Raw genomic sequence first — 72,089 nt, forward strand, 5'->3', positions numbered from 1 at the left:
TTAGTTAATTTTCAAGCATCGGATGAATAAGGATGAGATAGGGGGAGGGGGGAGTAATTTGAAAATCTGACAGAGGCTAACGCTAACTGCTCCACGTGTTTATAACATTATTTAATCACGACGAGACATGATATATTATGGTCCCTTTATACCGTTTTGAATAGTTTATTTCGATCTGCATAATAATTTAAAGCGTTAAATACGAAAGTTTTCGTCCACTCGTCCCTACAAATACATACTTTAATATACATGCCACGCGTATTGCTACTACGCCGGTACGCACCTATCGCTATTGGCCATAATATAATGTACTCGTCTGAATTAAATATATATTTTTCTTTTTGTTGAATCTGACAACAACAGCCCAATGACTTCCTATTCAACCGGTTTCCTACGGCCATAACGCCATTTTTCGTCCGCAGAAGCGCATGCAGGAGCTGGCGCCTATAATATAGATACATGCCGAAGGATTAGGTACCTGTACTATATTATTTATATACAGTGGCCACCGTGTGCATACGGCCGGTTCTAAACGTTCGAAAATCTGAAAGTCGTTCGATCACTACGATTTTGGTAACGTACGAAGTGGAATCAAATGGCCGGAGGCAATGTAAATAGGCGAACTTTTTTTTTTTAACGTTTAATAAATAACATATAACCGGTCACTTGAAATACTCGAGGGAAGGCCTGCACCGTAGGCCTCGGTTTAGTTTTGAGATCAGCCCAGACCGCGTGCAAATTTGCAAGTTTTGAATTTAAATTTCTAATAATATCTAAAAATCGATTTTGGTTTTATACATGTATGCATTTCATGGTAGGTAGCTTATAGTTTATACTAGTTTAATATACGTGCTATGAGTACGAGTAGTTTCAAACTTGTTGACAGTAACATTGTCAGTTTAAAATGTATTCCCCTTTCATAAGCTGTAGAGTTTGTACTCAAACATTTATTCAATCGGTTGCATTTTGTTATATTATGAATCACTTGACCAAAACGAAAAAATGTATTTTGTAATTTACATCAAAAGGCTTAAAAATCAAACAATTTCTATAGTGAGGCTAAAGCGGTGCGTCCTCGCCGGTAGGGAATTTTGAGAGGATAGTTAGGAATTGCATTTTGACTATACATATGGGCATAATATTATCATGATTTCGCAGAGGGAGGAAAAATGCAAAACACCTAAAGCAGTGTGACATAATACATACAAATAATCAATAATATTACGTGGTCTGGCATAGGTGCTAAATAATTTGGAATTTGCCAAAACTAATAATTAAAAATATAGGTAGGCAATGTAAACCATATTTTTAATTAATATGGGCATTATTGCAAACAGCTAAAGGCTGTTTAATTTTTATCGACCCAATATTACAGTATTTAATTCTATTAAGTCAATGTATAACAATAATATGATACTTTTTAAACTCAATGAGTACCTACAAGTATTTTTATGCCCGTTTAAGAGCGGCAATGTGAATATCACTCTCAGCACGGTAGCTTGGGGGTTCTTTATTCTTTAATAGTTTGTTGTGCTCCTCAAAGCACATAATAATAAAAAAAAGATCCAGTTGAAAAAATTTTGACCTTGGTTCGTGATAGATGAAACGCACTTCAGAAAATTGACTTTCGCCAATTAAAAAAAAATCATGACAAAAAGACACAATATAACGCCATAACGGCCGATCGGAAAATACCTATTGGTTCCATTGTCGCTCTTGAGACAGTCGTAGGTAATAATATTTCGAAAACAATAAATACAGTAAGACCATTGTTGTGCAGTGTGGTTTCGTCACCTACTACTGGAAAACTTATGGGCTACAATCGTAATAATATAATATAATAATATAATATTTATTGTTATCCGTATTAGCCATTTAATACAATAACATTGGAGTATATTGTTAATTTATCCATTCCCACGCCAAATTTTCGTGAAACGGCGCCTTAACGTTGTAACTATAAAAAACTAATAATCTATCTTGTGGTATATTGTATCTATATATTATATACATATATAACACAAATATTATTATTGAGGCATGATAACATATATATACTATATACGTATTCAATTAATAAGTGTACATTTACAAACAGGAAACATGTTTGCTTTTTTATTTATTTGAAAAAAATCGCACGTGTGCTTAAAATTTTAAATTCAATCGAAAACTGCAACAACGAACATTATACACAACGCATACAATAAAAATCTACTGTAGCCTACTGGTCATTGTAGTCTACTACTTCTACTACTTATTGTTACAGTCATTCGAACCTGAAAGTAGTTAACAATTATCTTATCATATTGAATGTTATGTACAAGATGATTCAATGCAAGCATCAAGCATTTGAAAAAATGTCTGAGTATATTTAAAAATTCCAAAAATCAGTTATCCCACTTGGGATGTTGTTGCCGATGCCCACGATTTGTTTTTGTTTTTAAAGTGTATAGTTATTTGTAAAATATGTATACTATCCCATATTTCTACAAACTATAGTATTAATATATTATGTAACCAATACGACAACCGTTAAAAGAAACAAAAAAATATTTTATTTCGTAAGCTGAAACAAAAGTCATGGGTGAGTTAAGAGTCATTCTTTAGCCACCTATAAGGATTGAAGAAAAAAATACAAAAATATGAGCCTCCCAAGGCTCAAGAAATATATTGATATTACTTGGGAATACGGTTCAGTAGTTTTGAGTTGATTGATTATAGACAGGCAGACAAACATTAATGTATTAGATATAGGTTAAAGTAGCATAATGAAATTATTTTATTTATAAACACGTTGTATATTAAACATTAATGCATCATGCATGCATGCGCTTAGGTTAGGAATTTAAGACATTTTTTTTATATAAAAACAAATTATTATTATAAAATATAGTACTGTTTAATATGCTTAAATAAATGTATATACTTCCAGGCATACAGAGTAAAGTACCTCAGGCATACAGCTATAAAAGAATGAAAGTTCATGAAACAACACAACTCATAACATGCATTTGTCTGACACTTCTAGTTTATTTCAAGAAATAATAAATTATAAGCGTTAACTCGAATTATATTATCGATATCTAAAAGAAATTTAAACTTCTAAAACCAAAGACGTCCTCAAACCACTTCCGCGTATCATAATTACATAACATGTATAGGTTATTTTTTCGAAATTCACGTGGTAAAACATTACACACGGTCGGTCATACATTATTCTCATTTACCACATATGATTCTATGAAAAAATATAAACATATATATATATATTATCGAAGTATATAATCACCTTCGATCTTCACATCTTGTACTGTACTATTGTATTTATTTATTTATTTATTTATTTATTACATTGAAATATTTTTTTTTGATTAATTATTAGTGGGCTTAATTTTAAAAACAACTGCATGTACTTAATGCATCATTGATGAAGACTAGACATAATTTTAGGAGATCCAGCCCCATTTGAAGTCTTCGCTATTTCCGTCTACGTGGGTGAATGTGTGTCGAAACTGATTTAATTTTGGTCATCATAATATTATTATCATAAAATATAATAGACAAATTAGCTATAGCTATATCGTATAGTCACCATGTGATAATAAAAAATGTGGAAATTACTGTTTAAGAATAAAATAATAATAATAATATAAATGATAATTAGGCATTATTGTTATGTGTGTGAGTGTGGAAAGGAAAAAAAATAAAAACAATATGAATTCACGGCCGCAGAGCGAGCGTCTCGAGAGTTGGGCGGGGAAAGGAGAAATTATTACGGAAGACGTAACGTGTCGCGTTTTCGTTTCGGCATAAATTACACACGAGCTTGGCGTATAAATAAATATAAAAGTATGTAACAAAACAGCATAACAGTTTCTCGAAATCATTAAGTATTACCTATGGGCAATGATCGATTCTGCAGTGTGTGCCGTCGCCCATCGACTTACGTTAGATTATATTGTTAGGTTATGTGTTTGCGATAATAAACCTAAACATATCAATGGGAAATTATATTGTGCCATAACTTAAACATAGATAAGGCGTGCTTAACGAGAGGGTATCAAAGGATAGATTCTCCACCTCCACAATGTTTAACTACAGTTTTTATGGTTTACTAGAAAAGTTTTTGTATATTATTTAACAGTTTATATTATCGTTTGCATTCATTTTATCGGGACTATAGCCCCCCTCCCCTTTCGTAGATTTTTGACACCAATGAATTCTTAACATATATCAGGTGGATATCCCTATGATTGTCTCAAGGTAGAACAAATAATAACTTATTGTTAGATGAGTTGTCTAACTCAATTGTTGAAAAAAATCCCCATACTAGGAAAACAAATCATTGGGAGTTATTTGAACCTCCACAGTTAGCCAAAAATATTGTTTGTAATTTACACCAAAATAAGAGTATGTAATTTGCAACAAAAAAAAAATTATGCAATTCAAAAAGGTTATACATCAATATCGAATATCGATATCGATATCGAAAAACCGAAAATATATATTATACCTAATTTAATTAAGTGTAAAAGTTGAAAAATAAGCGATATTTTTGAAGCTACGAAACTCATCCAAGTACAAACATGTATTAAAATTAATAGTATTCAAAAATGAAAATATTATCCAAAATATTAAATACAAAAACAAAAAACATACATTGAAGATAATCAAGCTATAAAAACGGCACCAACAATATGTTTCAATTTGTATAAAGTCAGCAAGTTTCCACTACAAAAAATGAAACAATTTAATAATTCACCATGAACGTATTCATCTCAAGTTATGTTTTATATTTTAAAATGATTTTTTTTCAACAATAATTCTTAATCATTTATTTTAACTAAAATAATTTTGAACATATAATATTGTGAATAACAACACATTTTGAAATTATAATATTTTATTGCGCAATCGATGTACCTATATATTTCAGGTAGTCTAGAAAAATCGGTCATAAATGTTGGTGCAAATTACAAATGTTGTGTATTTAAATATTTAAATTATCAATTATTTTTTTGACATAATTTTATTAGAATGAATTGTCTATATAGTAGTAAAGTTAGTTTTCTCAACGAAATAAAAGTATACATTTTAATAGATCAAAACAGCAGTAGTGGAAATACATAATAATAATATAATAGTTACATTTATAGATATTGCATATTTTATAGTATAAAGTTTGAGCCAAATAAAGTGAAAGGAAATATCTCAAATAACTCCAAAGACATTTCCCTAAAATACTAAGACAAATTTAACTATCTGCTTTGTCTAACCTATCCTCCAGAAAATATTAAAATATATGCAGCATACCTACTTAATATAAAAAATTAAAACTAGGTACCTATATTGTATTATTATTAAACATAGACACTAGTACCTATTTATTATCATAAGTCATAATAAACTAATTTCAATAGCTTGTTTTTAAAAAAAAAAACATAACCTAATATATGAGATGAACAATAAAGTTAAAGTATAAACAATAATTCGATTGGTTTTTTCTAAATTATGAAATGTCGTATAGTAAAAATTTGAAGTATTTATTCCACACGGTTGTTATTTTTGAAAAACTAGAGTTTTAAATCTAAATAAATTATTTACAGAATACTCAGGGCAAACCCGTAGTCAGACCATATATCTTCAGGTGGGCATGCAATACATACGGCAACTTGTAACGCTTAAATAGTTGAAACTCAAATATTGTGTGAGTCAGTCGAACAATTATATGATTTATCATTAAAAATGTATTTTCTAATCTATAACCTGCTGTAACTGATGCAGCAATATTTGGCCTTATTCACGTTATCTTAAATAAATGAATCGACGACGTCATCTTCACCGTCCCAAACAAACATTTTCCTGCAATAGTTGCATTGTATTAGTATTGTATCGATCGTGATTCGTGTGTGGGGTCAATAAAACGTTTTACACAGGTACACATTACGTGAACACTACACTTAATACCGTAAGTCAAATCTACACAGTAATCCTGGAGCTATCTTACCATGCCACGAACAAGAACTGTATACCGAGAGACGGCACCAACAGCAGTGACGTAGTCAACCAATAATGTATAAAATATACATCAATCACGTCACACAAATTTATCGGTATTTACAGTTATTACGGAGTATGTCTATGTTGAAACAAACAAATTACCCTATGGGTACCTGCCTATAGTCATTATTTGTGTCGGTGCGTCATCGGTGCGTAATCAAACCCATCGCTGACACAGTGACACTATTACAACATAAATCGTCCAAAAACCTGGTGCACTGTAAACGAAACACCTAGGCTTAAATTTATCAACCAGGAATTCGACATAAACTTACAGGTATAACTGTACATTAAATTGATAGTTACCAGCTCTAAACACTAAAAAAACTTTTAGTACAATAACTCTTTTTTATTATAACCAGGGATTGATTGGCTCACGAAAAACAAATTTTTTTTTGTATACAATACAGGTATTATATAGGGTTGCCATTAGTTCATTAGTTAGATATCAATTTATTCTTATATACCTATGGCCAAAAGCAGAGCAGGAACACATACAATTAAAATTATATCTACTAGATATATAAAGTCGAAGGAATTAAACGGATGACCCTTGTGCTGAAAATTCAAGGCTTTCGAATGATTTTCATAAAATAACTATCAATAATATCAGCAATACCTGTAATGTCATAAGCTACATTTTACTTTTCAACACATGAATGTTAAAATATATAGTAGACTCACAAAAAACTATCATTTTTTTATTTATAAATTGTTGCCATTATAGTTACAGAAAATAAAATATATTGTTTTATGGTTATTATGATTGGATATAATTTTAGATTTACACTTTATATTTGGTAAAAACAATCCAAATAACCACGTGCCAAAATCTATGAAGTTTACTTTAACCGAGTTTAAGAAGGGATAAAACTACCGTCATTTAATTCGTCACGGCCCACGGGCAATGTCGTGCTGCAATGTCAACTGGTATATATTATTATTTAGGTTACCTCCTTGTATTTATTATATTATTAATATACATATATGGGACATAGGTAACCTGAACCTACACTATAATAGTTGGAATCAAAATCAAAATGGGTGTTATAACTAGAATATTAAAGATAGTTTGTATAATACAGTAACAGAATAATTAAAACAGAAGCTGTATAAATAGTGTATAAATATACAGTTAATACTATGCAAAAACACGGATATACCTATATATTGTCTATTAATATAGGTAGGTACTTGTACATTTTTTTTACAAATAATTGATCTTTTATTCGATTTTAAACACTTAACGTGGTTATAAAAAAATGTATACTGGGACTACTGATTTTGATTTAGATACATCAACAGTTTTGAAAAAATAATCTACTGAACAATTCACAGTAAAAAAATTGGTTCTCAAACCAACGCCTTAAATGGTATAAAAATTAACATAATTTAAAATATGATTCTTACATAATTCTAACATAATTTAAAATATGATTCTTACTTATCAATAATCAATATATATTATGTTACACTTAAAAATTCTAAAAATCAGAATAAAAATTCAAATTTGTTATAAAATAAAAAATTAAAGGGTGGGGGATGTGTGGGTGTGAGCATTCAGAATCCCCATAAAGGTTCGACGCAGTTTAGCGGTGGAGGTTAAAATGCAGCCAGACACAACTTACCGTCACCGGTAGGTGCCAAGACAATAGGATTTTTCGTCCACCGTAGCAGTGTGTGAGTACCTTAAAAAGAATAAACAAAAAAACCAAGCAACAAAAAAAATAACAGAAAAAAAGTTCAAAGAATATAAGAACAAAAATATTATTAAACATATTTTGCTGTCGTGGAATGGTCAGTTTTCAAAATATAAGTCTTTGGTATAGATAATGGTATTCTACAAAAATTTGTTTTATTATTTATTTTGGAACTTTTCGTAGTCAAATATTTTTTTCACTATACTTAGCAATATAATTGTATACTTGAAAATATATCTTTTCCACTGAATTTATTGGATTTAATAATTTCATAAAATTAATAACTGGCTAAGAAAAACAATTTATAATACACTAACTCATTGGTAACAGATTCAATATTGTTAACTCAAATAATAACACAAAACATATAGATAAGTAATGAAAGGATGTATGAAAAGACACTTGTACGGAATTTTAAGTAATAAAAACATATTTTATTGAGACATATAGGCAATAAAAGCATAACAAAAAGTGTAAATTACAAAATATTGTTCATGCTATTTTAATATTTCAATATTTGTATCAGTAATTTTTTACACTACTATTTTTTCTTGGTGTTTTTTTTTTTACCTTTTATCGATGATGCTAAGTGAATTATTTGTAAGGTGATGATAAGTGTCGTGTACTGTTGTTGTGGCATTGAGTGTCGACGAAGTGTCTTATGTACTCTAGGGTCTTTGTGTTTGTCTTATAACTGAAAATTATTTGTATTTTGTACATGTGTACCGTTACCTTTAATTATGTAATAATTAAAGTGCACGACAACAGCTGCTGTACACGTCATATTATCCAAAACGAATTTATTCTGTATCATCAAATCCGTGCTTTTAATAGTAGAGTTGGCACGAGATGATGATTTTTACATAAATTATGTGAATTTTAAAACATTTTCCCCCGCCACCAACATAATATGATATATCTTATAGGTATACCTACCTATTTAGTAAATAGTTAAAATCACATATATATTTTTGTGAGGATAATTTTGTATGAAGTAATTTATTGGACCTGCACGATTACGTCATAACTACTTAATTTTTCCCGTTCCTTACCCAAGCTTCTCTTACATGACTTGTACTTATTTATCGATAATAATAGCCAAAATAGATTTACTTTTGTTTTCTCCCTTCGACTATTAAAACAGGCAGCAATACACAGCAATGTCTGTAATTTGATAAGGTAGAGTAGTTTTTACTGTTACGGCCCAGTGGTGGACCGGTTTTATTTTCAAAATTTCGTTATACTACGCTTTTTTCATATCTGTTATTTAACACAAAAAAAAACAAATGTTTTACTCAAGAAACAAACTGGAGGGCTTATGTATTTTTATAAATGTCTCCTTGATTTATTAAAAAAAAAGATGAGACATCAAGAACCTATTAACACGATATAAATTATTGTATTACAATACAGGTTTTTTGTATTAGATAATAAGTACCGTACAAATACAGTTTTTATCATATTATACCGTCCACACATTATGCTAAGTACTAAAGGATAACATGTACGAATATTGTTCATATTAATTACGTTTTGCGATTTCTAATATTGCTTTAGAACCTCATACAAAAGCAGACATATTAGATTATTCAAACGAACATCAGTTTGGTTTTATAAATAAGTATAAATTGTAAAGCAAAAAATATATTTAAATAATATATTCATCGAACTTTTATTAAATTAAATGTTACCATTTAGAACTTGTCATGAAAAAAAAACACGATATATAGTAATTTTAAATATTTGTGAAAAATCTTTGTCGGATTAAACAATATACTATTTTAGCATATAAACGTTTTCTCTGCGTGTCCATCAATATTTTTGACTGTGTATAAATATTTATTCAGACGAGCATTGTGAATTTATTTGTGACCGCCAATTACTACTCTTCCATTAGGTAGGTACTAGAAAGTATTAAAATATTTTTATTGTAAGTACCAGAAATTGTTGAATTCAACTTCAAAATACATTTGAGTGTTTTGTTTGGATTTCCTTTTTTCTGTAATGTTCTGCTTATTAGTAAGCCACTGGACGTGAATTTAAATGCCAGATATGCTAACTGCTGTAATGATAGTTACGATTATTTTTAACAATAAAGATAACTATATAATGCATAATTTATAATATACAATGCATTTTTATTATTTGTTATTATATTTGTATATCATAAATTGCATGTTACACAATTAATTATATTTAAATGTCTTATACAATTAATAGTTTATTAAGTATAATAATTAACTAAAAAAAATAATAATAATAAGCAAGTGCGTACCCACTATTTAGATGTACATTAGGTATCATATGGCCCAAAGTGGGTAACTGTAATGGATGTGTTCAATTTGAGTTAAATTAAATTAAATCATTGTGTACGATAAAATGATTTTGATCTAAGACAGCCTAATCCAGCCTCAGCCTATATTACAATTAATAGAATATTATTGATATTAAAGTGATTTATTTTGCTATTTGAAATACAGTAGGTTAAAGGTTAAATTAACTTTAGTCAAAAACATTGCATTTGAAAATGTCATCGATTGAATAAAATTGATTGATATACTTTAAAAGTTTCAAGTACTTACAAATAATATTTTCAAATGACAACAAAATAATAAACATTGTTAGTCTTTGTTTAAACATCTATTTTTTCCAAATTTAAACTCTAAATATCTATTTTTAAAAAACCGTTACTTTAAATTTTTTTAAGTTTTTGGTAACACGGAGAAATACTTATAAGAAACCTTGTTTAATATTTTTAATCTTTGCATATAAAAATTGAACATTTTTAACGACAAAATAATTTGAAAATATTTGTAATTTTGATGAATTTTTTCAAAATGTGAACTTTAAATTCTTAAAAAAAATGTTGCCAATGTATCTTTAATAATTTTAAACTGAAATGAGCTCAAAAGATAAAATGTTGCCATGTATAAAAATTGCTAGCATAATCAGTTGATGAAAATAGCATGTACTCGTATCAATGGTTATTTGTTTTTAAGTTACAAGAACCAAATCGATTTTGTCAAAAACTGATTCAAAAATCTTTTTTCTTTATTTTTCCTTGTTTTTTTCCGACTCTCTTGATTTCCAACTAGATTCACTTTCCTACCAAAAGTTTAAGTTGAAAATCGATGCATTTTACTGCTACAAAGGATGATAACAGGCAGAAAAAAATTGATATCATGCAAAATCAATATATTCTTCTCTTCGCCTAGAATGTAAAATAATGACAATATATTAATTATTTATTTAGTATCTATACATTTTTTTATTCTTAAAAAAATGTGATTAAAAATATTATAGTTAAATTACTTCAACAAAAATATTTTAATACATATTATTAGAAAACAACCTTACCTGCATTTTTCCAATATTAATTCGCTCTACTTCACATTTTTACTCATATAGTTGTTTCTATGCATAATTTGGTAGTATATGATTCAATTTCAATATAAATCTATAAATATTTTTTAAATTGTGATCGTTTTCTTTCCCAGCCAAAAAATACACACTAAATTTATATTTTTTAGTACTTATTCGAATGCGTATAACTGAGTGCATACTTTTTCACTTTCCAAATTGTTCCATTAAAGACACCACGCAAACACACATCCGTTCAATATTATCTGCATGTTTACATTTTCTATGTACCCACTCTGTCGGTAAGACTTCCGGTGCCTATTGTGAATACAAAATTTAAGTAATTGAACATATTGTTGTAAATGTTTACAGGTAAAAACTAAAATAAAAAATTAAAATGATACATTGTAAATAAAATGTATAAATATTAAATACATTATTATTTATTAAACGATGAAAAAGGGGTGAACATGCTTTTTGAATCACCCTGCATAATATTTTGTGTATTTCATAATTTTTACACACTTATAAGTTATAAATGAAATTGTATAAACTGTATGCCTGTATCTATTATAATTGTACATAATAGCTCATTAAACTAGCTGTTATCGTAATCGTATGGCAAGAATTTAATCGAAGTTTCAATTATTACTTTCATTTTGTTATCGGCCGCACGAACAACGAGTAAACTATTCGTCATATAACCGAAATTATTGTTATTGTAAATTATTTATATTCACATGTTGTAAATTATAATATTAAAAATGAAGCAGTTATAATAATGCTATCGTATACGATCGAAACTATAATTCAAGCCAGGGCATAAACAAGACAAAAAGTTAAAAAAATTAAGTTTATTTTAATTTTTTAACGTAACCAATTTAATTAAATCATAATTATCTCAATTTTTAACGTATTCTATCAACTTAGCTATTAACTCAACTAAAAATTCTAATTAACTTGCCCAGATTTGAACTGTACAAAATATACATGACAACATATACACGCAACAATATATAGTCTATACAGCTATAATTTAGGTGTTAGGTATAATTAATAATTTATCATGTATTTGTGGCTTGGGTGTGATACGTATTTATTATTGTGGCCTAAAGTTATAAAGATTAGCTGGAAAAAAATCACATTGAGAAGTTGAAGTAAAGAATGTACAAGTCATAACCAGGGTTAAAGACTCAAGTATTTGCCCATTTTTTTTTATTTTGAATAAAACCTAGCAGAATGCAGAAATTTTTTGAAAATAAATTTTTTTTTCCCATTTCTTTCTGATTTTTATTTTGTATTTTTATATCTACCTAATTATAACATGGGCCACTGAATAAAACCCAAATTTACTATTTATTTTCTATAATTTAATGCAATAATAGAAGTAAGGCATATTTTTAAAATACATATTTTGTATTATATGAATTGAATTGTCTTCGGTTATTCTTAAAAATTTGATAATGATAATTGGTCCCAAACCTTGGTTATAACTCACATAAAAGGTCTTTAAGTATTAATCTCTATTTTCGAATATGAAGTATATATATATCTATAATAATAATAATAATAATAACATTAATTGCAACAACAAAGTATCCAATATAGAAAATATAGCATAGGTATCAAATTAAATTTTCGTTGCAGGATCATCCAATAAGTATATTATGTTTGAATGCGGATGAACTATATTATATAAGTGGATATTTGACCTATCGATGTATAGGAAATTCTAATACGAGTACCGTTGATTGCACACAGCAGCGAGGGCAAGTTGACATTAAAAAAATGTATACCTATTGTTTGCTTATTTATTATTTTAAATTGCACAGTGAGCAATATTTTGCAAATGTTTAGTCCTTATAAGTGCATGATTGTTTAACAGTATTTTAGTGTACTGCATTCACTTAAGTACAGGTAACCATATGCCCATATCGTCGTTTGAACGTCGTTCGTTATCCAAGTTCCTATATAATATTATATTCGCAAAAGAATTTTACTTATTTGGGCAATATAATATCTACTTTGCCTACGACGAGTTCATAACAATTTGCAATAAGATGAATCCTATGTCAATTATTTCTTTTTTTTTCATGACATAATAGATAAGTGCCTGTAATATGAGTAGGAGCAGATTATTTTCAAATTATTACGAAATCTGGAGAACCGATGTTGGTGCACCGCGGAGTCGGTCTGCTGCAGTGACTCAGCCGGTGCCGATAACGCGTCACCGATGGGAATTTTCTCGATCGCATCACATAATATGCTGCTGGATGTATTGGTACCGTTTATTACGTAACACACGTCGGTAATGGCAAAGCTTTAAAGTGGAATTTTGAAAACAAATGACAGTTCTACCATAATAATAATATTACGTATAATATGTGTGCACACCTGTAATACTTAAACTTCAACTTATGAAACCGGCCGGATGGCGCGTGTATATTATATAGTTACTGTCGAGTTGACTAGAAAGTGTGTGCGCAGGACAAACGTTAATTGTTTATAAGATATATAAATTATATTTTTTATAAACAATAATAAATAATATGTGGATGTAAGAGTATCGGATGGATGTGATCTCAGTTTGTTGATATTACGTTTACTGGTATACCCACGTCCATTATACTCCGGTTTATACCTGACTAGGATGACTACCAGGTATACCAGACTTAACGGTATAATATTCTGCATAATGTTTAAAAGACCCAATAATATTTATGATACCAAAAAATTTACAGGTATTGCCGACATACATACCTATACTAGGGTAAAATACTTTTAAAACAATAATATTAAGTATATTTGAATTCCTAAAAAATACAAATTAGGGCCATTATAATTATTATTGGTCATGATGATTTTTTAAAGGAATAAATTCTATAAAAGAGTATTTAGAATTTAGAATTAAATAATTACAAATAGTAATTATACTTATGGATTGTCTATACTCTATAGGAATATAGCATTATTACAGCAGTGATGTACCCCCTATGTTGCCCATTTACAAACTTTCTAAACCCTGCATAAAGTTAAATTGTACATTATGGAAATTATGCCTTGAATAAAAAAAATGTATCTGTGCGGCCCACGAAAAATGTTCAAAATTATTAAATTTTGGCCTTTCGAAAATCTTAGCGAGGATTGCTGCTCTACGCAGGAACAGTAAGAACTAAGAACTTATAAGTTAGGAAATGTATTATTAATTTATTACTAAGTTATAAATTAAAATATTGATATTTTAATATGTATAAAGAACTTAAGTCCACGTCCAAGCGATATTTCATAATCTAAATAGCCATATTCAATTGCTAACTGATCCATTTATCAAAGAAAATAAAACCTTAACAGTTTAAGTACCTAATATAATTTGAATAATAATTGATAATAGTTTTAACTGGCTAACAATAATGCGCTCATTATGATCAATCTCCGGATTTCTGATGTAGTGATATAGTAAGTACATTATTATTTCAACGCCATATTTTTTCGACCAAGTAGAGTGAGTTTTAATAATACATATTATTGTATTGTAATATTTTTTTTGAAATAATAATTAAAAATAATGTCAACTGTTTATTAGCAATTAGCTTTGTAAAAAGATCTTATTTGAAATATTTAAAATAATTATTATTTAATTATGTGGAGAAAAAAAAGTAATTCGTAAAATTATTGTAATTACAATTTCAGCATTACATATATTATTACTATAACTTAAATTAGTATTCGAATAAAAATAATTATTATTATTATGTATCTTTTTATTAACGCTACCTACTGTAGGTATTTATCGAAGATATATCTAAAATATTAAATAAAATAATTACATATATGTATTTTTTTTTTTTTTTGCAACTAGGTAGTTATTATTTCACCACGAACGAAGAAAGGAAGACAGCCATTTAACGTCAATAACTGTACATCGTATAATATATAATAAGACATATACGTTGCAGTAAATTATTATGCTATACGAAAACGGATTTTTTTTCTGATTGTTATCAAAGAGACCTGTCTATAGAACGTCCGCTGCTCACTTTTTACTTTTCTTCTAAGCCATATTATTAATTCTAGTAGCCATGTTCAAAGCCTAATCATTTCACCTAATATAATGTTTACGTAATTCAACAACAATCAGTAATACGTACATCGAAAAATTCGTAAAAATAATTATATTAATTAATGTGCTATTTATTCTTAAAAATTAAAGTAAAACATTGACATAATCCACATACAACAAAATACTATAATATTGCTACCAATAAAAACAAATTAATTAAATGTAGGTAAATTATATTTTCAATCAAACAATAAATAAAATATAGAAATGTATTCATCATTTAAATTAAACGTGATTATTAGTAAAGATAATTTATTATGTATGTACACTTAAGGTTAGGTAATAACCTAAGAGTAAGGTAATGTTAGTTAATACAGTTAATTAAAAAAAAATAAGTATATCATACCACCACTTAATAAAAAAAAACAACTAAAAACAATTATTTTGACCTATAAATACAGTCAATTGAGAATTTGAATGTTTAACAAATTTATACAATATTATACAATTAAAATTATCCATTGACACTGTAGACAAATTATATTATTTCCTGATCAGAATTAGTTTTTGTTCAATGTCGTCCTCGTTCCCATGCGTCAAACATAAACTATTTGTTTGTTATAAGTTATAACACCCATCACCAGTCTATAATAATGGTATGATTAAAAAGTAAAATAGCAAAAAATAAATAGAAATCGAATGATAAAAGTGCATTTTTTTAAACTATTAGAATATTATTTCGAAAATTACGTTTTGAAATTGTCGTAAACTGAAAATAATTATAATGTCCATGCGAAAATTGTTGCTCCTCATTGGAAGTACAATATTAATATTATGAATGTCATAACAAAATTCGAAATTCATTTTAGTACATTAATACCAAGATTGTTTCTGCAGGTACACGAGACGCAAATGGGATCAAGTCTGTTTTTCTCAAAACTGGAGTTTTCTTATGTGAAATTTTGATATGCGTCGTTTTATCTATTTTCATTTTAATCCCATGGCGTATATTTACCAGGATATTGAGAAACAACATTAAGAACGAAGTCCAAATAATATCAATTTTGATTTTGAATATTCGGACTTAGATCATTTTGCGAAATTCTTGTAGAGACTTGGAGCCAACTGATAAATGTTATTTTTGGACTTGGCTATTATTTCTAGGATTTTCTGTGATCTAGATTCAATTGATTACGTGGAAAATAATATTAGAGGAAAAACGGTTTTTGATTCTCCTGAAAAGTTACAATAATGAACTGGGCCTTTGTGTCTATCAAGTGCAAGACGTGTACACTCGTGGTTAGATAATTGATTTTTGATTTATTAATGTATAAACAATAATTGACATAGATCCAGACGATAATGATATCCTGAATACTTCAATATAATCAACACATATTTTGGATAAGGTAATTTAAATGTTGCAATGAACACACACGACTTCCCCGCCACAATTGCAACCGTGTGCGCGATTTATTATTGTTGTTGAGTAGGTATAAAATTATAATAATATTATGCCAGATAGGTATTCATATGGTTATTCTTTTTTACAATTCTCTCGATTTTTCGTATTTATTATGCGCGACGGGAATAGGATACAACAATATAATATTACGCGTGTACGTACAATTTAAACCGCTATATTTTACATAGCCGTTCGGCGAATTTAACCGTTTTTGTTTTCAATTCAGTAAGCATGCGGACGATTTTGATCGAATGTTCTTCTCTGCAATCGTCGACACATTACTTAATTTTCGAGCGGTTCACGCTTTCTTATTTTTTTTTCTCAATCCGTCCACACATTTTTTCACACGGATAGGGTTTAGTTCACGCGCGCGCGCCGAGATTTAAAGAAAATAATAAAAAACGATCCTTTGTATTCTCGTCGTGCGCGCTAAGTGCAATTCATTATTATTTAATTCGTCCGTAAGACGACAAACGGCGCTCTTTATTATAATGATAGGTAGGTACCTACCTAACATATTATGCATATATATGAATTGCAGTTTGCAATAATACCTGGGTATGTAATATTTAAAAGCTTGAAAAAACAACATTATCTTTGCAATAATACCACATCTACAGTTTCCCACGGGCATAATATTATAATACGCTAAACGTGGGCAGACATAAAAAAAATTTGAGACATTTTGAAAATAAAATATTTTCGATTGGATTTGTGCTGCAATACCTACATGTAATATTATTCCAATGGATTTCGTAAAACGGCAATACTATATAATACGTATGTTATAATGATTGTAATTATTATTATTATACTCAACATTTATTGAATAATGCGAATATATTATATTATAATATCGTTGCGAATATAACTCCTATAGACGCTTCCACGTTGTAACATAATAATAGCAAATTATTGCTAGTACTAATGTCTATTTATTAATGTAGCATCGTGTATAATATTGTACCAGATAACACAAATCAGTCGATGTATCTTATTCATATTATATGAAAACAATAATAATAATTATAGTACGTCGTTAAAAATAATATTATTTATGATGGCGTTCGACGGTTTGAAATCCGCGGACAGTGGTCATTCGCTTTCTTGCTGTAAGTCCGAATAACTGTATTTACAGGTAAAAATAAGTGGACCTAAAACCGTTTAATATACAAACGTTGGTATATTACCTAAACAACATATAATATTTTATCGGAAAAATACATGATTATTATTATTAGTATTATCATGACGGTGTTACAATATGCATTTTACATATTATACGATCGGAGTTATTACCTATATAAACAAAAATAGTGGTTTGCAAAAAACGCGTGGGCGCCTCGCTGGTTTGCCTCAACAGTGTATTATATTATGGTACAAGTGTATATTATATGACTTTCTATCGCCGTTAAACGCTAAAACGACGTCTGTTGCACTGGAGCACACGCTATAATATAATAATAATAATAATAATAATATATAATATTATTATAAACTTTCATTATTCCCCGGCGACGGGAGACGGTCGACCGTAGTTCCTCGTGGCGATAAACACTTATGCACATTACACAGGGGGGGGGGGGGGGGACATTGTTTAGGTATACACGTGGTGTGGACGAGTGACGAGCTTAACGATTTGGTAAAAATGTATATAGGTGGGCAATGGTGTTATAATCAGTGACGTGGTTCTGGCTGTGTAAACTGGTGAACACTTCATCCGTTCTTATAACTCCCAAAAAAAAAAAAAAAAACACAGTAATATTACCTACACAAACATCGCAATTTTATTTTTTTTAAATACACTCGATTTTGTTTTGAAGTTGCAAAAACGGGATAAGGTGTTTTGTGTCAATTTTAGTAGGTACTCGTAATTTGCGGCACTATTAGCTACATTTAAGTGAGCATATGTAATCTGTTGCACGGTATAAAAAACAGCATGTAGCTAGCGCCACATCTAAACACTAATTTCGGTAACCCGTGCCACGGTTGAAAATGAAATTGCATATTATGTAATCTGAACATCACTTTCAATTTCAATTATTGCAATTTAACTCATAGATTTACTGAGCTCACATCAGCTATTGCATACAAGAAGTGATTATAAACAACATGGACTATTAATAACATGATCAATAATTGAAAAATTAATTACAATATTCCCAAAGGCGGTGGCACGGGGATCGAAAGTATAGATTTTTTAAGATTTGGGTATACATTTTATACATTTAAAAAAAAAAATTAAAATTAATTTATATCAATATAGCATAAGAGTGCTACACAAAAATGAATTAAATATTTTATTTTTAATTTCCAAAACATATGTTTACAAATAACCTAGCCATAAGCATTTTAAACTACTACATTGTTTTAACTTTAAAAATATGCACCTGTAAAAAAAAAATTATATGGTACTGTCCAAGTATTGGGAAAATAATTGTTCCAGGCTCGACCAGAAATTGAAGTCGGCCCATGAATATTCCTGATTTTTACATACCTATCAACTGAAATATTACAAGTTTATACGTAATTTTACAATTTATTACAATTAACTAATATTTTATTTTTATTTGACTGTGTTGTGTATGGTGCCAATTCCACCAATAAAAATTGGAACAAATTACAAAATTAATATTTAGACATGGCATAAGTAACAATAAATAATGTTGGCAGTTAGTGGCTGTATAATTACCGGACCTAATTAATTAATTAACCTAACCTTCAAAATTCAAAACATTTCATACAATTAAGCTCAAAAATTACCCAACATCTAAGCATGTTCTTGAAATAATAAAATATGATATTAAAAAATGCATTTAAATTAAACTGTATTTTTTATCATCTATATTTGTTCAAAATATAATTTAATAATAAATAATAAGTTGTTAATAAAATAACAGGTAATACTAAACTTTTCATGATTTTAATTTTTAATAATATTATAATAATGTTATATTATATGTGACTTGCAATGTTTAAAATGTAAAATAAATTACCAGGACACATAGTAAATATATATGTAATGCATAACAAATGCTCGTACATAAAAAAAATTGTAAAAATATAGAAAAAATCTCTTAAAGATAAAAACATTCATTTATAAGTCAATTCAAAATGTAATACAACTGTTGCTACCTCATACCAAACGGATTTATAATTTTATCTGTGTGCACGATTAAAAGAAAACAAAATATGTAATGTGGTAAACATCCTAACCCTAATATTATAATGATACTACAACTACAATCATCTACTGATATTCGGAGATCGCCGGCGGAAAACCAATAACATAACAATGACGCGTATAACTTGAGGTCTGCAGAAAAGTGACCGTCCTGTAATTTTCAACGATGATGCGGGCAGGCAGGGCAAACCGCATGAAAAGTCAATGTTTTGTTTTTTTTTTTTATATACGTGTGGGTTACGTAAAAACAAAAAAACTAAGTACGAATATGGATTTCAATTTTTTTTTCAACCACTATAATATTATTGTACATTGTTTTGTAACTATAAAATATGCGATTTTTTTTTCGTTTCATAATAATATAGCTTCTGATTACCATTATTATATATTATTATACGTTATTGTCTTATTGTTATACATATATTATACTCATTTTAATAGTATACAGTCGTAATGCGTCGACCCGGTTGATCGCGTTTTTCCCGGCCAATCCCTGCGTGGCATAAAATACGACCTATCCATATCATATTATATTTTAAATACATATCATTAAAGTATCGACAAATCGGCAGACATCAGGCTATTGGCACTGAAGTGTCCTTAAACCTTCTTCCTTTTGCGACCGATGCAGGTCACTTTAAATTGTACATACACGCACGTGATGTGTGTATACGGCATATTGAAGATTGGATAAGCCATGTCTATACCTAATAACTGCCAAATAGAGGTAGATTCGAGTGCCCGGATGGGAAAGACAGATACTGTTTTTTCATCAATGTCTCTCATTCTTACAGAGGGACTCCAAATAACACACTGTCAACTTGTTTTACTATTGATGTTCTGTACTATAGTAGAGGTTCGCAAACTGTGGATAGCGATTATATTTTTAAAGGTCGAGTTATATTTTTATTTTTTGAACAATACATTTTTTTTAAATAGTTATAAGTAGAGCTAGAATTTGAATGCCCCAAAAGTGTATAATAATATTATAGTATACACAATCTCTAAATGATAGTTAAACAATAAGTGCAAGTGATAGGCAGATGTTTGATACTTATATTATATAATCCAGGTATTCGCTCTGACGCCCTACTATGCGTTTGTGTTTCGCCCTATTTCTCGTGGTTGCAGTATTATCACCAAATAATAAATAATAATGTATAATTTGAGTATTATATTGATTAGTATTCATTATTATTGCTCCGTGGACCGCGACCCGCGTAGTATAATATTATACGATGTACGTAATAATAAATAATAATTATCGTGTTGTCCTGTGTGCACATCCACACCGAAATTTACGAGCCAATAGCTCGATTATTAAAAGATACATTTGCACCTCCCACCGAGTCTTCCAGCGTGTATCGTGACCCGCTACTGCATTACAAAATTTGTCCCGCAGTCCATCGCATTTTTAAGACTCTTATATCTGCCAATTTATGATCTGAGCATCACCCCCTCCAGCCCATCATGGGTACACATTATTTTAATAAATGCGTGATGAGTTCATTCTAGACATCCGGGGTAGTCAAAAAACATCGGACGTTGTTGGGTGTACAATATTTTTTAGAGACCTGTTGTTTTCCTATTTTTACACAAATAATAGTGAAGAACTTTAAACAGTGTGGAGACAGTGAGGCATATACTTTGATCAGCTACCCTGTGTAGGAATTTACTTTAGGGATGGCCTATCCATAAATCCATGGACAACATTCAATACGTATACTACCTGTATAATATTATATTATGCATTCGGCGTGCGCAGATCATGATTACAATACACGTACTTATACCACGCGTATTATAATATTATTATATTATTGTAAACTCACACAGTGAAAGTGTTTACGAAAATCGTGTGTTCGTGTTATGTGCACACACATATAGACAGAATTACACACACACACACACACACACACACACACATACCTTAACAACAGCCGGTCTGGTGTGTGTCGTAACAGATGGCGGCGACGATGAGTATAATAGTATTATTATTATTATACGCGAGCAGAGTTGTAGCGTAAAGTAATAGGTAGGTATATACAATAACATACGCGTTATCGGAGTAGGGTTGTCAGGCATGTGAGGGGCGGGGGGGGGGGGTCGGATTTTCAATGCCGGTCCTCGGTTGACCTTGCAAAAGAAAGTTTATAACAAATGAAAGTGGTTTTCACTTGTGTGTGCGAGTGCGCGCGCGTTCTCTTCTTCTTTTCTTATATTCCTCTTCTTTCTTCTACTTCTCCTCCTCTATTTCTTCTCCTTCTGCTTCCTCTCGTTCCTTCCGTTCTCCGCGCAGCTGTAGTTCTACACTTCTACAATTATATAGGTGTAATATATGGGCACGGTAGTTTTTTTCCCTTTTCCCTTATTATTCTTAATTTTTTTTTGTCGCCACTGCCGTCGCCGCCGCCGTCGGCACTGCGCTCCTGCGGCGGTGGCGGCGGTGGTGGGAGATTGGTCCCGACGACGCGACGATCCGCGGCCAGCAGCAGCAACACCAAGTCCGCGATTCCGAACGCATCAGTCCGACCTGTCCGCTCGCGCCGTCATGCCGGCCCGAGAACACAGCACTAGTTCTACGTCGTCTTCCGGTCCGCAACCGTCTTCTGCAGCAGTTCGCGAATAACGATCGAATCGACGTAAACCCAATCATTCTCCGACCCAGTCATTTCCTATAACTGTATTAGTGTCCGAGGAACCGTGTTTCTATTTTTTTTTCTTCCGGTCGAGCTTTATAAAATAATTTTTTATTCAAATTAATTTTCACCTACCCGACTACATAATATCGCATAGGTATTATATTTAATTTTCACATAAATAAATGGCTGGAGCGTTTTCTCATTGACACCGGTCATTCGTAAGATTCGCGTCATGTTCGCCATGTCACCGAGATGCAACCGTCTGAGGTAACTATTATAAATCGATGTTAAACGACATAATATTAAAATATACCTTCCTGTGGGCTGTGATATATTATCGCCATGATCCCCGAGCGCACAATATATTATAATGACGTCGAGCACCTGCGGTGGATGACTTAAATTTACCTCTGGTGAGGCGTTTGTATACTCTGACATGACGAGGACCCCAGCTTTAACTCCGACTTGTCATGAATTAGACGTGGTCTCCTCACAAATAATATTGTAATTTCCTATAGTGGTACATTTTTAAGACCACATAAGAAATTTAACTTTTAAAATTTAAACAAGAACATCATAAGAAAATAATTTTAGATGAAAATACACACCATGGTCTGGATATAGAAAAACTCTTTACAATATACATAGTTGATATTAAAATAATCGATGATGACAGTAATAATAACTAATAACGCGTTATCAATATAAATACGATTCGTCTGTATCTGATACAATCCGGTGTGTTTTTATATATTTTTCTAATATTATATTTGAAATGATAAGGAAAAAAATTAAGGTGTCGTTTCACGAGTACCTACAGAATTTGGATTATGGGTATCTTGATGTCATAGTACGTAGGTACCTACATGCAAATTTTTTATTTTTACCTTGTAGGAAAATATTGATAGTAACTATAATGGCCAATCGCAAGCCAATGTATTCCTCACAATGAAAATCCTAAAAGGTATATAATGGTTTATGGATTATATAATTTATGAATTTATTAACAAAAAAATACGAATATGTTACACAACATTGTTGTTTTGGTTGGATCTCTCCTATAACATTATGATATGAATGGCCAGCTTAGAATGAACCAAGATCGGACGCCTCCGAACGTAAATCGTTTCGCACTAATAAGAGCCATGTCAACGCGCAGTAGTGATTAATTTTTTAAAAACATTTTATTTAAGTTAAAAAACTCAAAACCAAAGGATTTTGTAATGACGAAATAACTTTTTTTGCTCGTTATTTTTAAGTTAATTACGGTTTTTGCAAACTATAAAATTTATGAGAATTATGTGTGACATAATACATTTTTTACCTTTTTCCTACAATATCATGAATCGGTCGTTAAATCTGTTCATGTTCACAGGTGTTTGTTAGTATTTTTACCCACCCTGGCAGCGGTGATGTTATTGGCCGATCGATGTCTCGGGTCCGACAATAACAACAACAATGGCACGACCACAACAACCGCCATATCTGCTTCCGAACTGTCGTCGTCGTCTCCATCTTCTTGGGCCGCTGCCACTGCCGATTACCCGACACAATCGCCACTGACGAACGGCGGCAACGATACGGCCGGGCAGTCACCGGTCGGCAAACCCAGCAAGTTTGACGAACACGTGGAAGATTGGCAGTACGTGGATGATCCGTTGAAGAACTTGACAACGGCCGGAGAACCAGTTCCCTCGATCGCTGGTAACTCGACCGTGTGCAAGATGTGTTCGATCGACAAGGCAAACACCCGGCGTAACAAGCGCAATCACGACAACCGGTTGTTTAAGATGGCCGTCAAGTCGTCGCGACACCGAGACTTATACGCCCAGCTAATGGCCTCCGTGGCGTCCAAACAGTCATACCGTCGCAAGAGATTCCGCCGTACGCCAGCCCCTTCGACAGCCGAGTCGTCCACATACAAGCAGTTGTTCCGGTTCAAGCGGTACCGACGTTCCGTCGCTGACATCGCGGACACGGTTGGCGATGTCGCGAACACGGCTGAAGATACCGCGGACACGGCTGCAGACACCGCGGACACGACTGTAGACTTTTCAATGGCACGTTTGTCGGAATCCAAACAGCTGTACCGGCGTAAGCGGTTCCGTCGTTCCGCGGTGGCCGCATACCCGAACGGTATGATCCGACCTTACCACTATAACAACAACAACAACCACCGGTATCAGCAGCAACAGTACGCGCCCTCGTTGGCCGCCGATCTGCAGCAGCAACAAAACCGCCGTCGGCGTTACCGGTACGCCGCGGATCCGTACCACCACAAACGGAACGGCGCAGCGGCCACCGCCTGGGACCGTTCCGCCGAGTTCCGGCGCCGGTACCTCAGGTTCCCGCCCACCCACGATGCTCCGCCACCATCATACAACAACATCGTCAACAACAACAACAACCCGTGGTCGCCCGCCGCCGTACCGCCAGGCCTCTTGTCACAGCAACAGCCTTTCAGTTACTTACCCCAGTACCCGGTCCAACAACAACAACCACCGTCTATGGGGCCCAGGAGTCCCCGGCTCGTGTTCCGGGACCCCGTTGACCAAGGAACGCTCCAGGCGCCGTTCGGCGGTGGTCCCAATGGACTCCAAGACCTGTTGGTCTCGCAGCCCGATGACGTCAAAGGTCAGTGTCAGCGCGCTTATCGATGGGCGGGACTGGTGGGCGGGTGGGCGGGGGTGGTAGTTGTGGGTGCGAGTGATGTACGTGTCTTATTCTACTACTGATAATATAAAATATATTTTAATGATAACAAAGACGTTCAAACAAACGTCGTAGTACCACTCGGATATAATAATGTATTATATTATAAAGTGACGTGAATAATAGTAATAGTAATGATAATAATGTCATAAGTGATGACAACTTTTATTACGATACGAAAGGGGAAAAACGTGTTTTCTTGCGCAAACCGTAAGGTATTACACGGAGAGAAAAGATAATAATATTCGTATAGGTTAGGCACGAAACTACAACAATAATAATAATATGAAAGCAGCGTGGCTGGTCGAGCGGCTCCGCGTTGTTTACCGGTTTGTCCCGTTAACGGCGGGCGATTTGTGTGCACACTACGCCGGGCGGGTTTTTTTGCAGAGCCGCGTATCACACACATGCACACCCGTTCCGGTCCTGATTGGGTTACACAACCGAATAATAATAATAATAAATAGTCTCGTCCGACGTCCGCAGCGGACTGGAGTGTCTATATACCTGTAAAATATCGACATTTATACCGCGGTATAGTGCCGCGGGTGTGCTCCGCGGACGCGTTATTCACGTAATCTTCCTACCGGACGTGTTACGCACGCACACGATATTTACGATGACGCGACGACGGCTCGTTAAAGTCAAAGTTAAGATCGTGACGGCCGTTAAGACACACGTATAATAACAACGGTATAAGGTGGGTACGGGTGGGTACTGTGGGCAAAACGATAAATAAACAGTTAACGGCGAATAAACACGAGGCGTTCGTCGATTTCCCACCGGCGGCGGCCCGTCATCGTACGCTTTCGCTTTTTCCCGTAAACCCACTCGGCAGCACACGCGAGCACGTTATATTATCGATTTCCGGACACGACGATCCCCCCCCCCCCTGAGATCATCGTCGCAGCGACGGCGGATTGTGAGTGGCACACGACGGAATATGATCGCGGTAATGTAACGATATTAGAATGCTATTTTCATACACGTATTGGAAGTCTGTCACGATGAGCGACCACCATATCATCGGCGTCCCGGCCGCGGATATATACTGAAATACTTCCCGCTTGGACCGCGGTCCGGGATATCCGTGAACATAGAAATGCAAATTTTTCCCCATTTTGTTTAACACTAGTCGTTACTCGTATACTTAAAATGTTTTTTTTTTTTTTTTTCGTCACCAATATAATTAGTATAAAATACCATAAGCATTATAATACAATAGTTAAGTCGTGTGGAACACCAGTGGTTGCGTACTAAACGTCGCTGTTGCGACGACGGTCGGGATTTTTGACCCCAAAAACCAGCCGCAGTGCCTTGACCTCGGGATTCTTGATTCTTAATCTATTGTGGTGTCAACGATCGTCAAAACAAGCCCCCTCCCCCCGTGCAGCAGTATCCCCACATGACAATACTTTATTAAAATAATAATAATATATTCAAAACTTCTCGTGGGACGTCCACACCACCGCTCCTGATATCCGATGAACGCTGACGAGAAGGGTTATTTTATATTAAATATCACGACTATTCCTAGCAGTGCCCTTAGAGCGTTTCGTGCTTATATATAATATACAGGGTAGATCACCGAGCACGCTCGAGCTCATTTTCTCCACTCTTTAAAAGTGTGCGTTAACTCAAATTCTAATTTTTTGGAACTTTTATAATTTCAAATGAGCATCACGCGTAGGTAAACTCGTACATTTCTAAGCTGTGGATAACTTTTTTAAATAATTCCATATACCAGGTATCAATCTATCCATCTTAATCAAAATCAGTAGTTTTGTGAGTTATTTATATGGTGGCTACGATCAATTGAAAATTAAAGCACTTAAAATTAATTTATTAGCATTTCATAACTTTTGAAAAACTGGCTGATTATAGTATAGTTTATATGCCAGTCGCAATATTACGTACCCACTGCACAATTTTTGTAAAACCATTTTCAAAGACTATTATCCTTTGTGCGAATACATTTCAATACCTAACTATCGCTTAAATGTTGATATAGGTACATCATTATTTTCAATAAAATCATCGGTTTAACATTTTACAGTGAAAAGGTTCGTTATAATTTGATAAAAAAAATGGGGTTGAGCATGCTCGGCGAATCACCCTGTATATAATATTATAATGGGGTGTGTATGATTTTGGTTACGACAATATTATTATTGTTATATCGTCTGGAGACGAGTTCGTGTTATGTTGTGGTACGGCATAATAATATAACAATAAGGCGTGACGACAAAAACTATAGCCCCAGACAAACGTTATGTTATTATTATCATTATTATTGTGGTGTGCATCCTGTACAAATATTATCCCATGCTTATTATATAATGAGATACGGCACACATCACTCGTGTTCAAATCTCCACCGAGACAAATGTTACAGGTGTGTGTGTACAATCAGATAGCGATAACACGCAGTTCGAATGCATATATACATTATGGGTACATAATATACGTCTAGCGCATATATAGCGCCGAGAAACGAGAGATTAAAATAATATATTGCCTCTTTGCAGGGGCTTACATAATATAATATGTGAATTTATTGTGTAGTACCTGTGCGTCCCGTGTGGGTTAGGCATGTAATCGGTGTTCCCTATAATTTCTTATACATTATATATTAACTGTGAGTAGTGAGTACCTAGGTAATGTGTTTGGAGCATTTAAATCCGGTATTTTTGTGCATGAATAATTTAGAAATCAACTAATAAGTCGTGTCACGAGGGACAAATAATACGCTGCGGGAAAAAAGTGAATCGAGTCAGATTGATCTGTACTTGCAGCCGATTGTTCCCGAGACTCCAATATCATTCCCATATAATATATATTATTATAATATTATGAATATTGTATATGAAAAACAAATTTTGTTTGTTTTCAAGAGCACGACGAGACCGCAAGTGTTGTCTCCGTCGAACAGACTTATGGTAGTAGTAAATCTGAGTTCAGCGAAACCAATTTTATGTTTTTGCTTTAATATTTGAGCGGATTGACCGATAAATTGTTAAATTTAAAGGTAAGAATATTGCCTTAGACATCGCATAGGCTTTTTGTTGATATTTTCATTTTAAAATCATACTATATTTTACATAGTTATAAAATCCGTTTAAAATTAAAATATCAACAAAAGCTTGATGAAATATAGGTAGGTACCAGATAATATTCTTACCTTTAAGTATGACAATAGATCGATTCACTCTAATATTCAAGATGAAAATACAAAATTGATTGTGTCGAACGAAAATTTGCCATATCGTACGTTTTTAAGACATAGACAACAAATGGTCCTCTTAATTTTTTAAATTGTAAACCTATCTATAACTTTTAATTTACCTAACACATACAACTAATATTACGTACGTTTGCTGACAACTCACTTTCCTATATAGTTTTCTCACACAAATATATTGGTAATGAGTGAGCATCACTCATCACTATAAACTATAATATGCGGGGTTCTATGCAGATTATTAATATTTTGGTTAAATAATTATTAATTATTCATAGTAATATTTAGATTAAAATATATTATAGTTGCACGGTTAACACTATTATAGCTTCCAGACATGAGTATGAGTATATTATAACACAGAGGATTCGTTGACACTAAACACACCAATAAAATTATTAACATATTATTGTACCTACCTATACCAAGTGCGTGATGACATCAATACCTAATATTTACAATATTATTGTATTCTAATTACGGACGCAATAATATAAGACTAATTTTATTATTAATAGTAATGGTTTGGTAGGTCACGGACTCTGTATAAAACGACTTGTTTTCAACGACTACCCCCAAAAACTCTATAAAATATTATATTAAACGAGTACAACATTAATAATATAATAATAATAAAACAATAACGACTCGACCATAATATGATATTATATACGATTACATCCGACCATATCGGCCACGGCGTGTACCTATGCGACGACGTGTAGAGCGAGAGAGCGAGCTATACCTTGGGAACTAGATTGTTCCAAATGTAAAAAAATGATCAGGTGAAGACGGTGGATGATGTTCGCAGATGAATGGACCGACTTGGACGTAGACAGCAAACGCAATAGTTTGTGCAATACAGGAAGCTGTGAATTTTTGTTAACTTGCTGGATGGCTTCCGGTTACATTGAGAGCACCTGTGGTGGCTTCCTGTACGTCTGTTGCGACAGAAATTCCGCCAAAACGAACGAAAATATTGCTATCAATACTAACAGAGCGTCGGTGCCGGTCGACTATGGCCCAGTGACTAACGATCCCAGTAAGTCACCGCCGGTCCGCGGTTTTATTGCCTATTACATCTTGTACATCACTTTACTTTATACTGTTTTTATTTCTTTCATTCTTCGTTTCTTGTCTAACGATAACGCTACAAACTGTATAATAACCACAATACGTATATTTAAACTATATTTTATTATTACAACCTGCTTCTGTAAAAACTTCACAAACCGTCGCCCCGAAGACGCACGACACGTACCTACGACATAATATACAGAATGATTTTTGTTTTTCCAACGTTAGACACACATTATTACAAGAACTATTAACATTTTAGGAATAAATTGTTATATATTATCCAAATTTATTAAAAAATGGCATTAAAAAAAATATATATTTAGTTCTTAATTTATTGACGACAATACATAATATTTGTACATATAATTCAGAATATTTCGATACTTACATACAAATATATGTGCGAATGAGTGATTTATTATTAGCTTTAAGTATTTAAAGCTTAGATGGGCGGATCAGTGGACCAACATTTTGCGGGGTACTCCTGTGCCACTCCATTTTGCTCATCTAAACTTTAATTATTTAAAAGTTATTACCAAATAATTAACTATAGGTACCATTCAAAATTTGGTTTTGTATAAAAAATATTTTTCATATGAATTTGAAATTAAAAATGTAAAAATTATGGTGACAAATACATGTAAAAAATTTAATGAGTATGACATGTTATAACTATACTAAATATTATGAAAAAATAATATTTTTAAACATTTTAAATGTTTTTGAAATAATGAGTGTCTTAGTCATTCTTAGCGTCTCTAAAAATCATTCTGTTAATTATATATTAAACTAACACCAAACAAGTCATAACTTTAACAATAAGGCTTTACACAAATAAACAATATTATACATCACTCAAAAATCAAACATATTATTTGAACCGTACTACGATTTGTATATCAAAACAAACGACACATTTCTAATCTTAAGGTAAATCATATTTCCACCCAATCTATAATATCGTCATCGATAAGCATGTAACGCAGTAACATGATTCAATATTAAAATTAATTGTTTAGGTCTATAGTCGAAGATAATCTTGGTGTATTTAATTGTTAAGGCGTAGCAACTATTTAGAATATTTTAAACGTAATATCAAATGCCGAAATGCTAATAATAATATTTAAGGAAACAAAAACATCTTATCGATGCCTATAAACTCGATACTTTGCTGGAAGTAAAGTTGTTGTTCATATGTCTGCATAATGCATTTTGTTATTTAATTCGTACACAAAAATATACCTTCGAATCAATACTTGTTGAATTTTACCGTTAAGTGTAAAAAGATCAGTGGACGTTTGATTATATCAAAATAAATGAACAAAAATTAATAAAGTTCACATCATTTGTCTAAATAAAGCTCTTTTAAAGTCTATTCGTGTTTTGGATGAACTTTATTTTGGAATTTAATTTAGCTTCATTATACACCAATAGGAATGAAATTAGATTAGAGTACTTAAATCAAACAATATAGTGCAAAGTACATTTTTTTACAATCATTCAATAGATATTCAGTTGCAGAAAAAAAAAAAAATATTTGTAGTTTTGATATTAACTATATTTTAAGAAAATTAAAAAAGTTGAGATATCGTCCCTAGGACAAAAAGGTTTCTATATTTTCTTATTGTTGCAGTATACCTAATGGCTACATGATTCTTCAAAAATTTAAAATTTGAATATAAACTAAAAAGGTTACTTAATATTAATAATAATTTACAATATTGTAAAAATTAAATTATTTATTCTATTTTTTCATCATATTATTGCACTGAAACTATTGAGAGTCAATCGTTTATATTATCACTAACCTATCCATTCCATCATCTGCAAATTCTTAACTGTAGATTCTTAACTTAATTGGATAAATTTAGATTTGTTAAAATATATTTAAGTTATTCTTATTAATAATATAATAGTAGTTTCTATACAAATTATAATGTTCAGGTGACTAAACATTGGATATCAAAAGTGTAGGTTACTAGGTTTAAATTGTTGGTAATAATGTGTCACGTCTAGGTACTTACAAAATTGGCATAGTATAACCAGGATATACCTAAAGGTGCAGCATAGTATTTTAAAATAGGCTTATTAATTATCTACAAAATAATAAATCATGTACCCAACATTTAAATTTTAAAATCAAAATGTAATAATCATTATAATATTATTAAATATACATGGTAAATAATAATACATATTAAATACAATTGTCGGTGTTGTGTATAATACACTTAAACCAATAAAGCTGTATATGTATGAAGATGTTATGTAATAGTGTCTGAATAAATGTAATATTTTGAAATTTCGATTTTTATTTTTTGTCCGGGTGGTTTCTATTTTTCACACGAATTCCGGGTTCCGTCAAACTCACAATTAATTCAAATTATGTACCAGAATTTTCCTTGGTAAAAAAAATTGTGTGGCGGAATCGATGAAATCCCCGATCGGCGTTACGAAATTATTACCTACCTACCTACCTACCTACCTACCTACCTATTGTTATTGTTATTACGGTTCGGATTTCCGTCGTCGCGTCGTTGCGTCTATAGTCTGTCCGAAAACTGTGACAAAAAGCAAAACCGGTGAAATCGTATGCGGTTTTCAAGACGTTTCGTCTGTAATATAATAAAATGTCGGCAGCTCACGATTTTCGCGGGGAAATCGTCACCGCGGTCACTGCGTCGGTAATCGGTATACCTAACATAAAACCTGTATCGTTGTTGTACTATTACACATTATTGTACCGCTAAGAATTTCCGGATTACGACTATGGGCACTGTCATATCATATTATTATATGAACGCGGAGTGTATATTATTATTTATTATCATATTATTATGACGCGCGGACACAAGCGGTTTCTCGACTGACGAGAGACAGGCAAGTCGAAACGGTTTGATCGAATTAAAAAAAAAAAAACAATATTAACAGTAATATCATAACGTCATAATATTATTTTACACCCGACGGATGGCGGCGGCACTCACTGGAGGGGTGGGCACCGGAGGGGATGATTTTTTTCCACGGATCGATCACTTTATTATAATAATATGTTATTATAACGTACAAACGGCTTTCTACATCGTCGTCATTATTTTTATCATAATAATAGTAATATATCATATTTTCATTATTACGACAAACGCGTGCGGCCGTTTAACAACAATATCGCATTCACGCCGTGTCGTCAATGTCAACTGGCATAATAATATAATAATAACTATATTAATGTAGGTACGCCTATATAATATAATAATATATTATATAAAAGCATAGTGAATTTATATTATTACGACGATTAGCCTATAAATATTAATATTTGTTCGTTGTTGGCCGCACTTGCAGGTATACCTAATAATATGATAATATTATGTTATTATATTTTATACGCGCGTATTCGAGCTGTACATTTTAGATGGCGAGTGCATTATATAATAAACAATATTTACTTAACAATCATAATAATTAATTAATTATTAAGTATCCCTGTGCCTGTGTGATTTTATATGACGGTGTAATGAAGACAGCTATTATATCCGTCACGTGGCCTCCATCGACTATATTCTGATTTTTGATTTGCTTTGTGTTCTCGACGAAGAAATGAATAAACTGTGACAAACGTCTTCTTGACCGTCTGGTGTATCAGCAGGGACTTTTCCCTTCATATGATTTGCAGGAAAATTTATTCTGTTTACCTCGATGCAAAACGTAGCTTTTTTCACAAAAAAGTTTGAACTACTTAATGTGATATCGGGAACCAACGAGTTTAATAACACTTTTTTTCGTATTTTGATTTTTAAGCTTTTAATATTCCTATAATATTTTTCAATTTTATTTTATAATTTTTGGAAAGGAATTTAAATGTAGTTTTTTTCAACATGAATCTTGGATACATTATACAGTGTCCTTCTGTGCTTGATAGTCGTTCCAATTTTTGACAAATACATGTGAAGAAAACGAAAACATTGATTAATAAAAATAACATTTATTTACTTATTTGTTTTAATAAACTTGAAAAATGTTTGATAAGTGAGGCTTAGAATAAGTTTAAAAAAATTGCTAAATTGGTGAATATTGATAACAAAATTTGACTTTTTTTGAAACTGAATGGATAAAATGTTGGACAATAACTTACAGTGTTATAAGCACGGTAGAAATTTACTTGTCAGTAAATATTCTACTTTATAGAAGAGAAATCTTAAAATTTAGCTGTTCAGTTATTACAGGTGTTGACAAATTTAGCCCAAAGATTATGAATGGTGGATGAACTTTATTATACACCACCGTGTTTTGTTTTTATTTATTATTGAATACGTTTATCAATAAAGGATAATTAAAAATAAAAAGAATCTATTACGGAATCGATCGGTTAGTTTTTAGTATAACCAAAATTACTTGCATCGACGACGTGATAGCATTAAGCGGAACTCTGCGCTCCATTATTATTATTATTATTGTGTAGAAAGTGAATTTTTTCCGTTTGTTCCTAGCAACTACAGTTTTCGTGCGAAGGACACGCGCTGTGGCCTTTCGTATAACGGCCATAATGTGATAATAATATACAATATCGACAGCGGTTCGTAGTTATTATTACCGAAGACGATCATCGACTACCTATAGTATTATTATCCCTTCCGCTGTGACAGTATCATAATTTGGTTCACATTTTTTTATGAGATAATTGATATTCAATCCCTCCCCCTCTTTTGTCCTTCAATGTACTCGACCTTCTGATAGAAAAATGTGTGTAACAACTAACAAGGTCACTAAGTTTAAAAATTTAGTAATTTAGATTACTCTCGCTAATGTTTTAACTTTTTTCTACACACTGATGATATTATAAAAAAAAAAATTTGTTGGTGTTGAAAATGCTACACTTGCACCAATTTTACACTATCGGTTCGTAAATGACAGTACCTTATACATCAAGCCATAAGGTGTAAGGTGTGAAAATTCGGGAAAAATCTAGTTACGCGGAGCGGCGGAAAAATACGGAAAAATCAAATCAAACTGTTCAAAAGATTAAAAACGATTTTCAATATAATATATTTTAGAATAGTCAGATTTGAATATTTTTTTTCTTTATTAGAAAAAGGGAAACTTTATTCACACCAAATATTAGCTCAGATTAATTAACTTAAATTAACGTCAAACAAATATATTTCAAAGTATTCAACAATTTTTAATAAATGTTTAGAGGTTTAAAACAACTTCTGAAAACAGTATTATTTTTAACACAGAGTACAACACTATATTCTTATATAAGAAAATTATTATATAGGTACTATGATATAAAATCTCAGTTTTACTATTTTTACAACGGACAAAATACATTATTGTTATTTAATTGTTTAATGTGGTGGTACAATATTTTTTCTTTCTTTTAAATCAGAACCAAACTTTTCTTTTGCAAATAATTACTAATCTGATGATTTTTTCGAAAATGTTAATGGGTCTATGTATTGAAAATTTAACGAACTGTATCTACTGATTTATTAATATTTATGCAGGTACAAAGGATGCTAGTCTTTAATGCCTAATTGTGAAACACATGAAATATTTTAAATATATATACTAAGTATATTTTAATTTAGTGTACTAATTATACTTGAACAATTCTTCCAAATCATACAATTTTAGTATACTACTTAATATATTTTGTCAATTTAATAATTATTTTCAAATCTTTATAGCTTATTTATTTTTTTACCCTATTAATTATTATTATGAAGTATTTTTATTTCTTAGGAATTACGTGTTAAGGAGATTAACAATTATGAATCTATGACTTAAGAATTTCAATTAAGATGCATCAAAATATTTTTAAAAAATCATCTGCTTGAAGTTAGCAATATTAAAGGGTGGCTCTCCTTTGGAAAAAAAATATTTGTACTACTACAGAACATTCCTTACAGTCTTGGGTGGTAAAAATCTAATCATTTGAAAATATGGTCGAACCTATGTGTACCTTAAAATTCCAATAATCAGAATTTGAATAAATTCATTATAGTAAATTTTAAAAAAAATTCTTTATTAGACCATCTTTTTTAAAGCTCAACAATATGCTTAATTGATGATATATAAATAAGCTATGACATGAAAATATTCACAACTGAACACCAAGCGATTAATCGCCGAATTTAAAGTATTTTATTGCTCACGTCTAGTGTATAAGCCACTTCATCCGCACAAAATAAAAGAGTTCGTTCCATTGTTGAAATATTGGTTAACACTTCACGTTTTATTTTGGCTTGAGCATTTGATAGAGTGGACAATAATGTTATAATATTAATGCATAATAATAATTATAATAATAATAATAATATGTAAGAATCGGACACGCTTATAGATGCTACCTATGCTATAAATCGCTACACGCGCGCGACACTTTCAAATCAAACTGACATCAAAAATAATGTTATTGCAATCGATGTTTGTAGATTTCCAGTCGTATATTTTAGACCGTATATTATATACGTAACGTCTTTCTAGCTGTAATCGCTCGGTCTTAATATATTATTTGATTAGGAAAAAAGTAAAAATTTCTCGAAACAACTTTCGACAATGACAAATATTGTGAGCCGTTTATTATTATTAGTGTTACGTGTGAATGTTTAATTAAATATTTATCTTCGTACTACGTAATAGCTATTAATATTATTATCGTGCGATCATAGCGATTGGAAGTACGCCAATAAAATATATAAAATACTATTGTTATCTTCGACTAGAGCCTATTTTGATAATATATAATATATTATGTTATATGATATCATTGGGTAGAACCATATATTATGATTTAAACATGAGCTTAAAATGTATATTTTACCTATACGAAAATACGCGCTATACAGTGAAAGTATAAAAACGACAAAACTCTACCAACGTTATGACTTATAAAATACATCATAATATTAACAAGTAACAACTATTCATAACTATAATACCAAATGAACTTTTAACCGAACAAAAACTGTTGTTGGTGTAGTCTAACCATATTATAGTTATCATCATCATAATCATTAAACTAATGTCCACTTCGAGTCTTCAACTCTGGGAATAATAACATAATCATATACCGTGGCATATTAAAATAATATGTTGTTTCCACCGCGGTAGGCCATAAAACGCGCACCTAAATAATAATAATAATAATAATAATAATAATAATTAATATCTAATTATAACAATTACAAATTTGCAATGAGTCTAATATAGAAAATAAGTATCATATAATATAGGTTTGATTGGTTTACAATGATATTTGCAATGATTATAATAACGTCTGTGCGCACTGCGCAGAATATTGCAGAATATTGGAATAATGTAATATTACCGATATTATATTTTGGCAACAGCACACTAAACGGAGACTTCCGTTGAATATTAACCGTTTTTGTATAAACTATTTGTTATGTGATAATAATAATAACATACAACAAAATATAATATTATTTAATTTGAATACGATAGTAAAAATCATGCCCATTTGACCGGGTCAGCTGATATTTTAAGTATCAAAAATGCTCTTTGGGCTATAAAGTAAAAAACCAAAATACAGGGTCGATTTTGTAGCCCCAAACCAATAATGAGCATATTATACGTAGTATACACGTGATACACAATATTGAATATACATAGTATATATTGTTTTATTTGTATGGTAGTGCAAGTATTTAGAAAGTGGTTTTGGTGCACAACACGATCGTCATAATATTATATGAACAAATATATATCATTGTAAATACAGCATTTAGACTCTATCGCTCGTATATTATACAAAAATGCATAAACATATACACATCATAATAATGTTTACCTATATTATACCAGACTTATGATTCATAATATTATACACACACTCATATTCAAGGCAGGGCAGGGCAGATTCAACGAGTTAAAGTCAAATCAATCTTAATATTTTTTAACAAAATGAGTAACTCATACCTATTTTTTTTTTATCAAATTAACTTTTTGCATCATTATTTTAAGAGTTCCGGTTACCATCTTTAGTAACTGTCATACAATTTGACACCTTCCTAAAATAATTTTGTTGTCCAATCTAGGAAAAATCGTGAAAAAAAACAAATCATAATGCATTTAATTACAGATTAAATAAGTTAATTTTATACTTCATATTCCAAAGTTCAGATTTACATTTATTTTGACTATTTTGACTTACCCAGCCTTGAGTATACAATAAATAATATATACATATTTATAATTAAACTGCAGTGCCATAAAAGCACATCCGTATCAGACTAATCATATATAAAAGGTGATCCATTAAGTGTCTACGTACATTTATTATTTCGAAAAATGTTCATTTTTTTTCAATTAGTAGTTACGTATTTAAAGTTTAGACGAGTGGAGTAGAATGGCACAGGGGTACCCTGCTGAATGTTGGTCCACTATACACCGCTCATCTAAGCTTGAAATAACTAATTATTAACTATTAGTTCTAAATTAAGTTTTATGTCTCTGAAAAATATGCTACTTAGGAATATATGAAATTAAAAATGTATGCCGTCATTCAAAGGCGTGTAAAAAATATTTAAAAACGAGAAAACGATATAAAAAATGTGTGGAAATATCACATTAAAATGTTTTTTGCAATGACATAAAATTATGTACAAGTAATATTTTCAAAAAGTTAAAACTTTTCGAAATAATGAGTGTAGACACTGAAATGGACCACCTTCTATACATATAAACTTGGTGGATGGTATATGAAAGCAACGAGAATTTTATTTGATCAAAACGTATGCATATTATCTAGGTTGTGGTGTTTCGGTGGCCAAGCAACAAGGAGCGCAAAGAAGAATTGTCGGAGGTGACGAAGCTGGGTTCGGCAGCTTTCCGTGGCAGGTAAAAAACAACAGTCACAACAATACCTATACCATAATATTACATTATGTTGGGATAATATCATAACAACAACGATAATAATACCTATATTTTAGTATTAATATAAAATATAATAATATAGTATTTATTACATTGTAATATATAACAATAATAAATAATAATAACACCGTACTACCGTTCGTGGTATACGGTAATTTGTTTTATACTTCACGAGCATAATATTGCCGCATTCGCGATTCCATAATGATAATACAAAGCGGTTTTGTCGTCCACCTTATTAAATTAACGTTAATTCACCGTGAGTTTTCACGAATAGAATAAAAAATAAAGTCACAGCGCGTCGTCGCGGTAATATAACAATAACAGAATAATAACAATACATGTATCAGCTAATATAATATAATAATATTGTAGCGATATGTATTGATCCACGACCTCTCTGAACAACGAATTTTAATCATAATTTTAGCTGTATAGGGTTTATATTATGCAACATAAAGTATTAAAATATTGTATTTCGTTTTTTTAAATATTCTAAAATATGCAATCATAATGCATAGATATTCTAAAATATACCCGAATATAATTTACCTTATGCTATAAGGTAAATTATCTATTTGAAATTATCTTACAAAAAAAGCATCTCATAATTTTAAAACAAATTGAACCTAGTTTTATGTAAGCTAGAATGCTAGATAATATTTGCTACTCCCTAGTAGGCATCAGCTATGGGCAGTATTTTTAGTAGATACAAAATATATCATTATAATATTATATGATCAGACATTCAAATTATTTTCGAAAAAGTAAAATGAAATCTGAAACCCTTCTTATTTAACGCTCTGTTATTTCCAGTTGTTACATTAAATTTATTTCGTACCACATAACTCGTGCATTTGAATACTATTATTATCTATTTTAAGTTGTTTGAATGTTATAAATTATAATATTACAATATTTCACACAATATACAAAAACGCCGAACAAGACTATTTTTTTTTTCATACGATTTAGGGGCCCACCGCCCAAAAATATCGGCCCCTCGCCTACTGTAAATTATTATTATAGAACCGGACTTGCCTTCACATTTTCACGGTCCGAACACCATCGAATGCACATCGCGTGGTGTCGCCTCATGGTTTTCATCCGTCAGCACAACGAAAACATCGTAAAATGCATTATTACCATCGACGCGTGTCATTACCGCAATAATCGTTTTCGAACGCGACCACCGCCGCCGCCGCCGCCGTCTCTGTCTGATTTCTAAAACTCGACGACGATACCTACCTGTAATTTATACGGCAATATTTTACGAGTTTGAAATACTGTGACGTTCATTATACAGTCGAGTCGCATTTTAATATTATTAAATTATTAATAGCATCGATCCGGACGACGGAAGGTGAAACGGATCTGAGCGATTTGCGGCGCCGCGCCGGTCGGGTTTCATAACGGGCGAGTCCGCCGGCGTCTATAGCGAGTATGCGTACAACGCGCACGCGCACAACTTCGCCTAATACGTATTATTATTAATGTATACATAATTCACAATTAATGTTTAATAATCCGTGTAATTAATAACTTAACGAATTTCGGCAACAAATCAAACGGACACGTCGACTGCAGTATAAAGTGCACGTACGCACCAAAACTATAAAATATACCTATGTTTTAATATTTGTGATTTTTTATACACCTACTTTTTAGATGCTTTAATGTAATAACATATTATACATCAAACGTGAACCCTCAGTTATCCATGTTCAATGGAACATATTTTCCTAGCAAATTTCCGTATTTTTGGTAAAAACATTTTCATATTACAACTTATAGTAATTTACAATTGTATGAGTAACGTAATTCACATTTTCACTATACACCTAAATAGGTATTTAAAATGTATAGTAATTATTGCTTTTTATAGATATTTTATTTGTTAATAGTTATGATGGTGTTTAGGAATAACTCCCCTACTCCTCTCTACAGACATTTTTTGAACGTGGACATTTTTCTAAAATTACATTTTCTTTGTCAGTAAAGCTCATTTAATTTAGAACACCGACCCCTTCAAGTCTAACTGTCTAAGTACCCCATTGAATATTTGCTATATTTTATTCTCATACCTGATAGCCAAATACTTCTCTAGAACTGTTTATATCAGATATTGAATAAACAGCTTTTTTATTAAGTGCTTAACGTTTTGAAGAACATAGGACACATTTTGTGGGAGTACCATTTTTAATTTTACAAGCTCATCCGAACTTTGAATTCATATATCAATAAGAAACCTTAAAAACCACTAGTCACTGCCTGTCATAAATAATGTTTAATAATTAATGCAGTGTAATTATTTATTCGAAATTTCAAACTATAAAAAAAAAAATGATTTCACAAACACTGACTATAGGAACATTATAGTGAGGCCAGATTTAGTGTGTAAATGTACATTTAACTTGATTAATTTGAAAATCACATAATTTTTTTTCAACCCATGATAGGTATCAATCAATATTATTATTAGACAAATCTGGATTACACTTATGTAGGTGTAGGTACAATGAAAACATAAGTACTTATAAATCAATTAATTTTTATTATGTGTGTATGATTCTAGGCTTATATTCGCATTGGATCCAGTCGGTGCGGTGGTTCGTTGGTGAACAGGTATCACGTAGTAACAGCCGGTCACTGTGTCGCCAGGTAAGTCGATTGTTATTCGTTATGATATTGACTATTGTTATTTCGTTTCGACAAAAATTAAAAATAACATAATTTGACACAAATAGGACATTTGTACACACTGTTAACGACTTTACGCACACATTCTAAAGGATACAGATTCGTGTTATTTTTCTAAACATTTGGTACTATGTACTGATATATATTATGAACTTAATCGATCAGACATCAGTGAAATGATTATTATTATGCTTGTTCGGATAAGAAAGTGTTTATTTCTAAACACTACTGAACATAACAAATTAACGAAAATTCTGTACTCCGAGCTTATTTGATAACATAAATCCGACAATGTCATAAAAACGTTTTTGGATAAACCTGTAGTCGGACAAATCTATGGACAAATACTTCATAAATAATTAATTAGCTGGTTAATTGGACTCTAACGAATGTTGTCTTAGTAACTATAGGTATGTAGGTACTTAATAGTCTATACTTATACAAAATATGTCATTCTACACAGACATTTCGTAAAAAAAAATGAAAATAATATGTCTATGAACGTGATACGGTCGATTTCAACTGCCATTAATAATATGATAGGTAGGTAGTTTCATTTGTACACAGAAATTGTATGGTAACTTTTCGATAGGAAAACAGAACGTACGTAATTTAAAATTAACAAACCATCAAATGATAATAAGTAATAAATAGTATAACGGGATCGCAAATTTTTTTCCTATGAATTCCTGAGGTTTAATGAACAGGTTCTCGATTACTCGAAATATCTCAACAAATTAAATTTATAATGATCGAAGACATTGCAATATTATTAGCGAGAACAATGTACTTACCTACGTTCAGACTTAAAAAAGTCCTCCAAGCTTAGCAATCAGTTTCTTTTGCAATTTATCATGATAAGGTACATTGATAACAAGTAATCCCAATTTTTCTATGACTATTGTTTTATCAGTGATTATGTAGTTTACTTACTAGTAAACTCCTTAATCAATGATTCTGTGATTGAGAAAAAATTGTTTTGTGCCTCTTTCCCCCGCTATCTAACCGTTGTTTCTAAACACGCCCCTGGTCACTGTCATAACCGAGACTGGAAATAATAAAAAATACTCAATTCTCAATTCTCAATTCTAGAAGAGGACAACTGCAGTTTAACAGGTAGATATTATAGCATAAAAAGGAACGAATTTCAGCAATATATTATGATTGATAGTTATTTAACCGATAGGCTATAACATAAATAATCACTGCAGCCCGTTCCCGTTACGTCGATCGCAGACATTTACACGTCTTAAATGTACGACTGTAGTGTAGTCGTATAGTTCGTAAAATTTCCGATTTAGGTAAGTCAATTAAATTTCGATTTGGTAATCGTCTTTTATCATCAATAATAATTTTATCGCGGAACGGCCGAATAAAGTACAACAATCACTACGTAATGGTCACAGATTAATTATTACGGACCTGAAGTCGACACTGTTCAATACGGTCAATACCTAACTGAATTTAACGTTTATATTTTTGGGTTTCACAATTTACAGCCCATTACATAAAATCCAGAATTATTACAGCCATCCAACCAATAAAGTTAAGTTAAATGATGATCTACGATAATTTATTACAATAGTAAAACAAAAATACATTTTTTGTAAATTACTTGGTTTTTGGTTTATCATTCTAGTCTTCTGTCTGAGGCCATATTTATGATATCACTGCCGAAAATTCAAGTTGTACTATTTAATTTGTCATCGTTTAATACGTGGCAAGAATGGCATTTATTTTGCAAAAAAAACTGATTGAAAGTAAAATGTAAAGGTGGGCATTATAACTAGGTAGTTAGAACGTAGTTCAAGCAATGTTAATAAGCCAATTATTTTAATTTTCAACTTAACATAAGATAACTAGTTAAAGTAACCATTGTAGAAACATTTTTTTCTCCAGTTAATTTGAAAAATTATACGTTTTGTTAAAATTATTTTCATACAAAATACATAATACATATATAATTTATAAGGAGTTAAATTACTTTTTTGTTTTAATTACGCTGTATACCAATGATTTTAAATAAATTAAGTTGACACAAACGTGTAATTGCCTTAACCGGCTAAACTACTATACTCGTAACTATAAAGTGTGCAGTAAAAACGTAAAGTAGTGATATAGGATGCATTTTTAACAGCATGTTTAATTATTGTTTGAACATTTAAATGATGCGCAAATTGTTATGCGTTAGCTGAGTTTAGTTAATATTTTTCTCCATATTAATTTTAAACTTCTACAGTTAAGGTACTGTTTGTTAATTATTAACTTATAAATTGACGAATGTCATACATACTTAACTCAATTATTTCAAATTTATTGCTTTCATTAACTTGCACACCTTTGCTAAAATGTTTTGAAATATATTTCATAAATAATAATTGGCATAAGATACAAATATTAGTCTCAATAACAATCAAAGTTAAAACGCAATACATTGCTGCAGTGGAGTTTCCCAATCGATCATAAAAGGTCCAAATATCCCCAAAATATGCGGGGGACCAAACGTCCTACTGCTGATAACTCCTGCGGAAATCGAATATCCTATTAATATATATTTTAATATATTTTAATATATTTTCGGGGACAAGACGTCCAAAAACTATTATGTAAGGCGCAAAAGCTTAAATGTTTGAACCAATCGTTAACGATTCAAACCATTTTCGATTTTCAAACTGTAAAACGTGCCTACCAATAATATAATATGTACCTACCTATATAATATTATATAGTATAATTCAACAATTTTATATCGTGTGGAAGCGTTTGGGAATGACTGAAATGCAGTAAACAATTAGTGCGGCCGCCTTATGCATTTTCTCTGTCCTCAGGGCGTCGGCGCGACAGGTGCAGGTGACGCTTGGGGATTACGTCATAAACTCGGCGGTGGAACCGTTGCCGGCTTACACGTTCGGCGTCCGCAAGATCAGCGTGCACCCGTTCTTCAAGTTCACGCCGCAAGCCGACCGGTTCGACGTGGCCGTGCTCAGGTTGGACAGACCGGTGCAGTACATGCCGCACATAGCACCCATCTGCTTGCCGGACAAGGGCGAAGACTTCTTGGGCCACTACGGATGGGCCGCCGGATGGGGAGCTTTGCAAGCCGGTAAATATATTATATACTACATAATTATAATTATTATTAACGATTGACGAAATCCGAAAGTTAACGACTACCCATGTAGTAAGTAGCATATTAAGCATAATTATTATCCCGCAATGAAAAATCCAGTTCCAGGAACATACAGTGGATAATAATAATATTATGCATGTTGAGAAGAACATGACGCGATTGGGTATAGAGCTTACAGATTAAGAATGTGCCGAATTTATGTTTCCATGAACTCCAATTTATGTTAGCTTGGTTCAGTTTTCGAAATCAAACTTGAATCTTATTCGAACTTTTATAAGTTTTGAACATTTAAACGCAACAAATTCCAGAATGCTAAGTAGTAAAATAAACGTTTAAGTTTGAAAAGCTTAAAGTGATTACAAAAAAAATTACTTGCTGGCATATACTCGAACATTTTGAACAATTTGAGATATGTTCGAATTCGAATTACATTACATGCAACTATTTATATAATATTACGACGTAAATCATTATTACAGTATCAATTTGTGTATTATATTTTACACCGTGATGTGATTGTGTGATGGCCATAGATGGAGACTTAAACACATTATGTAGAGAGAGGGGGTTTTTCTTTTAAAATACAACAGGGGGGGGGGGGAGAAAATTATATTTATTTGGCGAGTCAATCCCCCGTATGCATCCCACGCATCACCAGCACCAACACCTGCTGTGTCGCTAGAGTTCTTCGCAGCAAAAACGGACCAACGACGTTCATCGTCATTGTTGAGATCACATCGAAAAGTCGCAAACCTTAGAATAACAATAACAATATAAAATATACTACACCGCACCAGGGAAACCCGTATTTTATAATAGGTCGGGATCGATAAATCAATTGTTTTAAAACCTCGTCGGTTATAATACATTATACGTATTTATAACGCCGCGTCATATTGTGTAAAGATTTATACAACGGGCGGCGCGGTATGTCAATATCCGAGTGTGTATAAGCACAATATTTAAATGTAAGTATATATGCGTTTCAGACCTAGGTACGACGTTTAGTCGCCGGACCGACTTTTCCAATAAATCACATACTTGCTGCGTACAACACAACAACAATAACAATAATATATATAGTAAGCCTACCCGTATTATAACAATATCACATCGTCCATACCATCAGTCTGCCGGACGGATGGTCTGCGTCTAGCAGACAAGCTCCGGAGAGAGAGTGTGTATGGCGAGACAGCAGCTATATTATTATTATGTACTTAAGTCGAACGGAAAGCGGAGATTTTTATACTGCTGTTTTTACGTGGGTGCCGCCCCCGCGTACATATTATACTGCAATTGTCCGTAGTTATTATATGACGTGTACGATAATATTATGATGCGTATTACCAAGTTAAAGGTTAAAGTTCTAACCAGTTAAATTTGAGAATAGGTGCAACTGGATCGGTGACTGAAGACGGAGCTCCTCAAATAATTTCATAGTACCCCAAATAATATGTGATATTTGCAGATAATATGTCACTCGAGATGTTTTCTTCGATATGAGCAAAAAAGTTGGCTGAGGTCGCCAAAAACGGCCAGTGCCTATAATATTATGTTGCAGGACTGTTTCTCAAATTTGGTTATACTCTCCGATATGAATTTACTAAAAAATTCCAATCTATCAGAGATATATAAGGCAATTCAAAAGACGAAAATTCGGGTCTAAACAAAATTTAAAAAATGTATACTTAAATAGGTTTATATAATTAATAATGTAATTTTTTTAGATGCCACTTAGAAATATTAACAGCTAGTAAAGGACGTTTTTCATACAGATTATAAAGGAATAATGTAAGTCTACAAGCTAGAAATCCTCAGAAAAAAAATATAATTTGCCCCTATATGAGCTTAAAAATAAACGTCATCGATTTAAAACCTAACCGGTCAAAGCCTCTAGGAAAAAAATTGTTTAATAAGCAATGATATTAAACATTGCCTCGTCGTCTTTCACTGGCAGAGCTGTTGCTGTAGCGATTCCTTCAGTTAATTGAAAATCGTATTTTCGTTTCCTAGTAAGTTGATGGATAGTTTTTAGTTAGTATCCTGCAAACACTTGAGGGCGTACTCTCGCCCACAAATACAGCCACTGATCCGTGTACCTACGTGTAACACGTGTACATAATATATTATAATGGCCCCCGCGACCGCCGTAATCCGATCTTTCCGACCGGTTTTTAAAATTTTTTTACCATAATTATTAATACTATACACACCATTGTCCGACGCGTCACTTAATTTTCTTCGTCGTCTCCGGACAAGGACAACAATACTGCTATAATAACGTTGAAACGAGTCAGTCTCATCATGCAGTAAAAATTATTCTTCGAGTAATATTATATTATGATACTTCGTATATAGGTATAGTATGTTTTCCTCCGTCGTCTAAGTCTGTGTAACGCGATCGGAGGAGACTATCATAAAAACAATGTTTGAACATTCATCATCGCATACGCGTTCACCCGGGAGCCAAATTCAAACGGATCCGTTTTTTATGTCGGGTACCAACTGATTGTTTTCGTTTTTTTTTTCAATCTAAGCTGTCAAAAACAATAAAAAATTTAATTGGTCATTTACAAGACCAAAGGGTAAATTCATAATATTTATGCTCCGGTTTTGGTAATGATAATAAATTACAAAATTAATCAAACATTCAAACATATATATTGCATTTTCAGAATACAAATTAGTAGTATAGATTTTTATTTTTCATTTATTTATAACCCACGCAATATATTACCATAAATAGTTTGTTATTTCTGCATTGTTTCAATTCTATTTTACGATGTTATTTGATCTTTACGACTTTAAGCGCACAATACATTTTGTAAGATTCTCGGCACTATTAAGCCCAATTAAATCAGGACTATTTTACTGTGATTTTTTTTCTATGAAGACCATAGGAAACTCTCCAAATCTTAGAAAACCCTTTAGGCATTATTTTTATTGAAAAAAAAACCAATGAAACTCACATGGATTGGGTTTGTATACACTAAAACCAGGGTTTACGTCTATCCTGCTCACGCGGCTGTTGCGATTTGTCCCTTAATCATATTTCAATATTATACTAGTACGGCCTACTCAAATCAAGTCCTGCAACTTTTGAATAAGAATATTAATATGGTAGGTAGTGAGTGAAAGAGAGAGTGCGAGAGAGAATTTTTGTGAGAGCGAGAGGGGAGAGAAATCGGTAAAATATTACATACGCATATACCGTTAGAGTATAGTGTCATCCCGAGTCATTTGTATTTGAATTAACGTGTACTTTTTTATGAGCCTAGTGATCTATAAAATAGCGGAACTACGGTAATCGTAGCTGTGTGTTATACATATCTATAATTAGGTTTTATGCGTTTCGACGGTCGTAGAAAAAAGACAAATGTACATAGGTATAAATGTGTGTTTCGTGCATCGACCTCGATTACGGTTACGCGAGCGATGCAATAATTCGTTATCCTTTTGTTTGGGTTTCTATGTTATATTGGCGGACAGGAGATGACAACACGGGTTTGCTAAAATATTCGTATTATTATAGTATTTATTATTTGGTACCTATACGTTCCGGCGCACTTGCACAATGCCAGCACAAAACACCGTGTTAATTACCATAATATGGTGAACCTATTTAATAATTAATAATATAATATAACGTCACAACAATAATAATTATATTAGCCAATGTTGTACAGTTAACGACTGTTGTCCGTTATAATAGATACCTATAAAAGCAGGTATAACAGCCTTACGCAGGTGCGCGAAAATCGATTGTTTCGACAATAAATTTACTGCGAGACCATTCCGCGTAGAGTACAAAATATATATAAAAACACATTTTTGTGTACAGTTTGATTAGCGCCGAAAAAAACATTCGTCACCGATGTTACATTGTCGAAACGAATCATTGGTCAGTTAAAATGTAAAAAGTAAATAAATACAAAAAAGTAAAAGGGAACCTCCAGCAGACGTCTGTCCGGAAAGTACTATAACGGATGTCGCACTAATAATTAAAATTACACAGAGTGTAAACAATTGTGAATTCAACCTAAACGGAACCGGTAGGTATATAAAACACCCGTGTTACGAAGAATGGGATGGAAAAAAACCGTCCAACTATACTAATACGGTACGGTGACATTTCATTCAGCCAGAGTAATTTTGAGAAATTATGTTTAATACTTTAATTAAATTATTTTGTTAACGATGTCTTCTAAAAATTTCGAAAACCGGCAGCTGTATAGAATTAAATTATCAATATTATACATATAATAATGTCGCGATATCCGTCGTAGGTACAAAAAACATAGATCTATGTCCTATATTATGTGTCTATATTACATCGTTCGATTCAGAAATTAACGTCAACAGTAAATAATCTCCAGCAGAATATTATAAGCTACATATATAAAAAAAATGTGAAATCTCTAAAATAGATTAGGAATAATCGGGTCTCGGCAACGTCTATAAAAATTGTATTTGGATAATATTGCTGCACACTAAATTCATTGCGAAAATTTCCAGTACTGCAGAAATATAACTAATAAAAATTATATTTTTCTCTAATTGGTTTTGGAACCGTAATTTTTAGCCATCAAAATTAGTGAAAAATCAAAAGTTCATGTATTTATTGTGAATAATAATTTTCCAAGATATGAATTATTTAAAATTATTTATTGACCACCTACCTACTTTATCGAATCTAACTAAATATCATTTTCTTGATAAGTGGACATTAAAAACATGGATTTACTTTCGGAATCCATATATTTCACATCAATGTACCTACATACTGTTGTCGGGTAAGAATTTTTCTTGGTTTTATTTAAATAGGATAGTTTTTTTCTTAAACAATTTCCTATAGAAAGTACTATAAAGTAGCAATAATTCTCAAATTGTTGTACATTTTATTTGAAAAATTACCTTCAGATTGGTTTTTTCTAACAAAATATAATAGAAATTCCGTGATAATATATAAGTAACAACACACGCATTTGGTATACTATTTGAAAAATTGAGTTCCGTACAATACTTAATTATCGTTTAAAATACGGTCGAACGTGCACAAAATGTCTTGGACTTAGACTTAATATTAATAGAGTATATGCAGCGTGCAATTTATTTGTGAACCTCGGGCGGATATAATCGTGCAGACAACTAACTATATATGTAATAATAAAAATATACAAACGAAGGTAGTGAGACCGTGGGGTAGAAGATAGGTAGAGAGAGAGTGGCCGAGATCATTATAAAGAAGAATTTGAAAATCGAATGCTGGCAATACAGCATAATATACTAGCTTCACCCAAGCATGATCAACACATTTTTTCCTGAAATAATTCATTTTTTCATGTTCCAATTTTTGGAATTTTTAAATATGCTTAAGGATCTTATTATTTCTAAATACTTACATTGTTTATACCATTTAAGGAGTGCCCTGTACTCCTGTGATGATATTAACTTTAAAAAAAACCACCCTATTTTCTGCACGTTGTTAATCCAAAGACTTTTGAAAATGTCGATACATCTAAATCGAAATTCGAGTGAGTAGTTATTGAGTTACAAAACTATGTGTTCTAAGGGTAGTCCACTATAAGAAGTTTGAAAAATATTGCAGGGGCTATGATGCTATGAAAATTATAGTAAAAGTGTGCCGTAAAAAATATTGTTTGTCTTTGAAAAAAATAAGTTTGTATCACCACAAGGTACAGGAAATTAATAAAAAGTATAAAAAAATTTTAATATCTGAAAACATTTCCCTTAGGTACCTACACTTAAAAATTCTAAAAATACAGATTTAGAATAAATTGATTATTAAAAGGAAAACATTTCGATAACCCCTGTATAATAATAATATGACGATATCTGTCAGTCGGAATAGAATGAAAATATCAATCGACCGTCTTTAACTAAGTTCGGCTCGAGCCCCTCAATAATAATAACAAACAATAATGATAAAAAGTAGGCAATGACAGTAATGTATCGGCGGCCATCAGTTGGAATAGCTTAGGTACCCAACAGCTATAATATTAATAATAATACGACCAGAAAATCACGAGCGCGCGCTCGCCCGCTTTCGAATCTCGGCAGCGGCGAGCAGCGGCGAGCAGACAGTGACGGATATACGAAAACACAATGATATTGATAACACAATATTTCGGTTGACAGCTCCCCCCCACGTTATAGCCACGAGTACTTACATATAGTTATCGTCCACGCAAGAGTCGTACATAGTTATATTAATAATATTATTATTATCATTATCCCCAAAGTGGTTGTCGCTCGAGGATCAAGGATTGAAATCTTTATAATAATATGTTCGGTCAGCGCACACTCGATAATACAATAATATTATATTGTTATTAATGATATTGTGCAGTTTTCGAATGACACACGAGCGCGTTTCAACGATCGGAACAACATCATCGTACAACTATAACATTATGTATATCGTTTATTATTATTTTTATTATTATTATTGTAGGGGCTTGAAAGTTAAGACCCATAAAATATGCACATAAAAAATCTAAGATTATGCGAAAAAAATTTAGAACAATATTGTCACAATGTTATATAATAAACGTACCAAATATATTTATATACGTCAGTAAGTACCCACTAGCTTATGGCGTGTTTTTTTTTTTTTGATAAAAATAATTATTTTATTTATAAAATATTGAAATATAATTAAAAACTGGCAGGACGTAATATAATACGTCATCGTGGCATACCTATTACCATTTACCAGTAAATAACAAAAACACAGTATTATTTAAAAATGTTGTTATAGCGGGAAACTTTGATTTTTGTTAATTCGCATAAATGAAAAATTATCTATAATTAGCATAAAATAAATAAGATAAAAAAAAAGACATTTTAAAACGCCTTAATAGTACTTACATAAAAATATTAAAAATGATGAACTTTTTCCCGAAAACTGACTAAATATGCATTTTATATTTTCTTTTTCAATCTCGTTGATCGTTATTGGTTTCAAACTCGGTCTGCTATAGCTGTATACCGAGAGTAAGTACAATACAGAAGAATATCCAACTCTTAGTTCCAATTGGCCTAACTATTATTACGATTTAACGATTTCCTAGGAGGGAGACGGATCTTCTGGATAACTGCGTTTCGTGGCGAAAGTTTGAAAAATTGCATTCATCGACCGACGTAGAATAATATCGTCAAAACGGAGTAACGTACAAGACACATATTAACGCTCCGGTTCGAGTTTCGATTGTAAATCAATACAGCTGTACGTTTTAACATCAGGAGATCCGTCTCGTCGTAGAGATAAAAATATGAAATAAAATATTTTCATGGTCGTCGAGAAAACGGTATGACCGCAATCGTACAAAATCTAGATAACCACCGAACACCTGCACGTTCAAAAGTATATCACCGTGGCAGTGTTTTTCCAAGTGCTAAGTCCGAGCAGGCGACACGTCGACCAATGTTCTCCCGGTTAGACGCGTTGGAACTTGTAAAAAAATTCAAACGACATCCAGTTTAATATTATGGTATCTACGAACAGTGCCTGCATATCCGTATACCAAACGATGGTAATATCACGGTCTGCACGTGTTGTACATAATACAATAATAATATAGTGCAGCGGAAATATCTATAGGGCCGACGTTCGGTCGGAAGACTCGCGCGTGCATCCAGTCTCCGGATGGCCGGAAACGTGCCTACACAGAATGATGGTTAATAATACGTATTTGCGATAAATCGTTATTATACTCTTTGTGTATAACTTATACAAATGTTTATAATATACGTTCTTGTTACAGCCGTGTTGTTATTATAACGTATAGCGGGCCCGCGTGGGCGACGACGGACGATGCGCGCGCATCGAAATATGCCGATTTCGCCGCGAATGCGCGTTATTGTAGGACTGGTAAAAAACACACACACACACACACTAAACAATAAAGGAAATGCGTCCGCCACGCGTGTCACGAGCGTGGAAACGAGTTTCTAAAAAAGTCTTTGTGCGCAATGCCGTCTATCACACTATACAGTTGTCGCCACCGCCGCAACAGCGGCGTCTCTCGTCTCGCGGGCCAGCCGAATCTTTTCTGTTATTGCTCTCGTCGAAATTAATTTGGTCTCTACCAGCTCGTGATGACCAAACTAATTTTTGAAAAACACGACGGAACACCCGAGAGGCTCACGGCGACGCATTTGTTTGTAGAATTAGACCAATAAATTACACTCAAAACGCTAAAGGAAACTTATTAATATTATAGGACTTTACTGTCAATATGAGCTCGAAAACCGTCGTGATCCATACAGATTTATCTCTAAGGTTTAACATAAGTATTATAATATATTACGAGCATATTACTATAAGGTAGACATTTAGTAAATTGTTTTCATCCAAAAGGTTTCGTACTTGCGATTTCGTTTACAATAGTATCAAGTAAAGAGTATCGAAGTAGACACTTTTTAAGTACAAAAGTATAGTTTAAAACCAAATTTTATTTGAAATAAGATGAGTATATAATGCAGGCCTATGGTTTGGTTTTATTTTTCCGTGCTGTTTATCATTCGAAAACCCCAACTGGCCAGCTACGTATATGTAAATACTATAAAATAAATGTATTTATTCGAGTACCTCGTATAAGCTTTGAGAACGGCAAAAATCGGTAAGCGTACCTATAATTACAAGTAGACACCTCATGCCTATAATATTATTGAGGCGGTTTTCTCCCTTCACCCTTACGCCCTCGCAACACGTATTTATCCAAAGCATAATATTATGTCTATCCGATGCTTCAATAAGACACACACGCGGTGTCCGCATATCCTTATCGTGCAGCAGTTACAACCCAGCGGTGGTTCCCTGTCGATAAAGTCGTTAAGGACATGATTATATTATTATTTTTAAAACGTGTTAGGATACCTTTAATACTCGACAATCTCGTTCCTTATCGATATCACAAATCCTCTCCACCCCCCACCGAGGCTGGCGTCAGAGGTGTCTTGTACGAGCACCTATATCTACGTCATTATGGCGTGTCTGTGCTAGCTCGTGATGTCCGGACAACCGCTCACCCGGATGATACGGATCGCACGCCGATCGGCATTTATAATTTACTATGTAAAATGTTTAGAAAAATAATAAAATATGTATTATTTGTCGATAGTATACAGTGTTCTGTTGTTGTTTTTGCGTGTTTTTCGCTACACAGGTTCTAGACTGAGGCCGAAAACGCTGCAGGCCGTCGACGTGCCGATCATCGACAACAGACAGTGCGAGAGATGGCACAAGTCCAACGGCATAAACGTTATAATCTACGACGAGATGATGTGCGCCGGTTACCGGGAAGGATCGAAGGATTCGTGCCAAGTGAGTAATACGCCGTCGAGTTCAGATTTTACGCTGACAGGTTTTTCTTCAATCTCTTCGGAATTCTCGTTTCGTATGGACTCCGCACCGGTTCAAATAACATAATAATAATATAATTATATTAATTCCGATCTGTCCTCCAGACGAGCACCGAAAGGAATTATTTTACCAACTCGACTTAACGCTTTCTTCACTCCGGAATTTGTGCAAAACAAAAAAAATGTAATTCAATTTTCCCAAAACCGTAATCTCTGTGATGAAATAATTGACATTTAATAGATACCTAATTATTATTATTATTATTATTATTGTTATTATTTGAACAAATAAAAGTCGATCGAATTCTATGAAAAAGAATAAACACAATATCTGGCGCTAATATAATATTGTCATATTGACTTATGATTTTACGTACAATTCATCGAGCACATCGAGATGTTATGAAAGCAAACGTCACGTATGATATACCCACTGGACGAGTGTCGAGATCTTTCCGGATGGGTGACTAACGTATTCGGCGATTTTAACGAAGCGGCTTTCTTCCGACACGCTCAATGGAAGTCGTACGTTAACAATTTTCTTCGAAGAAAATCAGGAAAATAATAATAATAATAATAATAATATGATACAACATTTATCGTTAGGAAAACAAACCGTGAAAAAAGATAATATCCACAACTATAATATCGAGCGTGTTACTATAATATTAAACATAGCTTAGTATACAAACCTAAACGTACATTATAATTTTCAAACATGGTATCGTCCTTATACTAACCATACATTTTTCGAGGGTGGTTTTATAATAATATAAATTTCCGTTTTGCATACTTGTGTTCTTGTTTTCTTATCAAATATTATTGTCATTACAAATAATCGCTTGATGTAAATGTTCAAATACGGCTCAACAGGGGGTTTTCAGACCACCTCTTAGTTGTACTGTAGAGGCCTATGGATGATTAGAATATAAAAGCATACAAGATGATCCATTTCAGTGTCTACTCTCATTATTTTGTAAAGCGTATACAATTTTATATCGTTTCCATTTTTTAAGTTTTTACTTTTTTGAACGACAATACACATTTTTAATTTCATATTCCAAATCAGAAAATTTTTCTGAATGTTTCGACGTATAAATATAAATGTTTAAAAATATAGGAGTAGAGTGATACTGGGGTACACCTATCCATCTCTTAAAAGGTTGGTCCACTACTTCGCCCAACTAAACTTTAAATATTTATAAGTTATAAGTTATAACTAATTAACTAATCATTTGAAATTTGATTTTTAATTTCCTTGAAATGTACCCATAAGTAATAAGTATAGGTACTTCAAAAAATATTCTGCTTCGGAGTGTGAATGTAAAATTAAAAGTATATGTCGTAGTTGGAAAAATGTGTAGGGAATTAATTTTTTTTCAACAATTTCGTTTAGCAATGGCATCAATAAAATATTCAGTAAAAATAATGTTTTCTGAAGAGTAAATACTTTTCGAAATTACGAGTGTCTACACTCGGATGAATCGCCTTGTAGAGGTGTTGCAGTGGTATACAGTATACCTACACCATAAAAATAATAACAATTGACCAACCTACCTAACACTGTCTGGTATATCGACTACCGATATAATCAACCCGTAATAAACCAGACACCTAGACCTGACTTGTCCGACCGCGTGCGATGGTCATAATATATATCCAACGCATCGTCGACTAACATTATCGTTTACGATTTTCACAGGGTGATTCGGGCGGACCACTGATGCTGGAAAAGACGGGTCGATGGTACCTGATCGGGATCGTTTCGGCCGGTTACTCGTGCGCACAACGCGGTCAGCCCGGCATCTATCACCGGGTGGCGTTGACGGTCGACTGGATTTCCTACATAATCAATTCGTCGCAACAATAATAATGAGAATAATAGTAAAAAAAAAAAAAAAATGAAACAGTTTAGTCTTGTACCTCACCTATACACCATATGCCGTGCGTAGGTCCCCGACGGACCGATGCACACATTGTACATAAATAATATTATGAACGGTGCGTACCGATTTTCTGATATCCAAACTATATTCATATTTATAACGATAATAATTTATAATACATATATTTTGATATATTCATACCATGTGCGACGTTCGTTTAGGTGCGTTCGCATATTATATGATATGTTACGTATATTATACATATTATATTATTTTATTTTATTTTACACTATTTATAGATATTTAAGTAATTTTATTTTATTTTATTGGTATATTTTTAATAACGAACCGTCTTGTCCGCTTGTACGCAAAGGACGTGATATATCGCGGTAGCGGTGATACATTTCTATGCTTTTAAATTATTATAATAATATTGTTATTATTGCCGACGACGGTACGAGATCGTCGGAGAGTAGTGACCAAATCTGGCATTTGATCGCTCTCAAACGCCTCGCCGTTCGCAACTGCGACCACCGCGCATCGCCACCGTGCAGGACTCGATGTATTGTTATTATAATATTATTGTATATATAAAAACGTGTATAGTGATGAATAATTTTACGTGTATAAACTCACAATGTGGCTGTAATAATAGTGTAATTAATTTAATAACAATAATAGAATTATAAGAGAACACAAAAACCAAAAACCGTATTGTTTTCTTGCATTCTTAATCGGTAATGCAGTGTAATATTATGCCCATACAAATTTTTTTTTCGAAACTCCACCTCGTTCCTCGGCTCTTCATCAATCTCTCCCTTTCTCTCACTGTATAGGTTTCTCATCTATCTACGGACCGCGACGATGACGACGACATAATCGCAGCTGCTGATCAAAAAAAAAAACATCGAAATAATACCAAAAAAATAAACAAAAACCCGTCTACAATATATGGGAGTGGTGCCGTATATAAAATGCTGATAGAAACAATAACGAACGCAAATTACAATATACGACAACGATTGGAACATGGCCCCGTCAATTAATAATAGCATCATGTGAAGTCTGCTCCTCAGTATGTGTGCATAACGCAATCGATTTAAGGGTTTTTATAAATGCAATTTCAATAACATTTAACAAAAATTAAAATGTACTTGAATAAATTATCGAAGTAATTAAAGAAGGTCACATGACTAGGAACATTCCTCTCGAGGAACGTTCCCGGGAAACAAAGAATATTTCAGAAATATTCCCTTACCTTTTTGGGAATATTCTTTAAAAAAACAAAAAATTTGTTTATATATAAAATATAGTTTAATATGATAGTACTTATCTATTGAAAAAACTGTATTTTATTTCAAATAAATTTAAAATCTAATTTTTGTACTGACCGATGGCATTTAAGTATATATTTTCAATTGGACTTGTATAGAGCTTTTATAGATATTATAAACCTCCAATAACGCTTGTAATTATTATGTAATATTTTTACACATCAAATATTTTTCATTTAAAAAATGTAAGATTAGGTACTTAAATCATATTTAGAAACATTTTTACAAAACAATAGGTACATCCCTTAGAATTTCCCCAATAAATTCCCTTCCCGTAGAATATTTTAGGTAATTTCTTAAAATTAAATTTTAAAGAATTTTCACATCAAGGCGAGAAATAGAATACTAAACATGCTTCAGATGACTGATTTTTCGAAAAATGTGGATTTCATGTGTTCGAAAAAATTAATCCGTTGACTGTTCCAATTCTAAATAGTATTGTGTAAAAGTACACATAATAATATTTAAGAGTATGTATACGATAATAATATTATTGTAATTCTATACGCATAAGTACACCTCTGGACCAGCAGGGCTTACGTGAAAGGTGTTTTATTATCATTATTTATTTTGCACGTGTTCAATGAATGCGAGCGACTTGGAAATGTTTCGTGTGCGTCTATCCGAGCACAATTAAACCCGTCCAATTGTCTAATACTCTAATTGGATATCAGAGAAAGTGAATCGTTTTTCTCCTTCTTTTCCTCGTTTTCCCGGACGATGATGGCCCGACGACGTTCGGCACTGAGTGGGAGATGATGGTACGTAAAATAATATACGGTAAAATAATATAATGTAATATATTGTGTAGCATAACACACAAAATTACTGTTAAAGAAACTTTTTTCATACTTTTCCGCGGTGTATTTTTTTCACCCGAACGCATTGTTCTCGACTTGATAACGTGTGACTTTTGTTTTTTTTAATTGTTGGGTAAACAATTCGTTTAGATATTAAAAAAATTGTATCAAATAATTTCGAGTAAAATGACATGCAAGCTCTGAGATCAAGTGTGTTAAAAATAAAAAAAACATCGACCATCGTGTCATTGAAAAGATAATAGCTGCGTGCCGCACATGCGTAAAAACGTGTGTTTCAATTTAATATTTAAATTTTAAAGTGAGATAGATAGACAATAAGAATAGGTAGGTATACAAACTGCATGTTATTATTTTCGTTACCTATACATTAATTGTACTTATAATTATATTATATGGTATCAAATTTTAATAACTACCTAATTAGAATCTAATGTTTATATTTTATCTATATATTTAATGTTATTTGATGATAAATACCTATAGTATACCTATATAAATGATGATGATTTTCGGCACGGTATAAGAAAAAACAACTGACAAATGAAACAATTTAGATACAATAGAAATAATAGAATAATAGATTATACAAAGAATGACCATTTTATCAAATAAACATGTCAAAATGTATTCATTATAACTATATACAATATATTAAAGTAGATAATATTATTATTCAATTATTGTAATAAATATTATTTGATGTGCTTTTCAAATTTTCAAATTATACTCATTAATAATATTTAATAGATATGCTCAATACCTAATGACTGTCTAAAGAACAGTTTTTGTTAATTAATTGCATGTAAAAAATGTTTAATTTTGTATTTAGTTAATTACATACAAATTACAGGTCTAAAATTATATCCAATAATAATAACTATTTTCTTACAGAATTTATCGACGAAAATTTCATGAAAATCGGTTGATGACTGTGGATTTGTAAAAGGATCATCCGTTGTAGGCCTTTCTACTATATACTATAAATTCGCAGAGGTAGTAAAGACAATTTTAATAGATCAAAGTTTTAATTATAGCTGTTCTTGCATGGAGTTTCCTGTGACAAATTAAATAATGCCGGGGGACTTACTCATTTGGGTGGTTTTGACCAAATATAAAATACAGGTCTAAGATTTTGAACAATTTATTTTAATAAGTATTAATAACTATTTTAATTTCTGACAACATTGTCAATATTATATACTAGGGGTCACCAACTAATTTTTATGAAGGTTTGTTTCGAAACTTACAAAATTTTCCGGTGTCCTAAACAGTTTTAATGACTTTTACATACGTTAGTAAATACATTTTTTTTAAATTTTTATATATATATTCATTGGTTTATTTATGACAATGGTAATTGAAAAAAAACGATCATATAAGAAAACATTTCATTTTTTATGTGTAAAATTACATTTTTTTAGTTCTTACAAGACTTGGCTGTGGAATGTGGATTACAATACACACATACTCTCACACATTCTCAAATATTGCCTTTTATTTGTATAGATACTGCAGCATTATATTATTATATAACTTAAGCACGTCATAAAAAACAAAACACAAGATCGCTTGTTTTTATGAGTTAATTATCAAGTTCATCGACGTTGGACCCAACGTCCCAACAACAATATTATCATAATATAGGTATAGACTCCCGCAGTGCGTAACCTCTGTAGACTGTGGAACTCTCGACCTGTAGTTGAGAGGGTGTCAGCGAACTGTTTATTTTATTCCTCTCGTCCATAAACAAATAGTATTCAGGCTCAATATAATTGTTTTACATGTTTTAGAGTAAAATTACCTATTACAAAAATATTGTGGTACTTGATATTTTTTAATCTTACTAAATATTATATTTTATGTGAACACTCTATTTATTTTAAGTTGAATATTCAGTGAAATAATAATAAAATACAAAATCGATATTTCAAACCTTTAAAAAACTATCATCTATAATTTGTATAATAGGTGAGATTACCAAAAAGAAAAAAAAACGATTTTACGTGAATGCATTGCATCTATGTTGCGTTTGGATCTGAGGGAGAACAAAATATTACGTTGACATCTTCTTAAGCTGCACTGCTTGTTTTCCACGCCTGTAATGATATTTTATAGTACCTCAACCAATAGTGGAGCCACAGTGGCGTAATTTGGTCATGTTCGTAGAGGGGGGGGGGATGAAATATTTTAACATTTTACCCCCCCCCCCTAAAAAATAAAATAAAAAGTATTTATTATAAGCACATTTCAGTGCAATGTATTTATGTACACATGAGACATGGAATAAATATTAGAAAATATTCACATTTATAAATACTGAATAGGTATTATACTTTATTGTCTTATTGGTATCTTTATAACAGTTAAATACCAAACAGTTACAGTTTATGCTTTGATCACAGTAAAAGATCCACTCAACGTGGCTTTAATGCTAATTCGTTAATTACTTCTTCAGGGTCAATTGTTATATTTTTATGAATGGCCAACATAGTGAGGCCATTTAATCGATTCTGTGGAATAAACAGTAAAGAATTAGATAAAATACTTAAATGTAATCTCTATCACATAAATAGGTATTGGATATATTAAAGTTCAAACCTCAAACATTGTGTTCCTTAAATATGTTTTCACTCTTTTCAGAGTTGAAAACATACGTTCAGGTGAAGATGTTGATATCGGTAAAGTGCATAGCACTTTTAGGAGAATATAAATATTGGGATATATGTCTTTGTCACAAATATCCAGTGCTTCAAGTCCTAAATAATATTTTACCACTCTGTGCTCGGTGGTTTATTTTTGTACCACTACACAATGCATAAACAAACACAAAACATATTGCAATAGTGATACCTATACACCAGCGTGGCTGCGTTTATAACGAATCACGAAGTATTTATGGACAACTAGCATAAAGGATTTGTGTTTTTTTGTATTATTTCAAATGTATTTTATTTATTTATAAAGTATAAAATATAGACTATTTATAATATTATTTCGACGAGGCAATTGATATCAATAAAAAAAATAATATTATTAGATAAAGAAGTACATAGGAAAATTTAGTTAACCAGTCTTAAAAAAAAGGTCGTCATGGGGGGGAGGGGGTACGACACCCAAATCCCCCCCCCCGTAATTACACCACTGAGTGGAGGGTCCTATACTATTAAATACATATATTATGTGCCTATATTTCGTTTGACGTACCAAAATGTTCTTCATAATCGTGTGCAAACTGCCATAAAATCATTATTGGTTAATATCCATATTATATAATAATTTATGATAAAAATATAAGTTTAATAAATTGTTTTTTACTGGCCAGAGATCCTCCCCTCTCTCCTTCCTCAGTTGCGCTACTGACCTCGACATTCTTCCACGTTAGGTTAAATGTCGGAGGAAGTAAAAAATTAAATAAATTAAAACAGCAGACCGAAAACTACGACGGTACATATAAATATTACGGTTCGGTGAAAGTCACATGCCATTGCCGCAAAGCTTTGATACTCAGATAATCAGATTCGAAAACCGTACCTTCCCCCCAAAAGACATTTTGTCAAATTGTTTTGTTTTCTTTCATTTTCGACGCGTTTTGCAGATACTGATTTTAGAACCTAAACGACGATGAAGAAAGTGTACTGCTCATATTTTGCCCACCACCCACTGCAGCTGTCTCTTATAATATTGGCTTCGTTGGAGTGTTGGACGCGTTCACAGACGACGTTTATTCACTTAGTGAAAAAATGTAATAATGACCAAATAATGAGACGGAATCTGGCATAGAGATGATTTCCAGATGAAAATAAATAAATATTATCATTTTCATCTTTTGTGACCCAGTTCCTCGCCGACTCGGCGCTATTCGTCGCCGTAATTATTTGAATTCGCTCTTAAATTCACAAGTTACAACGTTCAGAAAACGAAAAATAATAAATGCATGTAATTTTTACACGGCTATTGAGAAATAAGATACAACTCATTACGAAACGATAGATACCATTATTGTCGTAAAACAATGAAATATACTATCAAATCGTAATTTCACTTTGGGCCCACTTTATGAGCTGTAAGTACTCATTTATTATTTTTCTGGAGTTCTATAAATTGAAAAGGGTCATTATACGATCATAATTACTATTTATATAACATTTCACTTAATGATATAAAATCTTATCAACTTGATGGTTCCCCGTGAGAAAATCAAATACAAACAAAATATTAGACTAGTTAATGTGTATAAATAATAATTGTCTACTTTTTATGTCAAAGGACAAAAACCAATAAACGTCGTATAAATTACAAAAATTAAAAATAAATAGATACCAGAAAACACATAATTACATTATATTATTGTGTTTGCGCATACCTAACAACAAAAATTAGCTCCAACCTTTGTCTAATATAGTAAATACATAACCTTTGTCTACATTAGTGTTTCCCAACCTTTTTACCACCACGGACCACTTTGAAAATATTTTATAGGTCGTAGACCAACTCAATTTTACGAAAACCAGTGAGAATTTTTTTTTCTTGCTCATTAACAAGAGTAGGTACACAAAATGTATCGAAAAAGAAACTAGAAACCAGGAAAGAATCTATGGTACCGCGAACCACCTATGACTGGTCCACGGACCACCTTTTATTATGTTATGTTTTTTAAAGGGATCTGGGATAAACACAAAAATGTTAACTTAAAAAAACACTCCTATGTATTTTCTCCGTCTTACGAACGTATAACAAACCAAATTTGTATTTGTAATTTGTTTCAATTTTGTAAGAACATTTAATAATAGGCAGAATGTCCTTAGTATTAAATTTAAAGGTAAAAAACATTATCTGTAAAGTTTTCTCGTCGGTATTAGCTATATTTTTAAATTGTGATATTTTACATATACCAATACAACTTGCTTAAAAGTTAAAATATTGTAAAAAAACTCATGAAAAAGAACGTTAATGTTCTCGCCTTTAAGTATGATTGATAAATTGTCTGTATTATGAATGGTTATTATTGGAAATCAGAACTGCTAAATACAATAATATAATATGCCGTACGTTTGTAAGACAGAGACAACATATCAAATTTGCATTAAGCAGAAGGCAGAACCAATTTCATGTTTTTTTCAGATCAAATTTAAGAGTGATTTCTGATACCCATAAGTATACCAATATACCTACTATCAAAGTTAGAGTTTACAAACTTGACAGTGTTTTTTTTAATATTTTTAAAGCGAATTATGAATATACATCATTTATACATTAAACTGCTTAGGCGCCACCGATTTCCCACGCACCAAAATTCAAAAGATTAAAACCGCGACGGGTACCTAATATCATTGAGTTTATAATATTTACGAGTATATTGTGTAAAATTGTGTCCTTACTCCTTAATGTTAGTGCTCAAAGGACCAACAAAAAATTGTCGTTCTTAATAAATTTTAGCTTACATTCAAAATAGTCTTACAATTTTTTTTTCATTTTAAATAGCTTTGTTCATTATATACAGTGATTCTTTTCGGGGGCTATACAATCCTTTTCTCGATATATTTTGTGTTTTTTAATTTTTCAGTATACAAATTAAAATTTTTTGAATGTTGATGTTTAGTGAATTAGTGTCAACAGTTATTTTAAAAAGCCTCCCCCTGAGTGCTATAAAACCAAAAAAGTTCTATTTTAGAATGTCTATTCTAAATATACAATAGTTGAATAATCATAAATGAAAAACATGAACGTCAATATTTTTCCTTTGTTAGTTTATTAAGCAAAGTATATAAGTTTTCTTTATTATTTATCTTTTATTTCAATATTAGGTCAAAATTGAAGGGCCGTGCATCTACAAACTGACACAATATCGATTGAATCCTTGTGACATGTTCTACCAAAGCTATGTATAGAATGTAGTTATGTCAAGTAATATTTAACTCATATTATAGTGAATATAGTCATCTATTCGTATATGTGTAAATATAGCTCAAATTTGTTAGAGGATATATGGGGTATTGCTTAATATAATCTTTAGGACTACAACCTAAACATTAGCTATGAAGATTGAATATTTTATACATTTCAACTAAAAAATAATTTGCAAATGTTAGCGATTTAGTACAAATTTGAACTATAAATGCTTATAAAAAATAACCATGCCTATATAACTATAATATTTTTAAATTGCGAGTAACCATGTATTAAGTAAAAAAAAAAACATCGAACATTTTAAATTTCTATAAGTAGCTCAAAAAATTGCATAGCTACCTGAAAAGTTTCACTGCTGGGCGCACCACCTGAACTGCAAAAGTTCCTTCTAGTTGCCTAGGGATGTTACATTTTCACGTAATGATAGTAATAATCAGGATAACGTATTTAAGGGTGGCTAATTCGTTTAAAATATTCATTGTCTTAATCCACTATACGACTTCATAACTCCATTCGCCGATTTCCCACAGTTAATATTATATTTTTATATTTTGCTATATTTTGCTATGTATCAACTGCGAATCACAACTTGGTGAAATTTCTTTTAGATTTTTGATATATTTATTACGTGTTGATTTCATAATATTTATATTATACTTTCTCTTACATGATATTCTTGCTTATTTTTACAATCACCTATTTACCATCATAAAAAAGCATAGTATTATAATGCGTATTGATTGTTACAAGGTAGCAAATTTTGTAATGTCATGTTTACCCTTTTTATCATACAATTTTTAAATATCAAATTTATTTTGAACAGGCTATAATAGGTGGAAAGTTCAAAACAAACATTTTTGTTAAAAAATATGATGACATTAAAGAAGTTGTAATCCATTTTACAAAACAAAAAAATTTACATAAGTGGTGATTATAAAATTATAAATAATATTATTGAACAAACTTTTCAATCAATAGACAATATTTATATCTGAATATCTGTTCAGCTCACATTTCTTCAGTACAATAACAACCCCAAACTTTATCAATTTTATTGCACCTACATATAGAAAAAATATCACTATTTATTTAAAATAATATGTTTTTAAACTATTATATTTTGTGTCTCATTTATAATCATCAGATAAATCGAATTTCATATAAATAAGTTTTTTAGAAGAAGGTTATTAAGATAAAAAGTAGCGTCATAATATATAAGATAAAGCAACAAGACATAGGTAAACTTTCAACTGTAGAACTTACATATTTATACCTAAGTATTTTATAGTTTATAAAAAAAACCACTAAGTCAATATTTTCCTATAGTTATTTTAATATAGGACTATTAGGACATATTATATTATTATATATGGCGTAAAACAAAATATCAGTCAACCATTCGATTGCCATAATATCAATTTGTGTAAGATATGTAAAAATATTAACTGACAGTACCTACGCCTATTGGTAACATAGTCAAAAATATTATGTCTATTATGGTATCTATAGGTAACATACATCAGTTACAAATCGTTACCATATCTACACGTGTCGGACATTTTTCTGGTTATAGTAATAGTTTTTATTTTCAAACGGTGCGAACGGACACTATTATACATAATAATATATTATACTACTCGTATATTATATATGTTATAGGTACTCCTACGGCCATTAACGGCACACATTTTGACGTGAGAATAAAATAAAACAAATAGATAATAGACCCAAAAAGCACTAAACGATCCATTCTGATGTAACATCCTTACGTTGTATTTAGGTCATTGTTATATAATAGGTAGCAGAAAAAAAAACATTTAAATTTTTTTTCAACTTTCGGTTTCTTTGCAGAGAGTCGGTCGTGTACAATATTAATATTGTTAGTTTTACCCGAGGCTTCGTACGTCCAAAAACGTCTGATTGCATTATTTTGGAGACTTATTAGCAAGTTATTCCAGTATAAGTTTAAGTAAATCATTTAAATTAATTTATGTGTATATTATCCAGCTATTCATACAATAATATTATTATATTCAGTATAACGTGTATACGACAGAATGATGCTATATAATATAATACATACGCAATACACATAAAACGATGGGTATGTCTCGTGTTTGTAATGGCTATATATATCTCCAATACAAAAAATAACCATAAGCACCTTATTTGGGGTACTCTATTCTATTTTTACGAGCAGTCACTACGTTGCTAAGAATATAATTTCAAGAACAATTATCGTCAATGAACATTATACATTAGAATATTCTACACTGCTATACGTTTGACCGAAGTGTTATTTCAAATGAGCAACTTACTAATTGTCATAAGTTCGGGAGGCGTTCGTTAATTTGCTCGGCATCGTGAGATATTGTAGATGGCTGCACGGAGGTTGATAGTACCTATTATAATAGGTATATAAAAGTATATTACATCAAAAAATATAACATTAACACACTCGTAAAGTAAAAAGCACTAATCGACCTATTAAAAAAAAAGTCCTAATAAATGAGGTAGACCAAAACAGATGTATTTTAAATCTTAAAATGCAAATAAATGAATTTCGTGAGTTTTAACGACCTACCTAAAGGTGAAACTGCGATGGTTGTAATAGGTAAGTGCTGTAAATCGATTTAGGGAGTTGCAATATCGAACAACGTCTGGTTTGGAGCGAGTTATTGTAGTTATTATGATTGTAGTACTTTTTCTTTATAAATCTGTGTACATTTTTATCACACATCCTTTCCATTACTTAACCTTATATATTTTGTAAGTATAGTTTATAAATTATAATAAATCATCAAGTATATTATTTCTGATATAAACATCCCTTTTTCTCGACAAATACTAATCCACAAAGAATAATCCGGACACCAAACGATGAGTTATAGCTTCTGCTTCTGATGTCGCTCAATCACTTTGAGTAATTATTGCTCTATTTCCTTAAAATTAGGTTTAAATGAAATAAATATTCACCATTGGTCACGCAGCTCTAATGAATACATAGCTCACAACAACATGGGCAACCATGTCTTATAGAACGCACTTAATACATTTATTTTTTGTTAATAAAGCAACCAAAAACGACTACAGGACGTAGAAACTAGAAAATAATGTCTTCTTCAAATTAAAACCCTTCTTTAAATGAATTTTCATGATTGCAGGCAGTGAGTACTGCGCACGGCCAACTCGTCTAAATTTAAAATAATATTTATGCATAGGTACCTATAAATATTATGTTATATTACGTATTAATAAACTACAAATTCAATTTAACTTATTGGTTAAAATGGCGAGCAGCTCGCTTCAATTTAATAAAAGTTGTTTCTCTCTCTAATACTTTCCCACGTTAAAACTATCGTTGTTTTTTGATAAATAGATTCAATATCTTCGAATATTGACTGCATTTGCCAAATTTAATAAAGACTTAGCAACATCTTTTTTAGCCAATATTTATACGCCCCATTGAAGAAAACATTTTTTATGTCTTATCTAATATAAAATAAATATTTCGGAGAGCTATGAAAATTGTTGGGTGCCTAATCTCTCACCTAGTTGTGGTTGTATGATTATTTGTACAGAGGTATATAATAGATGTATGTGATATTAGTATATAACAATATTATTGTTTTATTAATAAAACGGAGAAATATGATGTAAAATGATAAGAAATCTTCCAATACTTTTGGTCCGCAGACGATTCACAAGCCGTAATAAATTACTAGTAGAGAAATTACTAGCTAGTACACCTACAAAATCCTGAAATTTCAAAAAAATTTCAAAATTATTTCATTGTGTTAAAAACGTATCACGTAAGACGATTATGACGTATTAACATTTTTATTTTTATTCAGGTTGCTGCAAAAGCCTTAAACATTATATCTACATCATCATCATTATACTAAACTTATGAACAGCGTCGCAATTGACGAAGGAGCTGGGGCTCACCGCACTTCTAAAAAGGACCTATAATAATATTTAGGGGCAATTTTCAGACACAAAGGTTTCAATTAGGGGCCTCAAAATTTAGCTCGCACCTGGGCCCTATTATCTCTAGTTGTGGCATTGCTTATGAAGAGTCCCTTCAACCTCCCCTATATGACAAACTATCACCCCTCTACCCTAAAGCAAAGTTCTGGCCACGCCACTAGTACCAGTACAAACTACAAATAGATAGTATACTTACTTACAATATGCACGAACTTGATTCTTAAAGTAAACGCCTATGTGGCACTCACACTACATCGTGCTGTTAGAATTGAAATCATATATTCAACTATTTTACACCATTGACAATCCACCATTCACCAATATTCATTCACACTTATTCACTTATTCTCTTCAACAAATATTATAAACTATTATTACATAAATATTTATAATTTATTACCATAATATGTAACACTATCATATTAGCACATGAATGCAATAATTGTAATAAATACAGATAGTGATCTATCCTTCACCGCGCCAAATATAATAGTGTAGAACAAAGAACTTTCCAAATCACTATCCAGGAAGACATTTAAACATTTAAATGTTATAATTGTCATTTTATTATGAAAATTGCTTTTCTTTTTAAAGTAATAGGTACAATTTTCTTTATAGGTATATATTTTTAAGAAAATTTCCTAATTTACGGACCTGAAGGTAACATGTTCGTTGATGTTACCAGCGTATTATCGAGTTTGCACAGAAAGCCACGACGAAACGATTCAGTTTGAAGGCTATATAGACTTAACTAGCAGACGTCAGAGCGGTGCACGGAGTGAAAAAGAAAAACCCATCAACAAAATCGCTATAATGTAAACGCCTGTTTCGCGGAATTCAACGAAATCGTGCTCTGCCACACTATCAATCAGACAGTACCTACCTATAGGCTACAATATTATATAGTGGTTAGAATAAAAAACAATAATATAATATTTGTTATATATTTATGTGAGACGATTTCTAGGCTGCAGTGTGGCATTAACATTTAACTACCATACGTGACTCGAGAATAACACCAGCTATTACAGCTCCACGTTTGCTGTCGGATCGAAAATCTGTTGGATGGTGATGACGACAATTACCGTTGTGTTTGACTCTTACTCCATCAGTCTAGTCTCCTCTCCTCCTCGCCACCATCATTGCTTTCTTATAATATGTATATCATATTTTATGACATATACGACTTGTGTGGACTGTGGATAGCTGATATTTATGGCTTTAATCCCACGTACGGTCTGAAAATCGATAGATTACATTAATATTATTAGGTATGGTCCACATATATAATAGAAACTCCTACCTTCAGTATTCTGATTCGATTATACATAGGTACCAGCAAGATTGTTTAATTCTTTATTACAATATTATCGTTACACTCTATGTTTTTATTATTCAAATCAATAAGTTAATTTATCAACAATACTCGTACAATAGTTAGAAAAAAAAACACAAAGAATCAACTGATTTTCGCCAACACAATAATTTTTTCGTTAGAAGTAGTAATTGTAAAAATGAGAATTTTTATAAAGGATATTCAATTGAAGGATTAAGTAGCACTTTATTTTTAGTATCAATCAATGTTAAACCTGGTAGGTACATAACTTTGCTGTTCGGCACAAACACTATTTTCGTTTTCAAAAACTGATTTGTATCTATTATAACATTATACCTATTTATTGATAAACACTTTAAACTAAAATGCTTGTAATTTCCTTTTTAACTAGATTTCTATTTTTTTAAGTAACATCTTTCGAATTAATATTATTCTTTAAAATACCAATAAAATATTACATTTTAAAAATTAAAATTATTTATACATACGTCATTTTGATTTTTTTTTTTTAATGTTATCTAATAACAATGTAATAAAATTTTGATTAAATTCTTCAGAACTAAAATAACAAATTTTACTACCTACAAATAATATCGTTATAAAATCATAATTTATATTCACATAATTCACAACAATTCAACTATAAATATTGAAATAAATAAATTACAAAGGTGAATGGAATGACAATACTTGTTTAAAATAATTAATTTAAGTTTTTACAGATTAAATTGTTTGCATTTTTTATTTTATTAAACAATCGCAATACTGGAATGCCTGCAATATATTTTTCAAATGTTCAAATTATTATATCTACTATATAAATAGGTACCTATAAAATAATATTAATTATATTATGTAGATTTACAATGGCAAAGCGTCCATATAGGAGACGAGACAATAGGATGCGAGTGAAGAATTAATTTAGTTTTATAATATTTAAATTCAATTTTTTTTTTTTTTATAATATTCTTAAAATAGACTAGTAGCGGGCATCGAACGAGAGCTGGTGAATCCAGTAAATATCCAAATGCATTAAAAAATTTAACTTGAGACACCGTCAAAATTGTCTCATTCTGCAAACAGTATATTCTTATTTGTGTGAGATCTGAGCTCTTTGCGGACTACAGACTTGAACTCAATTTCATAAAAAAATTACGCAATATGAATTTTTTTAACTTTATTCAACAATAACAATAATACTATAATACGCGAAGGTAGTAGATTTGTATCTTTTTAGGTAAACAGTGAATTTTAATTAAACGAATTGAATGTGATGACTCAGTGAGTTTTAACTTCGGTCGATTCGTTTAACAAGCATTAAGTAAGTGTAGAGTATAGAACAATATTTACTGGCAGTCAGTAGTTCGGTATACTGAAAACTCGAAATTGGCGAAATATGTGTATATTTTTAAATACAGTAAAATACATAGTAACCTATAATGTTAACTATTAAAAAAATCAACTTTTATGCCGCCTTACCGAGTAATCATTTCAACATTCAACATATCCGATCAGTTGTAATCACGATGTTAATACACAGTATAGTATTACATAATTTATATTTATTAATTTTTGACAAAAATAATGCACTTTTTATAGTATAAATTATTATAATATGATAAATATTTTTCATATTTTATTATCATTAAGCAGATAATTTAAAGTTAACACTAATAAGTAATGTACCGTTGACCTAGGTTAGTGAATCGAAAATTCAATACTCAGTTTTATTTGCCTCTCGTGTCTCAATATCTTATACTCTACTATCGAAACGTACAAATCACAATTCGTATTTTTACCTAATGAGATGGTGTAAATTACATATTATTTTTATTTTGGCGCAAATTACATATGCATTCAAAAATATTGGTAGACAAATCACAAATGTTGTTTTTTATATCATATAGGTAAAATTTGGTGAAAATTGACTACAGCCACCTATTTTGTGTATAAATCGCTTAATACTTTGCAGTTCCAAAAATAAACTGTAGTTATTTTTTTTTTTTTGCTTGTAAAGTAGGTGCTTATAGATACAATTCACAGCTATTGTCTCAATAAGGTTTTAAACCTGAAAACACAATATTGATGTTAAAATATTTAATTATTCTATATGAAAATTAATCGGGTATTTTCAATCATTATTGTAAACCAAATGATTATAAGTAATAGTGTAAAATGTATAATATAGATACATATTAAGTACCTATACTTTATCAATGGTATAATATAGACAACAATGTACATTTATTTGCCTATACAAAAATAAACACGGCGGGATACAAGGAATAAGTAATTGCTAGCTAATAATAATGGGGTGCCCATTTTTCAGTAATGACAGTAAAAAATGTGACATGAAGTATACTTTTATACTATTGAGTTTGAAAATCTAAAAAGTGTATTCCAATATTAGAAATAAGACCAAGAAATAAACTCTTATGTTATGGGGTTAATGATTCGAATGATGAAAAAATATTGGATCCTTGACGCTCAAGAAAATACACTCGAAATACACTACAGTAAAAGTACACTCTGCTTACAACGGTAACTCGCAAATTGTCTAGTTTTTGACAGTAATTTATTCGTGAATAAATATAAAATTAAACATAAACAATCCGGAGTATGTTCTAATGCTACATTTTTAAGACTTGTCAAAGTTTACAAAATATCTTATAGATTAGGTATACGTCATTGTAAATGGTTAACACTTCAATAGGCTATTAGACGTAATAACAATTAGTTATCTCATGAATTACAATGTGTAAAGATGTACGCAAAAAGATAATAGTAAACAATTCATTAATGCAAATTCTTTAAGTTATTGTAATATTTACAAATTGAAAACATAACACATAAATTCACTCAACACACGATAACATCAAAAATTATATACAAGTGCCATAGTGAAACTCATTGTTATCTTTTCGGTATTTAATTTAGTAATATTATGTGACATTAGCAATATAAATATTACACCTATGGTAAACCATGACACATTAAAAAAACTGTGTGAATGTCTTAAATTAAGGGGTTGGAAAGCTTGTCTTTTCGATAGGCGATTATTATCATGCGTTGTCACGTAGATACTGCTACTGTTTAAGTAGTTAATAGATGTTATAGTAATTAATAAGCTTATGATATAGAAATGGTTATAACTTATAATACTATTATAGTAGGTAAACGATTATTT

The 72,089-nt window shown here is 31.5% G+C and overlaps 1 protein-coding gene across 2 annotated transcripts; it reads left to right on the forward strand.

Moving 5' to 3' along the window:
- The first annotated feature begins 22,317 nt into the window (after positions 1–22,317).
- Positions 22,318–55,657, forward strand: LOC111030850. Of its 2 annotated transcripts, XM_022310545.1 has the most exons (8): positions 22,318–22,738; positions 23,847–25,105; positions 29,236–29,466; positions 38,284–38,372; positions 40,987–41,072; positions 43,940–44,214; positions 53,433–53,590; positions 55,331–55,657. In XM_022310545.1, the coding sequence occupies exons 1-8, from the start codon at positions 22,704–22,706 to the stop codon at positions 55,496–55,498; spliced, it is 2,301 nt and encodes a 766-aa protein (XP_022166237.1). In that variant the 5' UTR covers positions 22,318–22,703; the 3' UTR covers positions 55,499–55,657. The 2 variants fall into 2 exon arrangements, with proteins under 2 accessions (XP_022166237.1, XP_022166238.1); XM_022310546.1 differs by lacking the exon at positions 29,236–29,466 and having other exon boundaries at positions 22,319–22,738.
- The last annotated feature ends 16,432 nt before the right edge of the window (positions 55,658–72,089 follow it).

This window comes from Myzus persicae, unplaced genomic scaffold, assembly GCF_001856785.1.
Source record: "Myzus persicae strain clone G006 unplaced genomic scaffold, MPER_G0061.0, whole genome shotgun sequence".
NCBI lineage: Eukaryota > Metazoa > Arthropoda > Insecta > Hemiptera > Aphididae > Myzus > Myzus persicae.

Excerpts from the sequence above, each read along its gene's own strand:
- LOC111030850 (XM_022310545.1), top strand. The coding sequence starts at position 22,704 with ATGTTCGCCATGTCACCGAGATGCAACCGTCTGAG. Across the intron at positions 29,467-38,283 it reads CCCAGTGACTAACGATCCCA|GTTGTGGTGTTTCGGTGGCC; the intron begins GTAAGTCACCGC and ends CATATTATCTAG. Across the intron at positions 44,215-53,432 it reads ATGGGGAGCTTTGCAAGCCG|GTTCTAGACTGAGGCCGAAA; the intron begins GTAAATATATTA and ends TTCGCTACACAG.